Genomic DNA, 68,996 nt, shown 5'->3' on the forward strand with positions numbered 1-68,996 from the left:
GGGGTTCAGGTGTTGGACCGGCTTGGCTGGGTTCTGGCTCTTTAGGACAAAGCTAGAACGGACACTGGGCACATTATACGTGGAATCTAAAAAAAGGGTACAAATGAACTTATCTACAAAACAGAAATAGAGTCACAGATGTAGAAAACAAACTTACGGTTACCAGGGCATGGGAGGGGGGCGATAAATTGGGAGATTGGGATTGACATATCCACACTACTATATATAAAATAGGTCACTAATAAGGACCTGCTGTATAGCACAGGGAACTCTACTCAGTACTCTGTAATGGCCTATATGGGAAAAGCATCTAAACAAGAGGAATATATGTATATGTATAACTGAGTCACTTTGCTGTACAGCAGAAACTAACACAACATTGTGAATCAACTATACTCCAATAAAAAATTTTTTTAAAAGAAGAAAGCAAAAGGGGTCGGGGGGCCCGACTAAGTTTGGGTCAGAGTCTTAGTCACGCACACGAGAGTCAGATCCAAATAGCCCTGCAAAGGCTTCAAAAGCGGAACTGACCTTGGAACTGCCATCCACACAGACCGGACAGGGACGCAGGGCCCAGCCCACCAGCTTGACCGCCTCCAGGTAAAAGCATTGCATTCGTAGTTCAAAGAGTGTTTGGAGAGGGGACAGAATCATTTTGTATTGTCGTGGGACGATTATATGTGTTAAAACTCAACACTGGACACCAGAGCAAAATTAATTTTACTGTACGTAAAATTTGTAAAAATAATGAAAACAGCAAGAAGTAAGTGCCCTCCCTGTGCTGGGCACACCGCATTCCTATACTCTACCTACAGTCCTTCACCAACTCTGTGTCTTGATCACCTCACACAGGTGAGGAAATAGGCTGATGAAGGGAGGGGTCTCCCCAGGTCATGTCACTGGGGGCCAGGGCACCGGGACCGGAGACCCAGGTCCACCCTGTGTTCTGTAGGGTCTGGTGCACAGTAGGCGTACAGGGCTGGGTTGAGGTCTGGAATGGCAGCCGAAGCCCGTCCAGCCATCCAGCCCATCCACTGTGTGAGCAGGACATGCCTGCTGGCTTGGGCTCATTCCTTCCCTGTGGTTGGCTAACCAGGATCCCCTACGGCAGCGCTTACCTGACCGTAACTGGAGCTGCCCACGGCTGCCCAGTGCCAAGGTGACCATGCCTGCCCCCTCGGAGCTGGAGGGTGAGATCAGAGGCACCGGCCAGCCTGGCAAAGGTGGCCCGAAGGAGGCCGGGTCAGAACGAGGGAGAGCAGCCAACACCCCGGGAGGGTCCTCTCTCCCCACCTCTCTCGGGTCTCCTGGCCCCCACCTCACCTGTGGCCTTGCTCCTGCTGGGTTTCCCGGGTCCCTAGAAGAGGCGGCTCCCGGGAGAGCCAGAGACCCAGGCTCCAGCCCCGCTGGGCCACTGCCAAGCCGCGTGACCCGGGCAAGTTTCCCAATCCCGCAGAGCCTCAGTTTCCTCATCCGTAAATGTGGATGATAATGTTGGCCTCACAGGGAGGTCGAGGGGGGGATACGGTTGAAGAAGGACAATCCGCAGGCGGTTGTACAATAAGACAGGGTCCGCCCGTAAGAGCAGGACCTGGAGAGTTTAGATTGATTGATTCAGTAAAATCTGGACTCAGATGAGAAGGCAGACTAGGGGACCCAGGGACTCCCAGACAGACTACTGGGGCAGGCGGGGTGGGGGGAGAACACGCAGAGCCACAATATGTCCGTGTGTCACCTGGTCCACGCGTGACCCACCTCACAGCTGGGCGCACCGAGGCTCAGAGAGGGTGAGCACCCTGCTTGCAGTCACACAGCCAGCCATCAGCAGAGCCGGGAACACCCCCAAGATCAAGTGCTTTCTAATCCCAGGTGCTTTTTTGTGAACTGCGGTGACCAAGGGGGTCTGCCAGAGCATTTTGTCAAATCACCCTCATCCTTGTCCTTCCAGAAAATCAGGTCCTGTTTGTCATTTGCTCTCCCAAGGTGCAGTCAAACAGACCTGCGGCCTTCCTGTGTTTCCTTCTCCAAACAAGGAGCCGACATTCCAGGGCAATGGGGGAAGGGAGTAGACACTGATGAAGCAATGACCACCTGCCAAAGACTTGGCCCCAGAGCAATGGGTGCTCCTGTTAGCGAAGGCATTGCTTTTGCTTTACCCGGGTTACCCTATCTGTCCTCCTGGCAGCCCCTGATATTGCTGGCTCCATTTCACAGATGAGGAAACTGAGGTCCTCCCGAAGCCAGCAAATGGCAGAGCGGAGAAGTGCACAGACCCCAAGTGTGGTTGATGCCACTGTCCGTGCTCCTGTCCTGTGGGTGAGCCGTGTGATTTTTAGTGGTTCACAGCCACTGACGTTTCTTATCACACAGTTTCTGTGGCTCAAGGGCTCTTGGGAGGCTGCAGTCAGGCCATCGGCCGGGCTGTGGTCTCATCCGAAGCTTTGCTGGGTGGGGAGGATCGCTTCTGAGCTCATTTTGAAGATGAATAACCTGAAGCTTGGAGACGTTAAGTGTCTGACTCAAGGAAATATGGCCGGAAGTGTCAGAACCGGGTGAGTTTCTCTCTTTCCACCCCACCCTGCCTCCTCTGAAAGGTGGGTGCCACGAGGGGCAGCCAGGAGGGAGCGGCGCTTGCAGTTCCCAAGGGAAGGGCACCTGCTCTGTCCTTGTTGGCAGTTCCCACCGCTGGGGGCTCACTCACGCTCCATGGATATTGCCGCACTGAGTCCCGGCTTGGCCGGCTCTTTCTGCATCCCTGCCGTGACCTCACAGATGTTACTTAGGCTGGGTGGCTGGTGGAAGTGGGAATCAGACCAGGTCTTCCTTCTTTGCCCTCAGTCAGCTCCCTGTCTGGAGCAACAGAGATGGCTGAGAGCTCGTGCCGGGCCCTCCCCTTGACTCGGTCAGCCGATGACCCCGTCACCCCGAACACGGCACCCCAGGCACCAGCCACTTTGTGGCAGGCCACAAGTCCCGCCAGGGGGGTCAGAGCCCCTGGCCATATTGAGGCTCACCCCTCTCGCCCGCTGTTGACCTCGGGCTCGCTCTGTCTCCTCTGAGCTCCTTCCTAAGGAGGCGAGGCCAGAGCACCCACTTCCTAGGGTTGCTTTGGTGATCAGGTGAGGACCCAAGTGACCACGTGGCTGGGGACAGTATCGTCACTGCAAGCTCTTAATATGCGTTATCTGTCACTAAGTTCTCTACACTATTGTATGATGAAAAACCAGGGCTTTAGCAAGTAGAGAGAACCAGGTGAAGCCAGCTCAGCACTTCCTGGGCAAGCCCCGCCCCTCTCACCTGTTGGGGAGTGGGTGGTGATTATAGGAACACAGCCTTGGGGTGCGCCTCCTGAGGGCACCACAGGGATTGTAGCCCTGCAGGCCCCAGAGGGGTGACCCGTGCGGCGCTTTGGACTCAGTCGTCCACTAGAGGGCAGTGGCGGGCAGGGGCCACCACCACTCCCCTGTCCTCCCAACCCCCGGGTTTGGCCTGAGCGTGAAAGTGGGGACCACCAGGGAGCTGGTCTGATGTCTAGAGGGGGGGAAACGGGGACCTAGAGGGGAGGGACTTGCTCAAAGCCACTCAGGGAGAGAATTACACCCCCTCCCCTGGGGCTCATCCACGTGCCTGTTCACAGTGGGGGTCTGGGGGGAGACACACCATGAGCAAGTGACAACACCTTAAAGGATGAAAAACTGGGGGGACGGGGTACGGGGGTCCCAAGCCCGGGGCCTCCTGAGGACAGTGGCTCCAGGAGCCCGAACTCTGAGGGCTGCTGCCAGTGTGCCCATCCTGGGCTCAGAAACTTGCTCAGGAACGCCTTCGTGTATAAACTTGCATCCAAAAGATGGTTTTCATTATCCACCAGCTGCATTTTTTCTGAGTACAAAGTAATCATCTTCTCATTTTAAAAGTGATACACCCTGAAAACACAGAAAGAGTATAATGAACATTTAATGGCCCCGACCTCATCACTCTGATGACCACAGAGAACATTTTCATATTCTTCTGCCCAGTTTTCTTCCTCGAAAGAGCATTTTCAAAACCAAAAATGGGCTCCGATCATCCATGATGTTTTGAAATCCCCTCCTTCAGCCTGGCCTCGCAGGATACGTTGAGAATATCTTCGTGTAGTCAGTGTTTATCCTGCCATAACATCTACAGTAATTGTCTGGCAACTTCCCACTGTCTGTGGGCTGGGATGGACCCTGGTCCTGGAGGGAGCCCCCAGCGACCTCATGGGAGTGCGCGGAGATAGCCCCCATGACCCCGTCCCAGGAACCAAGTCCAAGTCACGTGGCCTTGGGGTGTTGCCCCAACCTCCTATTCACATATAAAGCTGCTTTGCGCCAATGGGGTCATGCCTGTCCCCACCGGGCCTGCAGGTCTCAGCCTTGTCTTTGCCCCTGTTTGTATGTCATTCTGGCTGCAGGGAGCAATGCTTATCCCAGAAGGGATCAGACCAAGTACCGTCCGTTTAATTCACAGCTTTTGCTTCCCGGCTGTGGGTATCTCGCCCCGTCAACACACGTTCTAGGGTCTTCTAGCTTCTCGTGGAGTGGTCACGCCTGCCCCTCAGGCCACTTTCTGCCCTTCACTGCACGGCTCACCCCGGCTCCTCCACGTTGGGGGGACTCACCCGGAAGACAGCCCCAGTCCACCGTGCTCCCTCTTGGGGCTAAGATCACGGCTGGTGCGCTTGGCTTTCGTTATTTTAAAGCAAGATTTCCAAAATGGTCTTTAAAAGGTTAAGACAAGAAATTTAGGACGTAGGTGATTTGTTTGTTTATAAGTGAATTCTGGGCTCCACAGCGCCAATCCCCGAGGCGAGATGGTTTGTACATCTCATGCACATCAGGGAAGCCTTCGCGTTCCTTGTACCAATCCTGAGCCCATCAATATTAGGTTCAAGGAGGCGGATGTGAGGCTGCTGTGAGGCTGAGGAGAGGCGTCAGGGCATCCCAGCAGGCTCACGGTGGCCTCGGGCCCCTCAGCCCGCACCGCCGAGAGGAGCGGTGATGCCTGCGGTCTGGTAGTTGGGAAGGTGTCTGCTCCAGAGCCGTGGTCCCCAGAAGGTTCCCAGGCCATCCACTTCCCACTTGCAAATGGGGAAACTGAGGCCCAGAGAGAGCTGTGTATTGTCCGAAGTGGCCCCAGGATTGAAAATACGGGGCTCCATGGGAATTCCCTGGCGGTCCAATGGTTAGGACTCCGCGCTTCCACTTCCGGGGGCACAGGTTTGATCCCTGATTGGGGAGCTAAGATCCCACAAGCCATGCAGCGCAGTGCCAAAAAAAAAAAAAATTTAAAGGAAAAGAAAATACAGGGCTCCTGACACAGCTCAGCCCTGTGAGAGGACCCACAGGGCTAGGGAAGGGCAGAGGATGGGTCTCTAGCACAAAAGGGCTTCCAGACTCGAGACCTGAGCAGCGGGAAGTCCCGCAGTGGGACCCTGGCTAGGGGACTTCCAGGGGGATATTCTGTCCAAGCTGCCAGGCCCCTCGGGGCCTTGGTCTCCATCCCTGGAAATGGGCAGTGGCTGGGGGATGGGAGCCCTCGGGATCTAAGCCTGAGCCAGGTGCCTGGCACCCTGACAGCCCTCGACCTTGGGGAGGGCCCCCTGAGGAGGGTGGCCAGGACCTAACTACCTCTAAGCCCCCAGCCTGGCCTCCCCCGGGCTAGGGATCAGCACCCTCCCCTGCACTGGGTGGGGTCCTGCAGGTCAGCCTAGGCCTGCAGCGTTAGAGAGCTTGGTGGGGATGAAAAGGAATTTCAGCGCATCGGGCAGGTTCCTGGGAACCAAGCCGCCAGGGTTTGGCCCAGGGAAGTGGGGTCACAGCTCAATGCCCGCAGGGCGCCAACTCGGGAGCCAGGGGAGCCCCCGGTGGCCGTGGCCATGGGAGAGCTCACCCTCCATGCAGGGGCAGCAGGCCCTTGGTGAGCGGCGGGGGAAGGCTGCCCCGTGTGTCCAGTCTTCCCGACTTTCCAGAACAGCCAGATATCTGTCTTAGTGTGAAATCTCTACTTTCCATGGTTGAAAACGAATCAGCGGTCTTTACGCCCTTGGCTGATGGTTGGTGACACCCGCAGGAATGTGAGCCCTGAGGCCAGAGCCGCAGTCCCGGGACAGGCCAGACAGGGTGAGCCCAGGTGAGCCCGAGGGGCCACAGGAAGCGAGCCCAGGTTTCCGGACTGAAGGGAGAGTGTCAGGGACCATGGTGACCAGTAATCAGGTGTCAGCCAGCGGGGCGCTGTGGGAACCAACTCCGTGCTCTTGTAAGTAAAAGCAAAGAAAATGTCAGGCACTTCGTACCTCATTCATTCACTCGTTCGTTCGTCCATCCACGTGGGTGACGGGCACTGAGCGGCCACCTCTTATCCAGCCCCAAGGCCAGCGCAGGCCCAGCACCTCCTGCCTCCTGCCCAAGCCAGCTCTTCCCCCAGGACAACACAAATCATCCCGGGTGGCTGAGTCAGCGCCAGCAGGATGCCTGATGAAAATGCACATCTGGGTGTGTGTGTGTGTGCATGTGTATGTAGGGCATTGTTTTGAGCCCTTAACACTTACTAACTCTTTTATTTCTCACGAACACTGATGGGGGGGCCGAGTATCTAGCATTCTTCCATTTCAAAGACTGAGAGAGGGAGGTACAGGACTCCCCTGGCGGCCCAGTGGTTAGGGCTCCACATTTCCACTGCAGGGGGCCCGGGTTCGATCCCCAGATCCCTGGTTGGGGAACTAAGATCCTGCATGCCTCATGGCTTGGCCAAAAAAAAAAAAAAAAAAAAAAAAGGGAGACAGAGAGGTTAAGAAAATTGCCTCAAGTCACACAGCCAGTCCTGGAAGCAGGGGCCCCGCCCCTCTGGTTCAGGGGTCTGTGGAGGGGCAGGGGACGCATGCCTGTCACAGGTGACTCTGCCCACCTATGTGAATGTCTGAGGATAGACGTGTCTTTGGGACGGGGTGCTCAGGGGCCCCTTGGGAACTTGTTAAAAATCGAGATTTCCGGGCCCTGCCCTGGAAGGTGCGGACGCGGTGGGTCTGGAGTCAAGGATCTGTAACTTTAAGGCCACCGCCGGTGACTCACGAGGAGCTACTCTGGGAAATGGTCTCTCCGGGCGCCCTGAGATCTGCCGTGGCCTCGCACAGGGCCCAGCACACAGCAGTTGCTCAATGGATGTTTGCTGAGCTCCCAGCTACCGAAACCGGCCCCAGCAAGAGGGGCGAACTCTTCTTGGACAGCCTAGCAGTGTCCAAGGGCCCATCCTCCTGCCTCTCTGAGGTACAGGGACCAGGGAGGTGGCACCTGTCACCCGGCGTCCCCGCATCCCCGGGCACACAGGCCGGTCTGGGAGCCAGGCTGCCTGCTCTCCTCTAGCCAGCGGGCCTCGCCTGCCGCCCAGCTCAGGAATGCTGACCCAGGATTGCTGACTTCCAATGGCCGGTGAGGAGGAGGAAGGTCGTGGAGGACACTCGGCCCCTTCCCTGCGGGGCGGGCTGACCGCGGGCACAGCCAATGACCCGGGCTGACAGCTCAGGCCGCCTGATCGCAGCCTGGAGGGCTGGCTTGCTGCAAATGTGCGCCTTCCTGCCCTGGACAGGCATCACACGGCCGGGGACTATCCTGAGGGGCCCCGGGAGCCTCCCTCCCTCCCTTCCTTGGCAGGGTGAGTTCCAGACCACCGGGCAGGACTGCTCTAGGAGGTGCCGCCCCTACGCTGCAGCCCCCAGCCCCACGCTGAGGGTCACCTGCCGGGGCAGGTGAGGCCAGGGGAGGGTGTGCGTGTGTCCCCAAATCAGTCCTGGCCGGGGAGCGCCAGGGCAGTGCTCAGCTGGCCCTGCGCCTGAGAAAGGAGCCAAGGGCTGGTGGTGAAGCTGGACGTTGTCAGGGTGGCAGTTGTGAGGCAGGGAGGTGCCTCCCCACGGGTGGGGTTCGGTGGGGGGAGTGGGGAGGGCTCTTGAGGGCCCAGGAGGCAGCAGCCCCGGGGATTCTGATGTTGGCTGAGCCCCTGGCCTGTGAGTAAGTGACTCTCCCCTGAACCTCACTTTGCCATCTGCGAGATGAGATCATCCGTGCTGGGGCTCAGGATGGTGTGCCCGGGTGGCACGGCGCCGACGGCCCTGGAGAGGAGCGGGAGCCCTGGGCTGGGGGCCAGGTCCCGGCTTTCCCTTGCCTCTAAGGCTGCCCCGCCCGCACTGGGCATCAGCACCGGGGGTCTCTGCTCCTCCTCCTTCCCCAGCCCCCATCCCACCCCCAGGGGCCAAAGTCCCTGCGACACTGGGGACGGCCGCTCTCTCCCTCAGCAGTGGGCCCTGGGTTTTGAATGGGGACGGGGCGAGGGTGGAAGGGGTGGGGAACGGCCCTGCCCCACGGCCCTGGGGTGCACTGCAGACCTCGCATAGACTGATGGCGGGGACGGGGACGGGGTGGGGTGACGGGCAGCCCTGTGGCCCAGGCGAGAATGTGGCCCTCTGATCCTCAGGCACCGTGAGCCTGGTGACCCTCCCTCTCTCCCTCCCCTCCTTGGGGGCTTCGGGTCAGGCCCCAGGCTGAGTTTTGTTTACACAAAACAGAGCCTACAATTCTCAGGTGACCTGTGGAGGGGCCTGGATTTACAGAGGGGACCTGAGGCTCGAGGGGGTGTAACTTGCCCGAGATCACCTGCAGGTCGTGGCTGGAACCTCGGCCTCCTCTGAAGGCCCGCCTCGGCTTTCCCAGTGCCCCGGGACCACAAGGAGAGCGCAGCGAGAGCCAGGCTCGGCCCCTCTCGCCCTCCTTGTGCCGCCTAGGGCAGCTCCAAGGCTGGCCCAAGGCCACACAGCAAGTAGGCCTGAGACATGCCCTCCGGTGTCTTTGGGCTTTCATCGTTCTCTCTCCACACTTGCAGATTGTTCCACCTTACTGGACCTCTTTTAAAAAAAAGATGTGATTTTTTAAGAACAGTTTTATTTTTTTAATTTTTATTTTATTATTTATTTATTTATTTATTTATTGGCTGCGTCGGGTCTTCATTGCGGTGCATGGGCTTCTTGTTGTGGTGGCTTCTCTCGTTGCAAGCACGGGCTCTAGGCGCGTGGGCTTCAGTAGTTGTGGCACGTGGGCTCTAGAGCTCAGGCTCAGTAGTTGTGGCGCACGGGCTTAGTTGCTCCATGGCATGTGGAATCTTCCCGGACCAGGGCTGGAACCCGTGTCCCCTGCCTTGGCAGGCGGATTCTTAACCATTGCACCACCAGGGAAGTCCAAGAACAGTTTTAGATTTACAAAACAATTGCAAATATAGCACAGAGAGTTTTTGTAAGCCCTACCCAGTCTCCCCTATTACTAACATCTCACATCAGTTCGGTACATTTGTCACAACTAATGAACCAATATTGATTCATTATTACTAAGTGAAGCTCATACCTCATTCAGGTTTCCTGTGTTTCTACCTAATGTCCCTTTTCTGTCCCAGGACCCCAGGACCCCATCGAGGACCCCATGTGACATTTAGTAGTCACATCTCCTAGGGCTTCTGGACTGTGACAATTTCCCAGACTTTCCTTCTTCTTCTTTTTTTTCTTTTTTTTTGAATTACAGTTGATTTACGATGCTGTGTTAATTCCTGCTGTACAGCAAAGTGACTCAGTTATACATATATATATTCTTTTTCATATTCTTTTCCAGTATGGTTTATCACAGGATATTGAATGTAGTTCCCTGTGCTATACAGTAGGACCTTGTTGCTTATCCATTCTCTATATAATAGTTTGCACCTGCTAATCCCAAACTCCCACTCCATCCCTCCCCCACACCCCTCCCCCTTGGCAACCACAAGACTGTTCTCTATGTCTGTGAGTCTGTTTCTGTTTCGTAGATAAGTTCATTTGTGTCATATTTTAGGTTCCACATATAAGTGATATCATATGGTATTTGTCTTTCTCCTTCTGAATTACTTCACTTAGTATGATAATCTCTAGCTGCATCCATGTTGCTGCAAATGGCATTATTTCGTTCTTTTTTATGGCTGAGTAGTATTCCATTGTATATATGTACCACATCTTTATCCATACATGTGTCAGTGGACATTTAGGTTGTTTCCATGCCCTGGCTATTGTGAATAGTGCTGCTGTGTGAACATAGGGGTGCATGCATCTTTTCAAATTATAGTTTTGTCTGGATATATGCCCAGGAGTGGGATTGCTGGATCATATGGCAACTCTATTTTTAGTTTTTTGAGGAACCTCCATACCTTTTTCCACAGTGGCTGCACCAGTTTACATTCCCAACCGACAGTGTAGAGGGTTCCCTTTTCTCCACACCCTCTCCAGCATTTATTGTTTGTAGACATTTTGATGATGTCTGACTGGTGTGAGGTGATACCTCATTGTGGTTTTGATTTGCATTTCTCTAATAATTAGTGATGTTGAGCATCTTTTCATGTGCCTGTTGGCCATCTGTATAGCCTTTCTTATTTTAATTCTTTTGTTTTTGAGGAGTTTTGGTTTGGTGCTTTGTAAAATGCCCCTCAATTAGGAATTTTCTGATTAGACAGGGATTATGGGTTATATTCTAATGCTAATTAGTTTTTTTTACTCAAGTTTTTCCAGCTTTGGCCACTGGGGGCTCTTTCAGCTGGCCCTGCATCCCTCTGACACGTCCCATCATGGTGGGATTTCATTCCTTTGTTGGTTCATTCATGTCCTTCCTTACTTTTCTGCCACTACAAGCCAGGCTCATCGTGTCTCCATCCTGGCCCAGTCCTAGAATCAGCCATTTCTCCAAGAGTCCTGATTCCTTTTGTGGGAGAAATGTCTTAGGAACCAAGATTTACCTGCACTCTGTGTGCGCTTGTTGCTACCTGGGTGTCTTTTCTTTTAGGACCTCTCAGAAATGTATGTGTATACGAACCCATGTATAAACACACATGTATGTGTACACTCATGTGTACACATATCCATGTAAATATACGTATCTATAAGTTAGCCTGTATATATGCATATACTAGCCCGTGCATACGCATGCATCTATAAGTGTCTACTCGTGTGTACACGTATCCATATATATACACATATCTATTAGTTAGTGTGTACGTATGTGTATACTAACCCATCTATATACACAGATCTGTAAGTTAGCATGCATATACATGTATACTAACCCGCGTATACACACATACCTAATAAGTGTATCTATATGTAACCTGTGTATCTCTATCAAGTGAAACACGAATTCACAGCGATGTCTCCACCTCTAAGCCGTCACCCATGGGTCACTCCAGCCTCCTCTCCTTGGTTTTCTGTAGCTCCCACTCCCACAGTGAGAAACCCGGCTGTCACCACCCACCACCCATTTACTTAATTATTCACATTCTGACTACTGGACACACGTATAGAAGCGTAAGATTTTGTAACCCAGGCCCCCGTGGGGAACAACACGACCAGCTAGAGCCCAAGGCACATGTGTGAGGCCTTTTGCCTTCAATCTTCAGCCTCCACTCGTTGCCAAACTGATGTGCAGGCACCTCTCCCCTCTCTTCAGTGACGCTGTTTCGTACGCTTGTAATACTGTTCACTGCTTTGTCGTATGCTGCATCCAACCTGGGCTTCCCCTGTCCTCCTAAATTTGTTTTATTTGCATACATTAAGGTTCACTTCGCGCTATAAAGTTTAAAGTCTTTTGACAAATGCACAGCGTCAGGTATCCACTGTCACAGGATCACACAGAGTTTCGCAACCTGAAAACATCTCCCAGGCTTCCCTGCTCAGCTCTCTGCGGCCGCTGATTTGTTGACCCTTCCAGTTCCTTTTCACAAATGCAAGGAAATATGAAGATATTCTAACCTCCCGTTTAGAACACAAAATGTAGCGCACAAATCACTCTGCATCTTGCTTTTTTCCCACTTAATGGGGCTCAGAGATCCTCCCTTGCTGGCACGTGGAGACAGGCCTCGTGCTACTATTCGGTGCGAGTCTGCAGCGTGATTTATTTGACACCTGGGTTATTTCCGAGAAGTCACTGTTATAAAGAGTCCCCGCCCCCTCGGAGCCCTGCCATCTCAGAAGCAGGCAGTCATCTGCAGAGTGATGCCAGAGGTGGGCTGCCAGGCAAAGGGTGAGCACTGTGGTTTTATAGGAGTTGGCTGGTAACCCAGCCTCAGACTGGCCTGGCCCCGGGCTCCCCGCAGCCCTGCTGAGGGTGTCCTGACAGATGCCGGCGGCTGTGGAGCTGGGAGGTGACAAAGGGTCTCTTGGGACCACTTTGCACTTCCAAGCATCATTTCATGCATGTCATGCATTTCAAGGACACGGACAGTTAGGAACTGCCCGTGCCCAGTCCCCACGCTTTTCTGTAGAGTCACCGGTCTCTTCTTCCAGCATTGAATATGGGGGTCAGCATCTCGGGTGCGGTTTAATTAAAAACAGCTGCTGGGAGAGGGCCGGCTCCAGCCTGACTCGGAACCAAAACCTGCAGCAGATTTTGTTTGTTGAAAATGAACAGTAAAGGGACTGAGAAAAACAGCAGAGAAATCCCAGCTGAAGTCCAATCTGCAAAAGTACCTGGCCAGTCCTCAAAACTGTCAAAAGTCATGAAAAACATGGAAAATCTGAGAAACCATCACAGCTCAGAGGAGCCTAAAGAGACATGATACTTAAGTGTGAGGCGGTGTCCCCTGTGGGCTCTGGGGACAGAAAAGGACACTAGGGAAAAGCCAAGGAAACCGAATGAAGTATGAACTTCAGTTAATAGTGATGTATCAATCAATGTTGGTTCATCAGTTGTGACAAACGTACCATAACAACATGAGATGATGTTGTGGAAACAGGGCGTGAGCACGTGAGGATCTCTGCACTGTCATTGCAACTTTTCTGTAAATCTAAAACTATTTTAAATTTAAAAGTTTAGTTAAAAAAAAAAACAAGGACGAGGAGCCACTGAAACAAAACAAAATGAGACAAAAGGGAGCCACTTAAAAAAGTGAAGGGGGGCTTCCCTGGTGGCGCAGTGGTTGAGAATCTGCCTGCTAATGCAGAGGACACGGGTTCGAGCCCTGGTCTGGGAAGATCCCACATGCCGCGGAGCAACTAGGCCCGTGAACCACAACTACTGAGCCTGCGCGTCTGGAGCCTGTGCTCCGCAACAAGAGAGGCCGCGATAGTGAGAGGCCCGCACACCGCAATGAAGAGTGGCCCCCGCTTGCCGCAACTAGAGAAATCCCTAGCACAGAAACGAAGACCCAACATAGCAATCAATCAATCAATCAATCAATCAATCAATAAATCTTTAAAATAAAAAAAAAAGTGAAGGGACCAGAGGCTGTGCTCTGCAGCTGCCTGGGCTCAGACCCCAACCACCGAGTCTGAGGGTCTGCTTGCTTGGTCCATGTGCCACCCCAGCAACTCTCTTTAATAAATCACGTCCACCCTCAACCACATCTGGAACCTCGGCACCATCCCATAGGACAGGACTCTGGTCCCATTTTATGGATAGAGTGATGGAGGCTGAGAGAGGTAAAATACCTTACCCAAGCCACCCTATTAGCAAGAGGCCAATCTGGAATTAGGGTAAGTGAACGAGAGCCAGGTTAGAGCCTGCAAGTGGCTGGCTCTGATAAGGGGACCAGAAAGAAGGGGAGACTTGTAGCGGGCGCACAGGGAGGAGTGTGCAATGAGATGGTCAGTGCCCACGTGAGGCAAGCGCAAAGGAAGAGCAGTTTGTTCCCCTCTTCCCCTAACTCCTCCCAGAACTGGGAGCAATCTGGGAGGCCTCCCAGAGGAGGTGATGATTGAGCAGGGTTTGGTAGGATGCGTAAGGGTTTGCCAGGCAGCCAAGGGAGAAATGAAAGCGTTCTGGGCACTGGAGCAGCCTGAGCTGAGTCCTCCCCATGAGAAATGGCCAAGTGTGGTGATGTGCGGACATCTCCCTTCTTCCTGCTGCCTGACAGGGTGTGTGGGGTGGGCGATGATGGGAGACCCAGAGGCAGAGGGCTCCCGGGCCTCTCCCGGTCACCCTGTGCCCCTGTCTTTCCCGCAGGAATGTGTGTTTCTTGTATCTAGAAACCCCTGGCCTCGTCTGCCTGTCCCTTGGGTTCATGATTAGAGTCAAAAACCCAGACAGGAACTGGGGTGGGGGGGTCCACTTTGGCAGGAACCCAATCAACCTCCTGTGAGCCTACCACCCATGGTCCTGGTCCCTGAGCTTCAGTCACCAGGGCCCCCAGCCTTGAGAGCCTTTGTCCTCTTTTGGTCACTGTTGCCTCGATGCACGTGCCGTGATGAGGTCTGTCACCCCATCCTGTCACTTGGCCCCCATGTGGGCCACTTTCCTTCCCCTTCCTGGTAAGGGACTGCAGGGGCTGGCTGTGCGGGCCCTTCTCACCGTGGCTGCAACCCACACTCCCTGCTCACTCCCCATCCAGCCCTGCCCTCTGGCCGTGCTGGGACTTCTACCTGAACCTCCCTTGCCTGCTCTGACCTATCTTCCAAGGCACTGCCCAAATGTCACCACCTCCAGGAAGACTTCCCTGACTACCAAGCTGAGTTAATCTCCTCACTCCTCACTCCTGCCACCCTACCCCACCCCTGTACATGCTCAATTTGGGTTCGTCTGATGTTTTTCTCATGGTGACACTGGGGTTATGGGTTTGGGAGAGGAAGGTCACAGAGGTAAAGTGCCCTTCTCATCCCGTCCCAGCAAGGGCACCTGCTGTTGACATGACCTATAACTGCTGAGGTCAGCCTGCATGCCCAGGCCAAGGTGGTGATTGTCAGGTTTCTTCCCATGAAATTACCCTTCCCCTCTATTTCCATGAAGTGCTCCTGAGAAGGAAGTCACCTGCCCAGCCACACCTGAGGGCTGGGGAGGGTGGAGCAGCTACATAAATCACTTGGAATTCTGCTGCATGGGAGATTTGCTTCTTTCTCCTCCATTTACTGCTTAGTTATGCAATCTTTTGTTTATATCAGTATGGATTTAGGAATATTCATTTTATACCTGGGGTTATAATCCAATACAACTTTATTTTGTTCCTTAAATTGTCCCAGCTTCTGCCATCGAGACCTCTTCTGTCATCCCCTGCATCTCTTGGACATAGTCCCATCATTGTGGGGATCCCTGGATCTATCAGCTATCCATCGATCTGTTGTCTGTCTGTCTGTCTGTCTATCTATCCTCTCTATCCCATTTCCTACTCTCTGGCCCTACAAGATGTCCCAGGCTCGCTGTGTACATTTCCTGCCAGGGAATGTGTTTCATGTGCCAAGGCCAGGCTCGGAGCCCCCTCGTCCAGGCAGCCCCCCCTGCTATCTCCAGTTGACATGGGGGCTGTTTGGTGGCCCCGGCCTCTCTGCTCGCCCTCTGTCACAGCCACTCCGACTGTTTCCTTGGCTGTCTTTACCACTAGGCCGAGAGCCTTGGAGGGCAGGGTCGCCTGATTCATCCATTCATCCAGGTCCCCAGTGTCCACACTGAGCTAAGCACAGGGTGGGGCTGGGCAATGCTGTCAGCAGCCGGACCCTGCCCCCGCTGGCCATAATGATAATAATCGCTCTCCTTTGTGGGCCCCCCTTCCCCACGCCGGCGGGGGCTGGGCCTGGGTAGACGACCCAGGGCAAGAGTGAAGTACTCACCAGGGTTCACACCTGGGCAGAATCTGTGCTCTTCGCCACCTTAGCGCGTACTGTGCGGGGTCAGCATGGCATTAACAAGACTGGCACGTGAGGTGCTGGGATGGAAAATCTGACCTTTGTGAAGCCAGGAGGGCTCTGTGGGGGGAGAGAGGTGGAGGCCGTGCCCACCTGCATGGTGAGGGGAGACCCCGGGCTCACACCTGGATTGGCACCAGATCGGTGGGTGCTCCAGCCAGGCCCCCCACGCCGTGGCCTGTGAAACCTTCAGCTGGGTGACCGGGCGTGTGAAGGGCACAGGTGTGGATGTCCAGCTGTGGCGGGGCTGCTGCTCGGAGCCTGCGGTGGCCCGTGGATGAGACCTGAGTCCCTGCCACCCAGCTGCCACCCTGGAGAGCCAGGAAGGAAGTGGGGTACTGGAAATCGGGCAGGAGGAGAAGGGTGAGCGTCCTGCACGGCTTTGCCCTATCCGAGGCGGTAACTCAGGGGGCTGCCCTTTCTGCGCGTCTGGGACAGGCAAGTCCTGCGCACAGGGGCTCCTGTTCAGGTGCCTGTTTGTTAGTCATTCAACAAACGCTCGCAGACTTCCCCGGCAGTGCCCTTGAGGGTCCTCGAGTGTTAGCCTAGCGGCAGCCTAGACACAAACCCCAGTTACAGCACAGATGTGCCCAGGGCCCTCAGGGCTGGGGAAGGGGTGGCTTGTCCACGTCCGCGAGGCCTCAGAAGGAGGCGATGCAGGAAGGAGACTTTGGAGACAGACAGGAGTTGAGGTCACAGCCTGGAGGAGAAGGTGACCAGGAAGAGGATGTGCAAATGCAGGGGAAGTGGGGGGGCACAGGGGATCAGGGAGCCCAAGGACCCCAACCATCGGGGGAACGGGGTGGCCTGAGTGTGACAGGTCAGTGGAAAGTGAAGGACCAGGTGCTGAGTGGCCGGTGGTGCTGTTTTCTGAGATTCGGGGGAGGGAGGGAGGGGTGGGTGGTGGGCAATGGGGGCAGTTGTCCAGTCCCACCGAGAGGAAGGCCTGGCACCGCCCTCAGGTGTGAGGTGGCACCTGGACTGTCAGTGGGGGCAGAGGGCTCTGAGGTCCCCGACCTTCACGCTCACACCTAAGAGCGAGTGTAGACAGAGCAGTGTGGCAGGTGAGGCAGAGGGTGACCGCCGAGGGGCCAGTGAGATGAGGACGGGGGCGAAACCATGGGATTTAGCAACGCGGAAGGTGCTGGCGGCCTGGGCAAGGGCAGTTTGGGGAGTGGGTGAGGTGAGGCTCAGGAGGGGGGGTACAGAGCTGGCTGGGGTAGAAGGCTCTGGAGGTGTCGCCGGAAGGGAGCAGAGATGAGAAGTAGCCAAATGAATGAAACGGGGGCTGAAACGGGGGCTACCCACCGAGGCAGCGTCACCCACGTGTAGGCCTGGCCCAGCAGGGAGCGACATCGGGGGGGGCCTGCAGAAATTCCCCCTGAGCCCTCCTGCCCTGTCCCACCTGCAGTGGTGGGTCTTGGCTGGCAGGCCTCTGGGAAGTGTGTGCTGGGGCCTGGGTTAATGTTTGCACAGCCAAGTTCAAGATCCATCCCCTGGTGCCTGGGCTGGGATAACGTCCAGAATTCCAGTGGGGTTGCCACACCCCGCTTCAGGAATGCTGGTGCTCTGGGGAGTGGGGGCCCACGGGATCAGGGTGTCCCTGGGGTCTCATTTATAAGCTGGGTGGCTTCCCCAGGCTCCCAGGGAAAACGGCATCCGTGAAGGCCACGCCGTGCTTCCCAGTCTGGAGCCCCTACTCCCACCTCCTCCAGGCAGCCGCCTCCTGGTCACCCACGACTCAGGGGATGGATGGTCCAGGGCAGTGGGGCGAGCCTGTCCTATGATGGGAGGAACCTCTAAGACACGGCCACTGCCCGCTGTGTGGCCGCTTTGAACCCCGTCCCTTAATTTTTTTATATATATTTATTTTTATTTATTTAATTGGTTGCGTCAGGTCTGAGTTGCAGCTTGAGGGCTCCTTAGTTGTGGCTCATCAGCTCCTTAGTTGTGGCACGTGGACTCTTAGTTGTGGCATGTGGGATCTAGTTCCCTGACCAGAGATTGAACCCAGGCCCTCTGCACTGGGAGCGTGGAGTCTTAACCACTGTACCACCAGGGGAGTCCCCACCCCGTCCCTTATTTTTTAAAGGAAGGAGCTGCTTTGAACTGGTGGGTAACATAGGGCCCCCCTAAGGATGTGACAAGGAGGACATGCCAGTCTGGGCCTTGCTCCCTTATAGGCTGTGAAAACAGCCTTTGTCCCTTCTTACCAACTTCCTCCGAGTGCCCTGTCCCATTATTTGGGGTGTTGACGAGGGAGTACCCCTCTTCTGAATGTGGAGGAGTCCCAGGCACAAACACACGCAGGGACCTGGCCAGCTCGCGGGCCGAGGAGGGGAGCCAGGGCAGCAGAGTCAGCGATTCCTGGGCAGAGGGCGACGCCTGCCCAGACAGAGCCGGACGGCCTGGGGCCACGGCCACTGCGGGTGGCGTCTCCGGTCCACAGGAACTGCTGACCGCTTCCTGCAGGCCTTCGACCCGGCCCAGGTGGCCATCAGTCATCTGGAAAGGCTGTTTGGTCCCGATATCCTTGTTTTGCAAAGAGCATTTCCTGAAATCACGGGGCCTAGAGCTCTGCTCATCTTTGATCGGGCCTGGTTTCAGCTGCTGAGGCCAGAAACAACAAACACAGACCGAGCTCTGCTGAGCACACACATGGTTCTAGCCCTTTCGGCAGGTCCAGCGGCAGCCGCGTGCCAGGCTCCAGACTAGCAGCTTCTCTCTCTGTCCCGGGCTCCGACCTCAGACTTGGATGTGCAAAGGAAGGACCTCTCAGGCAGATTGCTCCTTAGACCCGGGTGGGGCTCAGGAATGCACTGGCCTTGGAAGGAGTGTCCTTCTGGGAGATTGCTTTAGTCGGGTCACATCTGCATCTGACAGATGTGGAGCCAGAGACCAGGAAAGGTGATGGGGCGTTGCTTGGCGTGGACCAGTGGGAGCCCTGGGTTCACCCCCTCCTGTGACCTTTGGGTGAGGGGCTTTCTCTTCCCAAGTCTCAGTTTCCCCACAGCCTGAAGGACGGACTTTGCTACCTCACAGCCCAGTCACCTGTCTTTATTGGGAACATTCTTAAGTGCTGGTTCTCGGTAACCCTCGATAATTCAGCAGTTACAGTCCTAACCAGCGGGAGGAGGGAGGAAGGGTGCAGCTTCCTGCATCGTGTCCTGAGCCGGCGTCAAGCACAGGACGGTCTTCAGCTCTCTGGTCATTACTGGTCCTCCAGGCTGCCTGGTGCTGGGGCCAGCTCCACCATTCTCTACTTAGATGCTCTCCTAATGTTACCAAATCCAAGCTCGGTCTGCTCACTGCACGACAGGACAATAAATCGGGACGAGGTGTTGAGGCAAGGAATAGCGACTTTATTTGGAAAGCCGGGCGTCTGAGAAGATGGAGGACTAACGTCCTAGAGTACTATCTTTTTTAAAAAATAAATTTATTTATTTATTTATTTAATTTTTGGCTGCCTTGGGTCTTCATTGCTGCGCACGGACTTTCCCTAGTTGCGGCGAGCAGGGGCTACTCTTCGTTGCAGTGCGCGGGGTTCTCACTGCGGTGGCTTCTCTTGTTGCAGAGCACGGGCTCTAGGCGCGCAGGCTTCAGTAGTTGTGGTGCGCGGGCTCAGTAGTTGTGGCACACAGGCTCAGTAGTTGTGACTCGCGGGCTCTAGAGCGCAGCCTCAGTAGTTGGGGCACACAGGATTAGTTGCTCTGCGGCATGTGGGAACTTCCTGGAGGGCTTGAACCCACGTCCCCTGCATTGGCAGGTGGATTCTTAACCACTGCACCACCAGGGAAGTCCCCTAGAGTACCAGGGAAGTCCCCTAGAGTACCATCTTATCAGGGTCTGGATGCCAGTTTCTTTTATAGAACAGAGACAGGGAGGAAGTAAAGCAAAAAGGCTTTTTTTTTTTTTTTTTTTTGCATGTCTTGCAAAATATCTCCTGGCTTGGCCAGCCTCGGGGAGGGGATGTGTTAATTTCTTTTCTGCAGCCATTCACAGGTGGGCAGGGTCAGAATGTCTTCCTGTGAGGTGAACAAAGGCACTTTAGTTTAACATTCAGGCAGAGGGGCAGGGTTCCCTGAGGCAGGCCATTATGCTTGCAGCTAACAGCAGCATTCTTTTAGTGATTATAGTAACAAAAGCAGCAAAAAGCAAAGATTAAAGTAAAAGAAACAGATCCAACATGGAGTCAGATTCTGTTCTTCCCTGTTTCACTAATGGTGAACCTTTCCACATCCCAATTCCAGGGTGGCAGGGACGTTTTGTGGTGACTCCTTCCTGCATCAGTGGCAGGGTGATCCTGAGGTGCTTTTCCATGAATTCCCCATCCTGCCCCATTCTCTAGAGCAGGGCCCATACCCAGGGCCAAATCCCACCCCTGTTTTGCAAATAAGGTTTTCTTGGCACCAGGCCAGGCCCACTCATTTCCTATCACCTAAGCCTGCTTTCAGGCTGTAACCGTGGGGTTGTGGTGGAGCCCACATTATGACCTGAAAAGCCAAACCTATTTATTCTCTGTCCCTTTATGGAAAGCATCTGCTGCCCCTGCTCTAGAATCACCTGTACGTCTTGCTTCCACTGTCTGGGCTGTTGCGGAGACCCAGCAGGGAGTAGTCCTGTCCCCCAACCCTACACCCACCTCCTCCCCAGGGCCTCTGCATTCCTGGGATTCACCATTTATGTTTATGGCCTGTTGTAGATTAACCCTCAGGGCGAGAGGGTGACCTGCCCCCAGAATCTGCAGCCACCAGAAGTGGCTGTGGGATGCTTCAGCAAGCTGCATACCTGGAGCAGGCCAGGCTCACGTGCTCTTCTGGCTGGCCCTGTCCCCAGGTAGACCTTTACACCTTCTCTCTGCCTAGTCCCTCTTCCTCCAAGATTCAGCTGAGGAGACTCCACCTCCAGGAAGCCTTCCTAGATTTCGCCTTCCTCTTCTTCCCCTTCCTTTGGCACTGCACAGATCATGCTACATCATCCCAGTCTGTTTCCAAGTCTGTAACCCCAACTTGTCTGAGCCCCCTTGTGGGTGGGTACTTGAAGTCAGAACTGGGGTGATGGAGCCAAGATGGGTGGTGGCAGGGGTAGCTCTGAACCCCAAAGTGCAGAGCAGTCACAAAGCGGAGTGGGGGACCCACCAAGAGGCTGGACCACGTGCCAGGGAGGCTGTGCAGGGGATCCCAGCTGGGCCTGGGGGTTGGGCTAGGTCACCTTTCCTGGCCCAAGACTGTGCTGATACAGCCCCTCACAGTCCCAGAGGACTGAACATGCTCTAAGATGACATGACAAAGTTAGAAATTGCTTTTTGTCTTTGTAGGACCACAGTTGTTGCTATTTGCTCCATGAGTTAAAAAGTAAGCAGAGGACGGAAGGCAGGGCACCCCACAGCCCCTGTCCCCTGGCTCTGGATGGCAGCCCAGGGCCAGCGTCTATGGTCTAGGAATCAGGCGGGAGCCGTCCTGGGGGCTCATTGGGAACCTCCGTCCACAATGGCAGAGCAGAGTCCAGGCGGGCTGAAGGTGGGAGGGGGCCAGCTCAGACCCGCAGGGATGGTTAAAGAGAAGCTGCAGCTGGGTTGCTGGTGGGTGGCCACAGGTTTTCCCACAGGAAGTTCCTGAGAGCTCTTCCTCTGGCTGTGTGTCTCCTGCCTTAGAGTGTCGGGGGTCTGCTTTGGCCCCGGGCGGCCCTGGTGTCTCCCTGGGGGCTGTGTGACCTGACCCGGGGCAGGTCCTGCCTCTCCTAAGTCCGTTTGCTACTCACTCCGGTGGGATGGTGGTAATACACTGGAATGGCTACAATCCACGGATCCAGCATCTTTTTGGCAAGTGATAAATGGAATTTATTACAACCCTGCAGGGATCAGAGCTGCTGACCTGGGAGGGCACTTAGAGATCTCTAAGCCCACGTTGACCATTTAAAAGGGGGGGAGCGAGGCCCATGGGGTGACAGGCTCTCTCAGGGGCACCCGAAGCCTGGGCTGGGCTGGGGTTGAAACCAGCCTCTCGCACGCAGGGCTGTATAGGGCTGCCCTGTGGTGCAACTTCCAGGAGGGACCCCTTATTTGGAAAGGCCCTCCCCGCCTGAAAGGCTCGCATTCTTCCCTGGAAGCCTATTAGGGTGCACTTGTAGAGTTGGGGTGCACTCTGTGAAGTTGGGGTACAATATGCAGAGTTGGGGTGCTCTGTGCAGAGCTGAAGGATGCTGGGCACAGTGGAGGAGGCTCTTGGAAACGCCCCCGGCCTTGGGCCAAGAACGCAGCTACAGAGACAAACAGGATACGGGGTCTCGGGCCGCAGCACGGCACAATGGCCAGGAGAGGAAACGTGTCCAGAACCTTCTATGGATGTGGAGCCCGTCTGGGGCCTCTTTCAACACAGTTTCCAGAAAAACAAAGGGAGCAGAAGCGAGCAGCTCATGTTCCGCACAATGTGAGGTTCTGGAGAGCCGGCTGGAGAACTGGGGGGCCCCAGTCCACAGACAGAGGCCAGGCTTGGAGAGGTCACACCTCCCTGCGGGGGAGGGAGAGCTGCTGGTGGGAGCAGCTGCCTGGACCCCTGGGACCCAGGGGGTGGCATGAAATCCTCCCCCGTTACTTGGCCTGTGGTCTTGGGGGACAGTGAAAATGGCCACCTGGAGCCTCTGGCTCCTGCCGTGTGGTCCCCGAGCATGTTGGTGGCGTGTGGGGTGCGGCCCAGCTGGGCTGGGGGTGTGGGCAGCCCGAGCTCTGGACCTGGCCTTTCTGGGGCCCCCAGAGGGAGTGGCTTGCCTACCCTGGACCTCAGTGGCCAGAGCTGCTCCGTGAGGGGCTTGAACCTCATGCTGGCCCTCAGTGGGGACCTTGCTGGTGTGAGATGGCCCCTTCCCCCCACGTCTCCAGCTGCCCCCTCACACCTGGGCTCTGGCACACTGGGGAGGGGAGGGAGTTTGTGACATTGGGGTGACTGCATTAATGCTGGGAGTTTTTCTGAGAAAGGACAGACAGGGTGGGAGGAGGTCATCCAGAAATATCTCAGCCCTGAGTGGTTCTCACTCTGGGTAACATTGCCCCCAGGAGACAAGTGTCTAGAGATGTGAATGGTTGTCACAGCTGGGGTCGGCTTCAGTTGGTGGAGGCCAGGGATACTGCTAAAATCCCACAGTGTACATGGCAACCCCAAGAGCAATCGCCCCAGATGTCAGCAGTGCCGCAGTTAGAAACCTAGCCCAGGGGCTTCAGTGTCTGTCAGACCTGGTTCTGGGCTCACCTTCTAGCTGTCACCGGCCTTGGGCATGCCACCTCATGTCCCAGGCCTCAGTTTCCCTGTCTGTAAAATGGGCACATTACCACTGAACTCAGAGATGTTCCTGGTCATGAAGCCAGGCCATGAGTGAAAGTTCAGCCTTTCTCAAGCACAGGACGGAGAAGGTGGCCCTCTGTTCTTGATTCCTGGGTCTGGGCTGGGGCCAGCAACCAGAGCCACACCCCTGCCTCCGTGAGGGCCTGAAAGCAGATGGGAGGCTAGGGCCAGGGGCCGACCCGTGTTCAGTTCCTGCTTCTTGTCTGAGACCCAGGACACCCAGTTCTGGCTCCCCAGGCAGGGCTGAGATCCCCTGCTGTCAAACCCAGGTCGGGCCTGGAGCCCAGCGGAAAGGCAAAGGGGGAAGGAGGGCAGACGCCCAGCTGTCCCCTGTGTGCGTTCCCATTGACTGGGCCAACGGGCCGGGGCAGCACCAGAGCAGAGGGAAGGAGCTGCACGTACGTGCATGCACGCGCGTGTGCACTTGTGTGTGTAGGTGTGCACATGTGTGTATGTTTGCACGCACATGTGTGCACGTGTGTGTCTTGTGTGTGCACATGTATGCACGTGTGTGCGCATGCGTATGTGTGCACGTGTGTGCGGTAAGTGGAAGAGGAAGAGAGAGCAGAGCTGAGGTTGGCAGGGCAGCTGTCAGACTTCCCCAATCCTGGCAGCTGAGGCGGGGTGGCCTCCACGTCCGAGCCTGGGTGCCGGGCCGTGGGCAGGCGGGGCAGGGCCTGGAGCTGGCCCAGGACGGAGCTAATGATCAACCAGCCCTCGGAGGCGGTGCAGCAGCGTGGGGCCCGCCTCTCTCTGGAGGCACGGGTGCAGGGAGGAAGTGGGGCAGGAAGAAGGGGTGGTGGCGGCCACTGTGCAGTCAGCTGGGGCGGTGGACACGGCCCGCGGGGCGAGCCAGCGAGGAGCCGGGAGCGGCCACCCGGTGCCGCGGTCCTGCGGAGCGGGGCGCAGGTACGGGGCGCTGGACGGGCGGGCGAGGGCGGCCGAGCAGGCGTCGTCCACAGAGCTGGGTCTTGCCACGGTCTGATCTGAGCCGTCTTTCCTTTCACTTTCTTGGAGACTTTTCTGACCTTCTGGGATCGGGAGGGAGCAGGATTGGAGTCTGGGGCGGCCCGAAGGCTGTGGGCACTGGTTAGCGGACCACCGGGCAGAGCTCCGGGAGCACCCCGTGCCGGCCGGCAGCCATGGCCCCAGTGACGATGTCCGGCTTGACCAAGCACCGTCGCTCCCTTGATCTCGCTTGACCCCCGCTTCACACAGGCAGGCAGCCAGCGCGTCCCGAAGGTCTGGCCAGGACACGGGAACATCGCCAGCAAGCAGGGTTCCGGGTCTAGGGGGCCTCCAGTGGGCCTCCACCCTGGGTTGACGCCACCTCTGGCAGACACCACACGTGTCCCGGCCCGGGTGGTGCTGTAGCTAGCTGTGACCCGGTCACTCTGAGGTCACCACCCCTGGGCCTCCTCTCCATCAACAAGTGGGACGAGTGACTTGACCAGGGGCCCCAACCGGAAGGTTCTAGGGGAGACCCAGACCCAAGGCTTCATAGCACCAGGTCCTGCCCTGGGCGTGTGGTCCCAGCACATCACTGAGACCGTCCCCCCCCGGCCTGCAGTGACCCCGCCACCCCCCGGGAGCCCCAAGCCCTGTCTGTGGGAGTTTCCTAGAGATGACAGATGGCAAAGCCACTGGCGGGATTTAGTGGTGCGGGTCCCTGGGGGCGTGGCCTCCCATGGGGCGGGGGGGCTGGGCACAGGGGGCGGTGCTGTGGTTGAGCTTGTGGGTAGAGGCGTAGCCATAGAGGGTGTGCTCAGGCTCAGGGTGGGCGTCGAGGGCTGGACTCAGACCCTCCTGGGGTTAAATCCCACCAGAGCCCCCCGGCCGGGCTGAGCCAGCACAGCTGCTCGTGGAGCCTTCACGGCTCCTCTGTGAAATGGGCGCAGTGGCGCTCCTCCAGGCCGTCATGAGGACTAAGCCAGGACACTTAGCGCTGCAGGATGGTGGCCCCTGACGATGACAAGCCTTCCTGTATCCGGTGTTGAGCAGCGTCTGATGCCTGAGGTCACTTAATCCTCCTCCCGAAACGCCGACTTTACAGCAGAGAAAATCAAGGCGGGGGGACCCAGGGCGACTACTGTCCTGGGGCTGCCGTAACAAAGGGTCACAAACTGGGGGCTTCTGACAACAGAAGTTAACTCTCCGCCGGTTCTGGAGGCTGGAAGTCTGAAGCCCAGGTGTGGGAAGGGTGCCCCCCTCCCGGGGGGCGCTCTGGGGGAGGGTCCTTCATCTCTTGGCTGCTGCAGGCGTCCCTGGGCTCGTGGGGCGCATTGCCCTGGCCTCTGGTTCCCTCTTCACACCGCATCCCAGGTGTGTCTGTGTCCCTCCTCTTCTTATAAGGACCCCAGGCATGCAGGGACACCTCAATCCTGTGTGACCTCATCTTAACCTCACCTGCAAAGACCCTGTTTCCAAATAAGATCACCTTCGGAGGTTAGTGGTGGACATGAATTTGGGGTGCACTGGTCACCCCAGTACAGGGGGTGACAAGACAACCCTCAAGAGGTGCTTCTTGGTGAGGTGGACGAGGTCTGCATGGCCCTCGAGGCATTTGTTCAGGACGGGTCCAGAGAAAGCTCTGGCCAGACCTCCCCAAATCATCTCCTCCCCTTGTCCAGCCCACATTTGTTAAATGCAGCTGTAACCCAGGAGCACCATCCTTTAATCCACTGACCTCCTTGTAGGTGGTGTTTTCATTCTCATTCTCTGGTGGGTAAACTGAGGCATGGGGCGGCCTCCCAGCCCACTGACCCCAGGTCTCGGTGTTCTGGTGCCAAACTCCCGTCCCCTGGGTTTGGGTGCTGGCTGGGACCTGGGGCCTGTTGCTGACCCATCGGGTGGCCTGACAGTGAGCAGAGCAAAGAGGTCAGAGGCCACAGGGAAGGAGAGCCCCTGAGTCTCCGCAGGGCCGCCCGTGGGAGCTCTGGACACCCGCCAGGCTGCGGGCTGGGCGGCCCCTCCTGCAGTCGGGAGCCGGCAGCCTGTTGGGCTGAGCAAGGCTATTTTAGGACCCAGCAGGGAGGGACCCTCCCAGGGAGACAGAGCCCACTTCCTCATGCAGGCTGTGACTAGGAACCCCACGCTTACGACTGTCACCGGCAGCCCTGCCTGATGGGCAGGCCCCTCACCAAGCAAGTGGGAAGTCCCCTGAGCCCCGAAGCCTTCCGTTTTCTCAGGAAACCGGCCCTGAGCTGCTGGGGGCAGGCCCGTGGGGCAGGGACGCAGGCGCTGATGAGCTGGTCCTGACTCCTGGGCGGAGGCGGCGAAGGGAGTCAGGCGCCCTGGGTGTGGGTTGTGCGAGATGCCTGGCTGTAGAGAGGGGGGACGAGGACCCCGGCTGGGGGTTATAGAGACCCCACAAACAGGACCTGTGCAGGACAACGGGTCCAAGTGCCCTACTGAGATGCTTCAGAAGAGCAGAGCAGCGGGGATGGCAGCCTGGCCTCCAAGCCGTGTGCTTCCTGGTCCCGGCACCCACCTGTGCCCAGGCCACGGTGCCCTCGATGACAGGTATGGGGCTCGCTGTTTTCAGAGTAAAGAGAGGAAGGAAACAGACGATGGCTTGGCTGGGGGCTGAGGAGGGCCAGACAGATGGAGCGGCACCCTGAAAGATGCCAGGAGGTCTTCGTGCGTGACAAGGGTGGGGACAGCCCCTGGGGACCAGGGAACGGGGAGTACAAGGCACCAGGGCTTGAAATGACATTGGACGTTTAACAAAGGTTGCTGGAGAATTCTGCAGCAATGCTGCGGTCCTGGAACCTGACGGTCCATGCTGCTTCTTCCTCTGGCAAGGGAGCTTCCTCCGCCCTACTCCCTCCTCCCTGGGGGCGAGGGGCTGCCTAGAAGGGTACCAGGGTGGGCATGGACAGGGGTGTGTGTGGGGGGATGTGAGTGTGTGAGAGAGTGTTAATGTGAGAGTATATATATGTGTGTGTGTGTGTGTGTGTGTGTGCGAGTGTGTGTGTGTAGGGGGTTGAGTTGCCCACTCCTCGGAGCCCAGCCCAGTTTCTCCATCCGTAGAACGGGGTGATGTGCTTTCCCCGCTGGCTGCAGTGAACCTGGCTGAGGCACCTGGTGCATACAGGTGTTGACAAATACTTGTGTCTGAGGCCCTCTGGGAGCCGGTGGCGACTCGCCACCGCCCCGGGACAGCCTTGGGTCCGTAGTTCTGAAAATACTCCTTGCTGGGTCTGACGGAGGTCCAGCTCCCCAGATCCTGGTGAAAATTCAAGGCAGAGAAGTGAACGCAAGGCCCCCCCTCGCAGGTCCCACCTCCACTCTCTCCTCCTCTGTCCTTTCTGCACAAATACAGGAACGAAACTTGCAAGGGATAGAACGCAGCCCTTCTCAGGGTTTACGGTGCTCTGGTGGCTCCTCTGTGTGTTCACGGGGCGCTCAGTGCTGTGCCCCCCTCAGCCCTGCGCCTCACCTGAAACAGCCCGTGCCCCGTGTCCTGTGCCTCAGCCCCCAGCCCCGAGGTGGCGTGACAGCTGCCGCCCTCCGCCTCCGCATCTCCCGCCCATTCTTTGCTGCAGGAAGCGGGTGGAGCTGGGAGACCGGCCAGGGGCTCTCGGGGTTGTCCAGGCCCAGTGGGTTCCGAGCCCCATGTTCCTCGCCAGCGTCCTCTGGGTCTCTCCTGGGCCCCCCGCTCCCCAGCACCCACCGCAGGACGGGGTGTGGGTCTGCAGGAGGCCAGACCTGCTTTCCAGTTTGCAGTTTTGTCCCCAGGGAAGGGGCTCAGAGGTGTGCCCTCCTGTCTCCCCGTGCGCTCTGCTCTGTGCGGAGGGAATGCTCGCCAGCCTGGTCTGGGGCTGGGGTTGAAATCTCCCAGCTCTCCATCAGAGAACAGAGAGACCCGACAAGAGGGGCTTCCCTTGCACCTGCTTCCCGGCCTTGCTCTTGCCCACCCTCCTTGTGAGTGAGCAGGGCCATTTCTGTCCCCTCTGTCCCTGAGGTGGAAACTGAGGGGGACGTGGGTGACTCCCGTCCTTGTGGATGGGGGCAGGGGCTCTGCCTCTGTGCCCAGGCTGCACACCCGCCCTCCCTGTCACCCCTGCCTGGAAGGGGTGCCGTGTCCTGCTGTGTCCTCTAACTGGCGACCAAACCCCAGACCCTGGGAGCACTGTGTGTTAGGTCGTAAAGGCCCTCGCTCCTCTCTGGCCCCAGGAAAGAGTGGTGCATGATGACCGGCTCTCGGTGGGGAGGCCCGAGGGCACCCCGGGAGTAGGGAGCCGTCTCTGGTTCTTCCCCGGCCACTTCCTCCTTTCCCACCCTCTGCCACCTGCTTCCTTCCCTCACGGGGCAGCCTGGGACCTTGCCCATTTCCTGCAAAACTGGACGGCGTTCCTTCCGGGGACTCTGCTGGGGTGCAGGCCTCTTCCGGTGAGAGAGACGGGGCCCACTGAGCCCCCCAGGACGCGGGGTTAGTTACAAGAGCAGCAGGACCTCCTGGGATCCGAGGCTGGACTCACAGCCCAGCTGAGCCCCGTATGAAATGCAGCTGAATAGTCTTCTCTCGGGAGATGCGCTGTCTCTGCGGGAGTCTCTCCCTCCCAGCCCTCGCTGGGTGGGGGGTGCTGTGGGCTTATCTCTAAACCATGGTCCCGGCGTGTCCCAAGAGGACGCCTGCTCTGTTCCCTGTTGCCACACGGCCTTTACTGCTTCCATGTCGCGCTCGTTGCGGTGCGTGGGCTTCTCGTTGCGGTGGCTTCTCTTGCTGCGGAGCACGGGCTCTAGGCGCGTGGGGTTCAGTAGTTGTGGCACGCGGGCTCAGTAGTTGTGGCTCACGGGCTCTAGAGCGCAGGCTCAGTAGTTGTGGCTCACGGGCTTAGCTGCTCCGCAGCATGTGGAATCTTCCCAGACCAGGGTTCGAACCCGTGTCCCCTGCATTGGCAGGCGGATTCTTAACCACTGTGCCACCAGGGAAGCCCCGGTGGGAACGTTTTGAGCAGCCTCCAGGTGCCAGGATCTGAGCTACTTTCTTGGGGTCTGTGGATGAGCAAGAATGGGCCCCTACCTGCCCACAAGGACTTCCAACTGGAAGCAAACGTAGGCACGTGTCTCCAACAGAGTCTGTTCCAGGCGGATGGTGCTGTTTGGAGGGGAAGTGGCCGGTGAGCAGAGCTCTGGAAGGATGCTCAAGGGTCCACCAGGCAAAGAGGAGGCATTCTCTCCTCTTGACCCCAACTCTGGCGGCAGCATCCGTGCTGGTGCCGGCCGCCTGTCTTCCTAGAGAGGTCGCCACTGCTGACCGCTGCACTCTCTTCGCTCCACAGAGGCCAGCCCGGCATGCCGGGCCCTTGGCGCTGAGGCCACTGCGTCATGGAGGGCCCGGCGGAGACGGCCGCTGAGGAGCCGGCCCCGACGGGGAGGGGGCCCGTGGGGCCCTCGGGAGGCAGCGGTGACCGCGGGGTCCAGAGAGCGGGAGCAAGTGCGTCAGTCATCTGGCAGCGAACAGGGCCTGAGGAGGCCAAGTCTACGGTTGGAAGCGGTGAGTGCGGCGTGTGTGTCCATCCGGCCGTCCACCCCACCCAGGATGGAGCTGTATGCCTGCGCCGTCAGTGCTTGTGCCGAAGGAAGATGAGCCCAGTGAGCATTTACGACAGATGCGGGCCCCCCTTGTGCTTGTCCAGGGCACGGCGAGAGGGGCAGGGATGGGAGATTCTAGAAATGCAGCCCTGGGTGAGTTTATAGCTCTTGTACAGCTTTGGGTGCCCACAGATCTGCTTTGTCCTTGGAGGTGAGCCCCGGGGATTACTCAGGACGGGGTGTCCCTCATTCTTCCAGGAGGGCAAACCAAGGCCCAGGGAGGGGAAGGAAGCAGTGCCTGGGCCAGGCCCCGGGCAGGATTACTTTCTGAACAGCAGAGGAGGAGGGGTGTGACAAGGGCAGAGCCACCTCCCACCCGACCTGCCCAGGTGCGCGCAAGAGGGGCTGTGCGGGGAGCAGGGCTGGGCTGCCTGCCTGGGAACCTGGGGTTCCCATCCTGAGTGTCGTTGGGCCACTTGACGTGGAAACCTGAGGGGTGGCCTAGGTGATCTCCAGGACCCCTCTCCCTAACTCCTTGGGTCCTGGAGGAGAGGAGGGAAGGGCGGGGAGAAGGCTGAGGTGGGCCCAGGCCCCTCCCCGAGCCCGGGACAGCCTGTCCTCCTGTCCCTCCCCGGGCTTCCCTTCGTCGCATCGTCACCTTCAGCCTGGTCACCTGCTTAGTTGCCTCTAGGGCTCAGCACATAGCAGGTGCCCAGTAAATATTGGAATGACGAATGATCGATGCTTTGGGAGAACGGAAACAAAACCTCATACTTGGTGCCTGGCCCAGAGCCTGACGCCGTGCATGCTCGGCGATTAGAGGTATTTTTACACCCGTTTTCTTGGTCCTTCCCGGTGTAAGTGGAGATGGGAAAGGTCGAGGTGGCCCTCGTGGGTGCTGACTCCTCTAGTCAGACACCTGCCTGGCCTGGAAGAGGGGCTCTGAGGAGCTGTGGGGCCTGGCCTGGGGATTCCACTGGGTCGGGCGCCCTCCAGATCTCGCCAGCATGGGACAGAGGAGCTGGGTTCCGCCGGATGCATGGGGGCCGGACCAGCCTCCCACATGGCAGCCCAGCCCAGGAGGGGCCGTGAGTCCTAGAGCGCGGGATTCCTGCTGTCGGTGCTGCGGCCGAGCCAGAAGCATTCTGACCGTGTTGCCAAGTGTTTCCTGCCCTAGCTGCCCCACAGCACCGCTGGCATTGGCTGGCATTGGGGTGGACCTGTGAGCCCAGGCAGCGGGGTCTGGGAGCCCCTCCTGTCTTCCTGGGCTCCCTGGCCCCGAGTAGCCAAGTGGCCAGTGGGCTCTCACCCCATCCACCCAGAGCCCCTTCCCCTTTCAGCTTCTTTTGCAAATTGACAACAAAAGTCACAAGAAATAATATAAATAATTCCCATTTACACCAGCCAGGTTCCTCAAATGTTGACATTTTCCTACACTTGCTTTCTCTCTTTCTGCATTTACAAATATATTTATATTTCAGGACAATTTAAGAGTAAACTGCAGACATGATGCCCCTTTATCCCCCCAGTGCTTTGGCGTGTGTGTTTCCTAAAACCAGGACCTGCTCGTACAGAGCCATTGTGCAATGATTTCAAACTTCAAACTCTCCTGGTTTAAACAACACCATTATCTCATCTACAGACGGACCTCACTCCCATCCTGCCATCTGTCCCCGTAATGTCCTTTCCACCAAAGAAAACCCTCGTCAGGCTTTGCATTCTGTGGCCATGTGCCTGTGGAGCTTTCTAACCTGGAGGTTGATACTTTGAAGATTCCGGGCCAGGAATTCTGTAGAATGTTTGGGTACAGCTCAGTTCAAGTGTGGCTGTTTCTTCAGGATTGCAGGCAGGTACTTAGGCAGAAATACCCCAGAAGTGTTCGGTTCCTCTCAGTGCGGCCAACCAGGAGAACTCGATGTCCATTTGTCTGGTCCCTGGTGACGTTCACGGCTCACGTGCATCACTTGATTAAGGAGGTGTTTGACAGCGTAAATATCACTGTCAAAGTCACCCTTCTTCCCTTTGTCATGAGTAAGGAGCCCGTGGGAAGATACTTGGGGACTTTGTGACTAGTCGGTTCCTCTGGTCCTAATCAAGCACTAGTTTTATCATCTGTGCAAGGTTCTTGACTGAAATCATAACATTACGAAGGTTGCTAAATGGTGACTTTCTAATGCTGCGTTCTTCTGACATTTGTTAATGGACCTTCCGTGGAAAAGAAGAGTTGTCCCCTCTCCCCAGGTATTCATTTATTTATTTTAGCGTGTGTGGGCTCAGAGGTCTTTATTTCATTCTCTGGACTCTAGCAGTTGCTGTCATTTATTTTGTTGCTCACATTGCCCCCGATTTGGTCTTGTGATGCATCTCCAGCATCCTGTGAGCACGTCCTACTTTCTGGGACAACAAGAGGCTCACATCTCATCTCTGCTCTCCCTGTCGCAGCCCTGGAATCGGCCGTTCCTCAAGGAGCCCTGGCTTCTCAGGGGGAGGACGGTGCTTAAAGCCAAGATCTGGGTGCCGTGCCCTTGTTTGGATTTGACAGGCATTTCTGAGTCCCCGCTCTGGGGATGCAGAGCAAGCGAGGGCTGGAAATGGGCTCTGACCACACAGGCTTAGGGCTGGTGTACCGCAGGTGGGGAGAGAGCAGAAATGAGCCTATCGTTTTGCACGGTCCAGGGCCAACGTGGCAGCACCGTGCCCACGGCTGAGCGGGGCTCCCCCGGGGTGAAGAGGCTGCAGTGAGGTTGGTTCAGCACCGTCTGTCGGAACCACAGGTGTTTCCAGATCAGATCCCCTTTGAGCTGAAGGCCCTGATTGCTCATCCCATTGCACAGATGAGAACCGAGCAGGGCGGAGACGGGTGTGTGTGCGTGGAGGGGTCGGGCCAAGGTGCAGACTGGGAGCTGGCTTCCCGGCTGGGGGCTGGGGGCAGCGACAACCAGCAGAGGACCGGCCTCACAGGCCAGTCAAAATCAGGATGCAGCCCCATCTGCCGCAGACCCCGAGTTCGCCCTGGGCTGTCACCTCCCCTCTGTGGTCAACAGAGTAAAGGCCCCCAAAGCAGTCCACATCTTAGTCCCCAGAACCTGTACACACACACACACGTTACCTCCGCGGCCAAAGAGACTTTGCCAAGGGGATTAAGGATCTTGAGACGGGGAGATTATCCTGGGGTCAGAATCACAGAGAGGTTGAAGGTGCTGTGCTTTGGGGATGGAGGAGGGGCCACGAGCCAAGGAATGCGGACCCCTCTGGAAGCTGGAGAAGCAAGGACACAGATTCTCTCCTGGAGCCTCCAGAGGAAAGGAACCAGCCCTGCCCACACCTTGTTTTGTCCCAGCAAGACCCTTCTCAAACCCCAGAACAGCAAGATAACACTGTGTTGTTTCCAGAAGCCTCTAGGGTAGGGTAATTAGTCACAGCACAGTAGGAGACTCATAGCCTCCCGACCTGGTTGGGCTTTGTGACCCTGGAGGAAGGGTGTGAACGGTGGTTTGTAGGGGTGTGGACATACCTTTCTTCTAGAAATACCTGGGCGGTGGCGCCTGCGTAGCTGAAAGTTGCCTGTTCTCACCTTCGTCACAGGACCCTGCTCTGACACAGATGCCACTCCTGCCCCTGGCGTCTCTCCACCGGCTGCTGGGCCCTCTCCCGGCCAGATGGGCTCCTACCCCACAGGTAGACGTCCTGGGCGCTACGCTGCGTGTCGGGGTTAAGTCTGGGCTGGGGACGTGAATGTGGGATCCCTGGGCGTCCCCCCTTCCCTCCGGCCTCACCCATCCCGTGGGTTTCTGGTTCAGGAGCGTCTAACCCAGGCTTCTCTAATGTGGACGCCCTGCTTTAAGGTCACCCTGAATGTGGAGGAGAGGCTTGTTAAACACAGATGCCTGGGTCCTGCCGGGTTCTGATGCAGGGAGTCTGGGGTAGGGCCCAGGACTCTGCATTTTTCACTTGGGGACAGAAGGCTGGGGTTCGCCTGCACGTGCAAAGGCCTTCCCTGGACTCTGTGTTTGCATCTGCCCACACAAGAGGGGGGCATGGCCCTGGAGGCAGCACGCAGGGGAAGTGAAACCCCAGGAGGGACACCCTGGGGGGGCAGGGGGATGGCAAGGGCCCTCGGGAGAGGCATCAGGGACCTGCTTCCGGGGAGGGGCTCCCAGGGACTTCCGCAGGGCGCTGATGGGCGGAGGGGGGCAGCAAGAAGCCCCTAACGCTGGAGACCCGACTCCCGAGCCCCAGCTGTGGGGGGCATGGAGACCCCAGCGTTGTCGGCCGTCCACCTTTGCCGTGACAGCCGCCCGTCCTCCAGCTTTTCCTTCGGGTGGACAGCGCTGCCTGTGGTCACTCGGGATGACCAGGACCGTTGAGGCAGATTATTATGAGATTGACAATTCAACCCCACCCTCTTACGGGAGTAGGAGGGGTCACATCTTAGAACTGGTTGGGAAATGCTGGCCTGGCTTCCTGCTGGGGGAGGGGCCTGATTCCAGATCCCAGATGTGCTCCTCTGCCCGGCCCTGCCCCCCAGGAGGGGGTGGGGATGTTTGCTCAAGGGTCCCCTAGCTAGAAAATTCCAAGGCAGGTGCAAGGCTTATTCAGAGGATGTGAGGAACCTCTCTCCCTTGCCCTCTCCGAGTTCTGTCCCTCTTCCTCTCTCCCTCTCTCTTCTCCCCTCCCCCTTCCCATCCTCTCCCCTTCATCTCCCCTCTCCAGTTTTGGAACAGCCCATGATCTGAGGATCCCTGCGGCCAGGAGGCCTCTCAGGGGGACGGGGTGTGGGTGGCCAGGGGACATTTGAGCTGGGATCCAATCATAGGGCACCAGCCAGGCCAGGAATTGGTCTGGGAGAGGGTGCTTCAGGTGGAGGACACGGTGAGTGCAAAGGCCCTGGGGTGGGTTGCGGGGGGGACGCCTCGATGTCTCAGGGCAGCAGAGAGGCGGCCACGGGCTGGAAGGGCGGGGGAGAAGAGGTGGGGCTGTGCGGGGCGGGGTGAAGCGCAAGATGCTCCAGGCTGTGCCTGGAAAGGTGGAAAGGATCCGCATTTTATTCTTCCTGAGATGGAAAACCACCACAGCTGTGCTGTCTAATACAGTAGCTACATGTGGCTGTTTGTTTATGTTTAAATTTAACTTAAATAAAATTAAAAATCCAGTTCCTCAATTACACTGTCCACATTTCAAGAGCTCAGGGCTCTACGTGGCTGGTGGCCACCGTGCAGGACAGTGCAGAGAGCAAACATGTCCATTGCTGCAGAAATTTCTGGCGGACAGCACTGCCCGGAGGGCTGAGAGCCAAGGTGTTCCGTAAGCCAGAGCTGGTTGTGAGGGGACCCTCTGGCCCTCTGTGGACCAGAGAACCATCTGGAGGGAGGGCCAGGGCTCAGACACTGCTCAGGAGGACCTATGGGGCGGGGCCGTGGTGAGCGGTGAGCATGGTGGGTTCGGCCTGGTTTTGCAGGGGGGTCAGTGGGGTCCGCTGGTGGACCAGCCAGTGGTGTGTGAGGGAAGGAGGTGTCGTTGGTCTGAGCAGGACTGGGGATGCGGTCCTTCTGGAGATGGTAAAGAAAGGAGGACAAGCCAGTTTTGGGTGCGGGGGGCGATGAAGCGTTCTAGGATGCCCGTGGGGTGTCTGCTGGAGTGTGGATGTCCCACTGGAGCCCAGGCGTGGAAGAAGTCGGGGCTGGAGGTCACGGTGACTTGGGACCGTTTGCTGAATGCCTGTCCTGTGCTGGCCTGTCTCTGGGCTGTGACGCAGTACACTTCCTCCCATCTCTGTAAGATGTGGGTAGCACGTAGCTCATTTACCACCAAAGAAACTGGGCCTCAGGGGAGAAAAGCAGCTGTGCAGAGTTCCCACAGGCCGTGCACGTGGAGTGTGAATCCGGGTCCCCGTGTTTGTGGGCGGGGGCCCTCAGGGGAGGGAGGGCACCCCACAGAACCGGCCTGGGCCAGGGAAACTGCCCACCTTGATCTGTCCCCTTCCAGACCTGACCTTGCAGCTGCTGGCTGTGCAGAGGAAGAGCGGATTGCCCGACCCCAGCCTGCAGCAGGTCCTGCGGGGCCGGCTCCGTCTTCTGGAGAATGACAGCTGGCAGGTGGCCCGTGCCCTCGGGGTGAGTCTGGCTCCTCGGCGGGCCTGGGTGGGCGAAGGTGCAGGGGATCCACAATTGCGAATGGGGCGGAGGAGGACTGCTCGGAGGAGAGGGCAGTGGACCGAGGAGGAGGTCTGTCCATGATGTCCAGACCTTACCCAATGATGCCACCACCAGGGTGACTTGTCCCCCGTCTGCTCTCCTGGCTCTCTGGCTCCAGGAACGATGATCACACAGCCCCAGACACACGTGGGCCACCACTCTCTGAATGCCCCAGTCCCTTTCTCCATGGACACCCCACCCTGCTAGGGTTTTTAGTCTCTTCATAGGGAGCACAAAGGACTGCTGTGAGTTGGTCTTATTCTTTGCTTGATGTGTGGGTGACTGGCCTCGCACAGATGCACGGTCTGCCAGGAGGTTGGTGGAGAAGGAGGCTGAGCTGGTCACCTCCCCATGGCAGAGGTCCTGGGGCTTAGGGTTGACAGGCCACAACCTGACCTTGCACTCAGCCTGGCCTGACCTTGGCCGAGGTCCCTTAGCCTCTGTGAACGCAGCTTCCTCAGCCACATACGGGGGACGCTTAGCTTTATTACCCCACGGAGCTGCTGTGAGGACCTGCAAACAGCAGGCATCGTGCACCCAGCACGGAGCTCTGCAGTGGGGCTGCCCCTGTGATGCCAGGCCAGGGTGCGTGCTGGCTCTGGGCTGAATCCCGGCTGTCCCAGGGTCGGACCTCGGAAAGGAACCGGGACCTTATTTCCTAATCCAGATGGAGATGATAATCGTACCCTCTCCCCCTTGGTCAGCGTCAGCTGGTGTCACTTTTAATGCCCCAGCACCACCAGGGGTGTTCATGGGCTGGATGTCAGGAGAGGGGATGCTGGACCTGCCGCAGAGGGTGCAGGTCCAGGGCACGGAGGCTGTGAGCTCTGGGAAGGAGCGGGGCTTGGCACAGCCCTGGGAGCCACAGCTGGCTTGAGAGCAGGAGAGGAGCAGCTTGGTTGTAAAGGAATCAGCTCTGTGCTTCCTGGCCCTGTCAGGGTCCCTTTAAAAAAAAAATTAATTAATTTATCTGTGCCGGGTCTTAGTTGCAGCACGTGAGATCTTCGTTGCAGCTTGTGGGATCTTTAGTTGCAGCATGCAGACTCTTAGTTGCGGCATGCGTGTGGGATCTAGTTCCCTGACCAGGGATCGAACGCACGCCCCCTGCATTGGGAACGTGGAGTCTTACCCACTGGCCCACCAAGGAAGTCCCACCAGGGTCACTTCTGCAAAATGTTTCTACCTTGTTGCTCCGTCCTCCTGATAGGCAGATGCCCCAAAGCCACTGGGACTGTTTCTCATTTCTGTTTCTTCCCCGTAAGGAGCTATCGGCCAGGCTGTTGTCCATCCACAGTGACCAGGATCGGATTGTGGTGACGTTTAAGACTTTCGAAGAAATCTGGAAGTTCTCCACCTACCACGCTCTCGGTAAGGCGGTGACCCTCGCAGACCCAGTTATGGGGACGCTTGTCACACACCAAGCATTTTATGTTACTAATCGAGGCTTTAGACTAAGTTAGCTCGTGATGGCCTCTCCAGACGTCACCCGTTCTCAGCGAGGTTGTGATGGGCGGAGTCACAGATGCACACGGGTCTGAGGGCGACTCGCCCCCAGGGCAGCTGAGCTCTCACTGGCCGAGCACAGACCGGGAAACCCTGTTTCAACCTCAACCCAAGTGCTTTCTTTCTGAGACATTCCCTGTTCTAAGGGAGACTTTGGCCATCTAAGTGCCTCTCCTGGGGAACCTTGCTGCCCCACTCCCAGTCTGAGGGCTGAGGAAGTGAGAAGTAAGACTCAGAGTGACAGTTTCTTGTGCCCCTAGAACAGGGCTGTGCCCACGCCCGCAGTGTACGTGATCTCCTTGAACACTCCTGTCCCATCTCATAGAAGAGGAGACCGAGGGTCCTAGAAGAAGTAACCAGACCCCGCCCGACCTTCCCAGGGCACAGGGAGGCAGATGAGTGGTCCACCATCACGGCTGGTCCTCTCGCAGCCCAGATGCTCAGACCTGTGGCCTGCCCAGGTAGTGGGCGGCACCATGAGTCCCCAAGGGCAGGGTGGTCCGTCTCCCTGGGCTTGGTCGGCACAGGGCTCAGCCAACACCCGGCCGTGAGGGCTTCCCTGCCCCCGGCCTGGAGCCCACTGGTAACCGGGGCTGTCTGCTCCCCCAGGCTTCACTCATCACTGCCTGGAAAACCTGCTCGTGGACCAGACATTCTGGCTGCTCGAGCCTGACGAGGACGAGGAGACGGCCATCCAAGTCCACGTGGACGAGGAGGCCTTGAAGCTGACACACGAGAGCCTCCTTTTCCAGGAAGGTGAGCGCTGTGCGGGCGATGGTGACCTTGGTCAGCTCCTCGCTGGGCTGGGGACGCCCCGGGGCCGCGGGCAGCAGAAGGGCTCTGGAGACGCCGGAGGCTGAGGGGGCTTGGGGCAAGGAAAAGCCCCCCCCAAGAAATAACAGAAAAGGGGTTTGGCCAGCACCCCCCTAAGCCCGAGTTCCTGACTGAGCTATTGCTCCAAGTACCTCGGTGGCCTCACATTTGGGCTCCGAGGCCGCAGCAAACAGGGCATTAGCTGCCTGTCCTTCCCCAGCCACAGAGCGGACAAGAGGCGGCCACTGCGGCCGGACTCGCCGGTGGCGGTCCAAGCAGGAAGGGCCCTTGGGATCACATGTCGAGCCCCTCATAGCCCAGATAGGGAAACTGAGGCCCAGAGAGCCTGAGGCTGAGCCAGGCTCCCGGGCAAGTCCCGGCGGAGTGGGGACTCCAGCCCAGGTCCAGCCTCCAGGTCTGGGCCCCTGGGGCCTCCAGTGTCTTTCTGTGGTTGCAGAAACTGGGGTGGGGGAACCCCTGCAGGTATTCCTGGCGGAGAACAGGTAGTCCCGCCTGCAAACTACAGCTGCCCCTGTGTCCAGCCGCCTGAATGACCACCCTCTGCCGCTTTGAAGGGCCTTTCTTTGTCCGGTGTCCTGACCACCACGTGAGAGTGATGAGTGGCCTCCAGCCCCTCAGGCAGGCTTCGGGGTTTCCCCAGGCAGAGGCGGCACCGGCAGTGGACTCTTTGGCCCCCAGCCACAGCACGTCCTCGGAGGAGGGGACAGCAGTGGAGCCTTTGATTCCGTTCCATCAGTAGGTACCGACCTTTGTTTCTCTGCTTCCTGTGGGTCCAGCGTGTTGTCCGGCCTCCCGGAGACTCCCCCAGGCCCGGGTCCATCCGTAGGCCAAGGCGGGTAGATGGGGACCGGTGTGAGCCCGAGGCAGACCTGGCCACGACCCCTTCTGATATTTTCAGTGTGTGGCTTCAGCAAGCCAGTCCAGCTCTCTGGGCCTCAGGGCTGCCACCTGCACAACAGGACAGTGACACCTCCCGGCAGGGCTGTCCTGGGATGGGATGGCCTAGGAGTGTACAACATGGGGCTCTGGCTTCCTGTTCTAGCTTGTTCTGGAAAGCTTTTGCGGGAGCTACATAGCCTGTGCCCATAGTAAGGGAGCACGCAGGGATCTGTGCAAATAAGAACCAAGGCAGGGACAGCCTGGGGAAGACAGAGACAGGTAACATGCAAGCTCCTGCTCATGTGCTGAACGTGGGGCATAAACTTGGCTTGAGCTTCCTGGCAGCCAAAGCAAAGAGAGAAACTACATCTCCTCATGTTCAGTGTCTATGAAATGACAGTCTGTGGCTGAGTTTCTCTCCCGGGGTGATGGAGGGAGGTTCCCGAGGATGCCAGCGTGAGGGAGGGCAGGAGACACCTGGGCTGGGGGGCGTGGGGCATGGCTGGAGCTGAAGGCCGCACACCTGGGTGTATGTGTGTGTGTGCGCGCACACGTGCCGCGGGGGCAGGTGGTGGATTTCGCTCGGGTCCCTGGGGGCTGTTGACCTGTCCAGCCTACACACAGTTTCAATCTGCCCTAAACCTAAAATCCTCTCTCATCCCACTCCAGATGGGCTCTTAGGGTCCCCTGGGACCCCATCAACGACTCCATGGGTGGACCTGTGATGCCGGACATCCAGCCAATGGGTAAATATTTCCACTGACCCTCCTCCTCTGGGGAGGAGGTGGGTGAGGAGGGGCAGGCACCAGCATTCCCGAAGCTTCTGCGCCCACCCTGAATCCTCTCCAAGCCAGAAGAGGTAGCTAGAATCCCCTCCAGTTCCTGAGGCAATAACAGAGGCTCAGAGAGGTCCACTGGCTGGTGCAAAGTCACACAGCACGCGGGGAGGCTGGGCCGGGGTCCCTGGTCACTCCGCCTCTAGAGAGTAACTTCCACACCCTATTTGACCAGCACCTCCGCAACTTCTGCTCTGTTTCTGGCACTGGGTCAGACACCTCGGAGGACCCTCAGACGGTGGAGGTGGGGTGGGCAGGGCCCCGGCTGAATTCGCCACGTGCGCAAATGGAGGAGCGAGAGGCAGGGGGTCTTGTTTGGAAAAGACGGCCTGGGTCCCTGGTCCAGTGCATTGGCTCTGCCCCAGGCTGCTTGGTGTCTGGATGGCCTGTGGACCTGTTAAGTGGACATAAGGCCCCATGGGAAGACATTTACAGCTGGGTTTGCCCTGGGTGGGCCCTGGCCTTGGAGGCCGACAGCCCTGGGCCGAGTTAATCAACATCCCCAGGCCTCAGTTTCTTATCCTCAGCGTGGGGATAAAGAGGCCCCCCGCTTCAGGTACCACATGGATGTCCAGCCCCTCGTGTGCAGTAGCCCCGCACCCTGGCCAGGTGCTAAATCAATTCCTCAGCAGGACGGCATGTTCCCTGGCCGGGGACACCACCCATGTGGCCGAGGGCCGCCCGTCTGACTGCCCGCCCCCCCCCCCCGGCCCTATCCCCCCCAGCACTGACCGTGTGACCTCCTTCCTGCAGCTGTGGGCCTGGCCTCGGCCGTGGCGGACTGCCAGGGCTCAGGGCCTGAAGAGATGACCTTCCGAGGCGGTGACCACATCGAGATCCTGGGTGCCCAGGTGCCTGGCCTGCCCTGGTTCCTGGGCCGGCACGCGGCCTCCGGCCAGGTCGCCTTTGTGCAGACGAGCCTCATCCGTGTGCAGGGCCAAGCGTCTGAGTGAGTGGCTGAGGCCTCCCCCACTTCTGACTCCACCCCCTGCCCCCGTGGCAACCCTGCCCTGTCCACCTGCTTCCCAGGTGACAGATCCGCAGTGTCCTGGGCGGCACCTCCTGCCCCTCCCTAGCCCCTCTTCCTAGTCGTCACTCCCACCTCTGTCCCCTCTGTGCCTGGCCTGCCCTGGTTCCTGGGCCGGCACGCGGCCTCCGGCCAGGTCGCCTTTGTGCAGAGGAGCCTCATCCGTGTGCAGGGCCAAGCGTCTGAGTGGGTGACTGAGGCCTCCCCCCACTCTGACTCCACCCCCTGCCCCCGTGGGAACCCTGCCCCATCCACCTGCTTCCCAGGTGACAGATCCGTAGTGTCCTGGACGACACCTCCTGCCCCTCCCTAGCCCCTCTTCCTAGTCATCACTCCCACCTCTGTCCCCAGAGCTGGGCCTAGCCCAGGGCCATCCCACTGTCCCCAGGGCATGACTTCAGCTTCCTGTCTAGACCCCTCCTGCCCTTCCTCCAAGTGCTGCCAGGGTTGGTCCCTGAAATACAAAGGTGTCCACGTGCACGGGTGTCCTGGGGCTGCGGGGAAAGCCCCACAAACTGGGGGCTGAAAACAACAGACTGGAGGCCAGACGTCCAAATCACGGTGTGGCCAGGGTCGAGCTCCCTCTGGGGGCTCCACGGGAGGGGACTTCCTGCCTCTTCCAGCTCCTGTGGCTTCAGGCGGTCCTTGCGGCCGCCTCACCCCAACCTCTGCCTCTGCCTTCACGTGGCTTCCTCTCTGTCTGTGTCCTCTCGTCTGTCTCTTGTAAGGACAACAGTCGTTGGCTTTAGGGACCATCCGGATAACCCAGGATCATCTCCTCATACCAGGATCCTTCACTTGATCTCATTGAAAAGATCCTATTATTTCCAAATAAGGTTACCTTCTGAGGGTCCCGGGGACATGGATTTAGGGGGGGACGCTATTCAAGCCAGTACACCCTGCCATTCCCCTTCATAAAGCCCTTCGAAGCTCTGGGCCTGGCTTTCAAGGCCTCTTGCAACCCAGGCCCTGGTCACCCCCAGTTTCAAAGGCCACCACTCACCATTGTGTCACCCCGAGGCCAGTGTGCGGGTTGGCTCACCCCTTCTAGAACGACTCTGGGTTATGCGCCTCCCTCTACGTGAGATGTCCCCTCCATCCCGACCATCCCGTTTTCCTGGGGGCTCTCGATGGCCCCCAGTCTCATCTCCAGCGGCTCATCCCTGGGCGCACCCTTCCTGGCTGTGCTCTTCTCCCCGTGTGACCTCCCCACCCCCATCCAGGGAATTCTGAGCCAGGACTGTCTGGTCACCTCCAAGTCCCCACTGCCTGGCCCTGGGCAGCAGCAGGGGTGTCTTGAGGGAGTGGTCAGCCGGCACAGCTATGTTCTTGACCTTTTGTTGTCAAGACCTCAGCCCAGGAGTCAGTGTAGAGAAAGGACCCTTTACTGGGTCAGCATCTGCCCCTCGGACGCACTGTGAGATGCTCGTCCTCGGGGCCCCGCTAGCCCTGACATCCCGTCTCATTCTTGTCTGGCACCTCAGACAGACCAACGCCTCCCAAACCAAGCCTCAGAGGCCACTTTGGCTTCATGACATGTCCCGCCAGTCACTCTGTTTCCTAATTCAAGTGTCTGTCTGCTCCATGGCCTCCTGTTCATCAGAAGCTGTTTGAAGCCGGGCTGGGCTCGGATGCCCAGAGCAGCAGCTAGACCCAAGTTTCCCAAAGTGTGTTCCATCCAGGGCTCCAGCTCAAACTTCATCAGTGAGGATGTGCTTTCCACGCGCCCTGGCTGGTGGTCCACAGGGCTTCCCAGCACAAGGAAGGCACCCAGAGTCTGAAACTTTTCTTTCTCCTGTTGAAATGCGTTTTTCACACTTGACTTCCAGACAACACTATCAGCTGGTGTTCTATGGAACACTCTTTGGGCACCCTTGGTCATCATCTCTGGGGAGACCACAACTTCTCAACAGATGTCTGGGCTCCACGTGACTTAAACATGTCCTGAGCTTGCTAATGGGCTGAGCTGCAATTGCTGTGGGAATGAGCCAGTCTGTTTTGCCCTCCCTTAACCCAGAAGGGTGACAGGGCCCAGTGCCATTGGTCCTGTTTACAGCTGGAGAAGCCCTAACAACTTCCCTCATTCACTCAACAAATGTTTACTGAACATCTTTCCTATTCCAGATCTGAGTCTTTTATCTTTTGTTTAATGAGCATTCTGGTAGCCATTCATTTCTTTTAACTTTATTTTGACATAATTTCAGACTTAGGGAAAAGATGCAAAAAGGGCATAAAATTCCTGTATGTCCTTCACCCAGGTTGCCCAAATGTTGACATGTTATGATGTTTACTTTCTCCTCTTTTTTTTTTTTTTAACTTCTTTTTTTTTTCTAAATTCTTTGGGAGTCAGTTGCAAACACAATGTCCCTTTACCCCTAAATGATGTAATATGTGTTTCCTGAAATCAGGACATCATTTGCATGACCACAGCACAACTGTCAAAATCAGGAAATTAACAGTGATAGAATTCTATTATCTGCAGACCTTAGATTTTACCAATTTTTCCAGTAATTCCCTCTATAGCCAAAGAAAATTCCAGACCCCATGTTAACACCTGTCTGTCTTTTTAGTCTCATTTCCTTGATCTGAGACAGTTCCTTGTTCTCTTTGTCCTTTAGGGCACGGGCACTTTTGAGGAATACAGGCCTATTTTATCGAATGTCCTGCAATCTACCCTAAGGTTTTCTTTAACTTCTCAAAAGAGCTCCCTCTAAGTTCTGAAGTACGTTTGAAAGTTTCATATTTTGCTGGTAATTTAGTCCTGTAAGCAAAAGTTGCCTCCCCCTCCCTGTCTCCTTCCCTTCCTCTGTTCCTTCCGGTTTTCCTCTCCCTAACTTTTCGGAGCACACACGTGCCCTGAGCACATGTTGTGTGAGGCTCTGTGTGGAGCTTACAGTGTGGAGGGATTGAATCTGCCTGCAGCTGTCACGGCCAGCCTTGCAGGGGAAGGGGCATTTAAGGTGGGGCTTTGAAGGCTGCCCAGGAGCTCACCTTCCCAGGATGCTGTGACCAGCTGCATCTGTCGCAGCATTTCCTGCTCCTGGGCGTCTGCCTCTGGCCAGAGAAAGCATCCCTAAGGGCAGGATCTATTTTGTTTTTATCTTGGTGTCTTCACCGCTGGGCACAGGATAGGTATGCAGGGACCATCTGTCAAGTGAGGGAGTGGAAAAGGGTCTTTGTGTGAAATCTTGGAAACGTGCAATCTAAATGCACTTTATTTTTTCCAGCTTGGAAAGTGTGATTTTTCTCAATGAAGAGGAAAGGTCTTTCTTCAGCAGCGAAGGACGCTTTTCTGAGGAGGACGCCAGGCAGCTACTGAGGAGGACGTCCAGCATGGACGTCTGCACTGTGTACAGCTTGGGTAGGTGTGCGGGGTGTTGGCGGGTGCTCCTCCCACCCCCCTCGGGATGACTGCGGGCCCCTCTCAGGACCTGCCTCTGGTTGCACCCTACGGCCCGTGATTTAGGACAGTTTTCTCGGGGCAGACTTCTGGAAAGACCACGAAGGGTGCAGAGCTTTCCCGTGGCTGAGACCCCATCAGCCCTATTCGGTCGGCACCGGGCTCTGTGAGTTTGGACTGTCCATTCAGCAGAGCTTTGGATGGATCTGGCTTCACCCACTGTTCACAGCAGCAACCCCTCCTCCCCCGCACCCACCCCGCTTCCCTTCGGGAATGTTCTGCTTCCTCCATCATGCCACAGTAATGAATGCCAGCCCCTGGGCTCTTAAAGGTGATCAGACAGATGCTGTCACTGCCTTCCCGGTAGGTGGGGACATCCAAGGCCAGACACAGAGGAGCCAGGGTAAGGGGCCGGGAGATGCAGGAAAGCGGGCCTGAGCCTCCCAGCTGCCCGAGGATGGGCCTCAGCGAAGCCTTTTCTCCGCTGACTCCAGGTGCCAGCCTAAGGCCCCCTGCTGCACTGGGGCAGGGCCAGCGTGCAGGCCTCGGGCTGCAGTGCAAATCGTAGATGAAGGAAGTGTGTCAGCAGCCACAACGAAAGGAAATGCAGCAGAGGGGACGGAGCTGGAGCAAACTTACCCCCAACTCCCACGGGTCATGGGGATGTAACGTTACAGCTCATTCCTTCATCCCTCTGGATGGAGATAAATGCTCCCATGTGTACACACCCACACAGATATATGTACACACATGCACACACACTCACATGAATACACACAGACACACCCAAAGCCACACACGTACACATATACCCACATATCCACACATCCACGATGTACATATACATATGCACACGCTCGTGTGAATACATGCATACACATCCGCACACACATGTACACATACGTGTACCTACGTACACACATCCACACATATGTGCATATGTACACACACATCTTTTCTGCCTGCTTGCTGACACGTGTTATAAGGCTTTTCCTGCCAATATCAGATTTAAACTTTCGAGATCCCACAAATCAGTTTTTCTTCCTAAACAGGCATACTTAACTTTGACCTTGGCATATCAGGCTTAAGCCAGCCTGACACACGATCTCTTCTCTTCCTGAGGAAGCCGCACTGGGACCCTCGTTTGCGGGGTGTTGTGGGATCCTCCCTGCCGGATGCTGTGTAGTTGACAGCACTTCACACTTCCCCTGTGTTCTAGCAGCTCTTTTTCTCCTTTGGTTTCTATGGCAACGCAGTGGGCAATTAGTGCCAGCCCATTTTCAGGAGGTGGGAACTGAGGCGCAGGGGAGCGCTGGCAGTGGGAGAGGAGGGGTTCAATCCCACATCTGCCGCCCTGCCCCTGGGAGAGTTGAGGGGATCAGGGGGGAGTGCGTCCCCTATTCCCAGAGGGGCAGCAGCAGAAGCCAGCAGCCTCAGGGAGGAGGGAGTCCTGCAGGGGTGGGCCAGGATGGGGACACATCCTGGAAGACGTGGCTTCTCGGCCAGCGCCCCACCCCACCCCGCCCAAGCCGTTTCCCCTCAGGGAGCTGGTGTCAGGGACATTACGGTTCTGGTGCGGCATCCCCCCCCACCCCAACTTGGCCCTGGACACAGAGGGTGCTGGCCGGCGGGTGATGCTTTCCTTCTCTCCCTTTTCAGACACAGAAGAAGCTGAGACAGAGCAGCAGGAAGAACATGGTACGTTCTTCGCACACGGCCTGGGGTCCCTCCGGTCATGGGGCTGGGCCTTGGGGTGATGCCGGGCAGAGGGGGCAGAGCTGGGCTTGGATGCGTGCTGGCCACGGACCTCACTCCTCCGTGGGGGAGAGCTGGTGGCGGGGAGTCGGACCTGGAGGGGGGGACTTTGTTTTTTTTTTTTTTTTTTTTGAATTTTTAATTTTTATTATTTTTATTTATCTATTCATGGCTGTGTTGGGTCTTAGTTTCTGTGCGAGAGCTTTCTCTAGCTGTGGCAAGTGGGGGCCACTCTTCATTGCGGTGCGCGGGCCTCTCACTATCGCGGCCTCTACTTCTTGTGGAGCACAGGCTCCAGACGCGCAGGCTCAGTAGTTGTGGCTCACGGGCCTAGTTGCTCCGCGGCATGTGGGATCTTCCCAGACCAGGGCTCGAACCCGTGTCCCCTGCATTAGCAAGCAGATTCTCAACCACTGCGCCACCAGGGAAGCCCGAGGGGGGGACTTTGGATGAGGTGGAGGTGAGGCTCCCCTCCACTGCCGCAGCAGGTCCCCAACAAACGTGCCAGCCCCCCCTGCACCGTGCCCACGTAGGGAGGGTGACCTCTCCATTGCCAAGCCCATGCCTGGTCCCCCTGCACTGTCCCCAGCAAAGATGGACCATCCCCGCCATTGTCTGAGCTCATCCTGGTTCTGGGTTCCTTTCAGGTAACCTAGAACAGCTGAAATTTGCCCCGGGCCCTGCTTGGAGGGGTGAAGGGGGTGTGCAGGTTGCTGAATTTGGAGACTTACGTTGGAAAAGTCCCTTGAGGACCTGCTCTTTCCTGTGGGGGCCTGGTTCAGGGAGACCCCTTCCTTCTCCCTCCATACGCCCTCTCCCCACAGTAGGGGGTCGGTGTCAGGGAGAGCCTGGGGACACAGGTGCCAAGGACCCTTTGAGATTCCCTGGGGATGGGATCCATCTAAGCACAAACACAGAAGGACCACTTTGGGATCTGGTTGAAGAGGCCCGGAAGCCAGCCCCCGGGGTCCCAGGGCTATTCCAGGGCCCTCCCTCCTCCCCAGACCCTCTGCAGGCTTGTCTCCGGGGAGGATCTCAGCTGTCGGGGACAGGATAACCGGGATAACGTGGGACGATGCCCTGGGGAGCCCACGCGCCTCCGCTGGATTGCAGGCGTTTCTTAGCTCATCAAGTACATGGTCAAGTCGCACATTTGTCGCTCAACCATATTTAATTTTTTAAATTCCTGGGCTTTACAGACTAATAGACAGTTCTGAACATATTTTTCTACAAGTGAACTCGAAACAGAAGAGTCTTTAGATCCTGGTTCTTTCCTTCCAAACAAATTCCCCTTCAAAGCCCATGTTTTGGCAACAGGAAATGTAGCTTGTTTGCTCCTCGAGGCTGGACATGCCTCCGGGCGCTCAGTCTATCCAAGGCCAACAGCCGATTGGCGGGCAGCTGTGGGCACCTCCTTGTCCCCAGACTCTCCGGCACTCCTCTTTAACCCTTTAGTGACCGTGAGCCTCAGATTCCCCAACCAGCCAAGATGAAGGGGGCGCCCCGGGCTCTGGGAGCCATTCCGTGTTTCCTGTCATAATGACCCCCATGCTAGAGCCGGGCGGATGGACACACGGGCCACTGTCAGTTCTGTGGGTGCTTTTGAGCTCATGCTGGGCAGCAGCTCTGATTGGCTACTGATTGATTTCCTGGGGGCGCCTCACCTGGCTGAGAGGGAAGGACAAAGGTAAGGAGCGTTACCTGATAAAAGCGTGGCCAACCCGCTCCGTGTTCTCCCAGCAGTCACTCCTACTGCGGCCCCGCACTGCGCCCAGCTCCGCGCTCCGCAGTCCACAGAAATCTCAGTGCAGCCCCGTGGGAGAGGTGACAGGGACCCGGGGGCTCGGGGAGGGACGCCCCTGGCCCAGCCTGGACTCAGGTCACACTCTAACCCATGTGGGCATTCTGGTCACTTGCAGAGATGCCCCCGCCTTGCCTGCACCCAGAGCCACGTGAGACCCTGCAGAAGGTGAAGAATGTCCTAGAACGATGCAAGTCCTGCCAGGGCTGCCCCAAGGAGCCAACGTCCCCGGGTGCCCACGGGGCCTCCAGTGGTGCGAGCTCGCCGGACACCAAGTCCTGCCGGGGTTGCCCTGAGAAGCCAGGGTCCCCGGGTGTCCACGGGGCCTCCAGTGGTGCGAGCTCGCCGGACACCAAGGAGCCCTCCTTCTGCCTGGACGCCGGGGCTGAGCGGGCTGACCCGGAGGCCCTGGGCTCCCTGCTGCTGTTCTTGGACAAGCCCGGCTTCGAGGCCGGCTTCCAGGGCCTGTACGACCTCTCCCCGCCCCAGCTGAGCGGCGCGTTCGGCGGCTTCACTGACGAAGAGGAGCTGGCCCGGCTTCTGGCTGAGGCCCGGGGGCTGGCCAAGAAGGCCGGGCTGCCCATGGCCCTGGCCAGGCTCTGCTTCCTGCTGGGGCGGCTGTGCGTGCGGCGGCTGAAGCTGTCCCAGGCCCGCGTGTACTTCGAGGAAGCCCTGGGGGCGCTGGGGGGCCGCTTCGGAGACCTCGTCCTGGTGGCGGCCGTGTACACCGGCCTGGCCGCTGTCCACCTGCGGCAGAAGAACAGGGAGAAGTGTGGGCAGATGGTGCCCAAGGCCTTGGCCCTGCTCCTCGGGACGCCCGGCCACGTGGGCGGCTCCGAGGCCGAGTCGGCGCTCCTGCAGCTCGGCCTGCGGAGGGCTATCGGCGCCCGCAGCCCGCAGGCCGAGGCCCGGGCCTGCTTCCTGCTGGCCGAGCACCACGCCCGCGTCAAGCAGCCCGAGGAGGCCCTGCCCTTCCTGGAGAGGCTGCTGCAGCTGCACGGGGCCTGGGGGGCCTCGGGCGCCTCGTGGCCCATAGACTGCTACCTGCTGCTGGCGGACGTCTACAGCCGCAAGTGCCTCCCGCAGCTGGCGCTGAGCTGCGTCAAGGTGGCCACGCGGCGGGCGCGGGGCTCGCTGGACAGCGCGCTCCGGAGCGCGGCCCTGGTCCTGCGGAACAGCCCCCGGCTCCCCCGCCTCCCCGCCCAGCTCGCCCCCTACCTCCTGCGGGCCCTGGCCTCCCCGGCCTCGGGCGCGGGGCGGGCGCTGCGTGGCCCCATCTACGCCAGCCTGGCCCAGCTGCACAGCCACCACGGGCGACAGGGCAGGGCTATCGCCTTCATGACGCGGGCCGCGGAGACGGACGCCCAGACTGGCGGCCGCACGGTCGTGGACCGCCTGGTGGCCCTCGCCTGGTTGCACGTGCTTCACAGGCAGATCCCGGCAGCCCTGGACATCTTGGAGTCCGTCCTGGAGGCGGCGGTGGCCTCCCTGGACCAGGAGGGCGTGATCGCCAACATGGTAGCTATTGCCCTGAAGAGGATGGGCAGGACTCGGCAGGCGGCCGAGAGCTACTACCGCGCCCTGCGGGTTGCCAGGCGCCTGGGTTGCCAGCGGAACAAGGCGGTGGTCCTGGCCAACTTCGGGACCCTGTGCCTGCAGACCGGCGCCGGCAGGCTGGCCCAGCACTACTTCCTGGAGGCCGTGAAGCTCTTCTCGCGGCTGCCCAGCGGAGAGTGCGGCCCAGACTTCACCCAGGTGCTCCTGCGGCTGGGTCACCTGTGCACCCGCAGGGCTCTCACCCGGCAGGGCAAGTGCTACTACGAGTGGGCCTTTCTGGTCGCCGTGGAGACGGACCATTTGGAGAGTAAGTGTGGGGCACGCTGGCTTCCTGGAAAGAAAGAAAACACGTTTTCTTTCCATCTCTGTTCAGAACACACCTGGGGTTTGCGATTCAGAGGCGAGCAGTTGTTTTTGCACCGACAATGCTGAGTACTGGAAACCAGCAGATGTTTGCAGACGCTTGGAGGGTGTCCCACTCTGGGCCAGATGTCCCCAGGGCAAACGACTCGTCCCGGTTTGCCTGGGACCGTCCTGCTTTGCCTGGGACCGTCCTGCTTTGCGCATTGAAAGTCCTGAGGCCGGGAATCCTGGCAGTCTCCGGCAAATGGGCGGTGGTGACCCTGGACGTAGCTCAGGCCAGGCGGGGGCAGCCGTGCCGAGGAGCCACCTGGGCCTTGAATGCTGCATGCTTCAGCTGGTGCTGGCATCTCCCAACAGCCCTGCACACCTGGCATCTCCCCTGCACAGAGGGTGCAGGGCAGTTGCTTCATCCAACAGCCACTTGTGTGAATACGCCAGGCTCTGTGCGGGGCTCCACCTGCAAATGGACCCGAGTGGTCCTCACTGGGGGCTGGCGGCCAAGCATGGGAAACAGATGCCTGGGTCACAAGAGCCACAAAAGCAGGAGCCCAGCTTAAATATGGGCAGCACCAGGCCTCAACTCGTGGGTCGGGGCAGTCTGATTAGTCTGGGACTTGAGGGATGAGGAGGGTTTGGCCAAGCACGGGATGGGGGTCTGGCAGAAGGAGCAGCCTGTGCAAAGGCCCTGGGGCGAGTGAGCTGGGCCACACAGGGAGGTGCAAAGTTTGGAGTGGGAGGGTCAGGTGGGGGGGGGTGGTGAGAACCTCAGGTGGGAAGCTAGGCAGGGGCCCAGGAGCCCAGGCTGTGGTTTGGTGTTTTTCCTGAGAGTGCTGGGAAGCCACTGAGGGATGTAGACCACTCACTGAGGCTGGAAGGGGTCCCTCTGGACCTCCAGAAGGAACCAAGAGCTGGGTCCCTGACCCACCCCGTGCCCTCAGGCAGGTCCTGATGGGCTCGTCAGTGGAACGTGGCCCCCCCGTGTGCCTATCAGAAACCTCCTTTGACCCACCTCCCCAAACCCAGGCAATGGGGGATTCAGACTTGGGAATGCAGAGCTGGGGGACCCAGAGGGTCATGTTGTTTGCTCCTCCCCCATATTGAACAGTGAGGAGACTAAGGGCTAGGGTGACACCCCAGGGTCACTCAGTACTTGGTCTGGCTGCTTTTTTAGCCTCTTTCAGTAGTTTGTGTCTTTCTAGGATTTGTCCATTTCATCTTGGTTACCTAATTGGTTGGCATACAATTGTTCATAGCATGCCCTTTATTTCTGTGAGATCGGTAGTAATGTCCCCTTTTTCACTCCTGGTCTTAGTCATTTTCATCTTCTTTCTTTTTTTTCTTGGTCAGTCCAGCTAAAGATTTGTCAATTTTGTTAATCTTTTCAAAGAACCCTCACTGGGTTTCATTGATTTTCTCTATCTTTCTATTCTCTATTATTTTATCATTTCCGCTTGAACTTTTATTTTTCCTTCCTTTTGCTTGCTTTGGGTCTAATTAACTTTTCTTTTTCTAGTTTCTTAAGGGGGAAGTTTAGGATTTTGATTTGAAATTTTTCTTCTTTTTTTGACACGGGCATTTACAGTAATGAAGTCCCTCTAAGCACTGCTTTCTCTGCATCCCCTAAATTGTGGTGTGCTGTGCTTTTATGCTCACTCATCTCAGATATCTTCTAGTTTCCTTCCTTGACCCACTGGTGACTGAGGAATATGCTGTTCATGTCTACAGATCTGTGAATTTCCCAAACTTCCTTCTGTTACTGATTTCTGATTTCATTCCATTGCACCTGGAGAACATGCTTCGCATGATTTCAGTCCTTTTATGCTTACAGAGAATAGTTTTGTGATCCAGCCTCTGGTCCGTCCCGGAGAATGTTCGTGGGCACGTGAAGAACACGTGTTCTGCTGTTGCTGGGGGCATGTTCTGTGGTCTGTTAGGGCTGGGTGGTTCGCGGTGTCGTTCAAGTCTTCTCCTGGCTTGTTCATCCCCGGGTCATTTTTAATAGTGGAAGCTCCCAACGGTTCCCAACCCTCTGGTTTTAGGAGAGGCAAGTGTGGCTGAGGGCTTGGAGCCCGGCTTCATGAAGGAGTGTCGGCTCTGGAATACCGGAGCTGGATTTGAATCCCTTCTCCACCGCATGCCGTGTGCTCAGGCTTTGAACTCAGCTTGCCCCTCTGCCACATGGGGGTGTCGGTGATCCCTGCCTTGTCCGCTCAGTGTGAGGGCAGCCCCTGTCTGGCTGGGAGGAGCTTTGTGAAGCAGAAACAGCATCCCGGTGCGGTGGGAGAGCCTGGTCAGGGCGGCCCAGGCTGAGGGTTATAAAAGCGGTCGGTGCTGTCCCTTGAGCCCCTGTGACGTGCCTGGCCTGGCCCTGTCTCGGGTGCTGGCCGGCTGTGTGACCTTGAGCAGGACACTCAGCCTGTCTGCATGTGCAATGACCCCAGCTCACAGGGGCGGGCACCCAGCAGGGGACTTTGACCCTGCGAACGTTGCTGTGATGCATGATGGGGGCCTTTTCCTTTTGTCTCCCGCCCAGGCCAGTTGCACGCCGTCCAGCGGCTGTGTCACTTCTACAGCACGGTCATGCCCAGTGAGGCCCAGTGCGTCGTCTACCACGAGTTCCAGCTTTCGCTGGCCCGCAGGGTGGCTGACAAGGTGCTGGAGGGGCAGCTCCTGGAGGCCATCAGCCAACTCTACCTGTCCCTGGGCACCGAGCGGTGAGGGCTGGCCCTGGGGGCGGGAAGGGTGCTGAGGATGCTGGACCACGGTCCTAGGACAGCCCCTCCTCAGGGGCCATTTCATCCCTTAGTGTCAGACGGGCTCTGAGCCAGCAGGCCTGGTCTCATCCCCAAGGGAGGCAGAGCATGTGTTTCTGGACCCTTCTTCCTGCCGTGGTGGCTTCTGGAAGCTGACCGCTGTCTGCCCTGAGTCTTTTCTCGCCGGCCCAGCTCTGGGCGAGGTAGTCTGGTCCTCGTCTGTCCCCTCAGATGTGAGGACAGCAGCCACGTGTGCCCAGAGGATTCTCGTCCACTGGAGACAGCTGACTGTCCCACCTGCTTCCCTGGGACAGGATTTCAGAATCACACGTGAAGCCCACCCAGAGCATCCTGGCCGGGGGTGGGTGACAAATGGCTGGACCACACAGCCTGCAGGCTGGCAGAGTCTCACAACAGCCCCTCCAGCGTGGGCGCTCCCCGAGGGCAGGGAAGGAGCCGGGTTCCCCAGGACTCAGGAGAGGTGCCAGTCTTGGCCTCCGCCCCTCATCCTCGGGCCTCGGTTTCACAGCAGGACCAATGGGCCAGCGACCTAGATCGATGCTCCACAAAGAGGGGACCCCGGATCAGCAGCCTCCACCTTGCCGGGGCACTGGTGGGAAATGCACATGCCCAGGCCTCACTCCAGACATCCTGAGTCAGCAGCTCTGGGAGCAGAGCCCTGCGATCTGTGTCTGAACAGCCCCCTGGGTGGTTCCGACGCTCCCTTGGTGTGAGAACCAGTAGCCTGGACGATCTCTACATTTCTGCCCGGTGGCCACAGTCCCTGCTGAGTCTGGAAGTGACATGGGCCTGTGTCTGGGGAAGTGAGGCAGACAAACAGCACGCTTCTCCTGCCCCGTGGCTGCCTGTTTCCGTCCCAAGGGCCTCCTTCCTCTTTGCTGGACGAGTTGCTGTCTGTTCATCCCAGATCTCCCAACAGCCTGGGAAGGGCAGGCTCTGTTCCGGCTCCTGACATTCCAGGTCCACGGTCACCAGACGGCCCTGGGGAGAGCCCCGTCCACTCCCCACGGGCGGCCAGCCTGGGAGACCTGCTCTGACCGCCCACATCTAATTCCAGGGCCTACAAATCCGCGCTGGAGTACACCAAGCGCAGTCTGGGGATATTCATCGACCTGCAGAAGAAGGAGAAAGAGGCATATGCCTGGCTGCAGGCGGGGAAGATCTACTACATCCTCCAGCAGAACGAGCTGGTGGATCTCTACATCCAGGTGCGAGGGCTCCGGGCGTGTGCGCGCAGTCACTCAGCCGCCCGCCCACTCACCCCTAAGCCGCCGCGTGCCAGGTGCCCACGCCACCTCCCGCCGCCCCAGACCTCCAGCATCTTCCGTAACCATCTGAGCTCTGGGGACAGAGGCTCCGGGGACAGTGCCCCCGACTGTGTTGGTACACAGCAGGTGCTCAATAAATGTGCAAATGTTGTGCCCACTCAGCTGACGCACAGAACTTGCTTCAGCAGCGCACGGCATTTCTCCTTAAAAAACACATTTATCACAGAAGGTCCTTTTTTGACAGTTTCTCAAACATGACGTGATTTGCGACAAATTGAGAGACCCAAGAGCCTTGTGGGTTTTTTCCTTTTTGGGCACCTGCTGTGTACCTCCCCTGGGCCAGGCAGGGGTTGACGAACCAGATCAGGAGTTGGCGGCTGGTGGAGGGTGCAGCCTCCTCTGCAAGCAATGCCGTCTGGGGCCAGGGCTGTGGCACAGAAAGGAGCCAGGGGTGCGCTCAGTCAGCCTGGGGTCACGGAGGCTGTTTGAATTGCAGGGCGGTGGTAGGCATATGGGGTATTCCTGCACCAGGACTCATAGGTGCAAAGGCCCAGCGGTGCCCGGGAGTGCTGCGGTCTGGGCTGCAAGCTGCTGGGTGTGGCTGGACTGCGGACCAGGGCTGGTCCCCTCAGTCACTCGGCATTTTTTTTCTGAGCACCTACTATGTGCCAGGCACGTGCGAAGCCCTGGACGCGGCAGAGGAGTGACAGCCTCAGTCCTCTGGCGGGAGAGACAAGTGGACATGCGGTCGGGTGTCTCTAAGTGCTCGGCAGGGAAAATAGGGGGACCCAAGGAGCCAGGATTTGGGAGCCCCAGGTGAAGCTGGGCAGAGGATGCTGTGGTCTGGGCATGGCCGGCGGGATTCGGAGGCTGGCTCTGAGCTCTGTCCCAAGTGCCTCCCCAGCCCACAGGTGCCGGCTCCTGGGGCCTCAGCTGGAAAGGCCTCCTCCTGGGACACAGGGCTTAGATGATTGTCCTCATGCCAGCAGGTGACGAGGGCCCCGCATGCACAGGGACTGAGGTGTATGACGGGAAAGAACCCTCACTCCGTGTCAGTGTGATAGAGGGTCCCAGGCGTCCGGCAGGTGGCTGTGAGCTTCCCCCAGCGGGCCCAGTCACCTCGCCCTGCCGGGTCACTGGGGGTCCCATGAGAGTTTCTGCATCCCCACAGGTGGCACAGAACGCGGCCCTGTACACAGGGGACCCCAAGCTGGGGCTGCAGCTCTTTGAGGCGGCTGGAGACATCTTCTTCAATGGGACCTGGGAGCGGGAGAAAGCCGTGTCCTTCTACCGGGTGAGCGGCTGCCGTGGGTCCAGGCGGGTGGGCCTCAGCGGGCATCCCTTCTGGAGGCAGGGTCCCCCACGCACGTGTTTAGTTTCCCAGTGGTTTGGTCAGGGATGGTCTTGGCCCCCATCCCCAGCCTGGGAGGGACAGAGCAAGGAAGGACCATCGTAGGACATGCATCCCAGTGATCCAAACAACCCTGGGATGCGAGGACTGTCCCCATTTTACAGATGAAGAAACAGGCTCAGAGAGGCACAGGGGTGTGTCTAAGGACACACAGCACATCAGGGGGAGGACCCGGACCAGGGCCCAGGTCTGCACGTGCCTGCCAGGGAGGGCAGCTTTTCCGTCTCCATCTGCCCAGCTCGTGCGTGTGGCTCAGCCCCAGGGGACAGATAAACGCGGCGTATTTGGAGCCTAGAGGGGTGTTGGACCTTCCTGGTCAGGCGCCCATCACCCAGGAGGGGCAGGGCTGGTCTGAGTGTGTGTGGTGTAGCTCGATGGGCAAGGCTCACACCCAGCTTGCTCATGGCCCAGTGACGCTGGGGGTGTCACACCACTCTGAGCTGACTTTTCCCGGGGTGGGCAGAGCTGTGTAAAGCTCCAGTGGGTTAGTGGGGGCAGGACTGGGGCTCTGAGGAGGGCACCAGGCCTGGCTGGCTGCTGCGGGCGGAGGCCTGACCCGCCCACCTGTGCTCGCAGGACCGGGCACTGCCCCTGGCCGTGACCACGGGGAGCCAGGAGGCCGAGCTGCGGCTGTGCAACAAGCTGGCAGCGCTGCTGGCCAAGACGGAGGCGCCGCAGGAGGGCCTGGAGTTCGCCCACACGGCCCTGGCGCTCAGCGTCACCCTGGGTAAGCCCCACCCCGGGCCCAGGGCCTCCACCTCTGAGGTCTGAGCGCGGCCGCGGGTCTCCCGGGCTGCAGGCGCCTCTCCCGCGGGCCAGGCTGCTGAGACGGACAGCAGCACTCCGGACACTCCCGAACCTGCCAGGCGGGCCCACCCCGTGCCTTTCTGCCTGCTGTCCCCTCCCGCTGTCCCTTCCCCACTCGCCGCCAGCGGCCCCTGCTGGCTGGCCAAATCCCAGACCCCTTTCTGGAGGCCGGTCCCTCAATGCCCGCCATCCCTCTGTCCCTAATGCGCTGTTCCAGGCCGTCTGTCTTCCCCGAGACAGGGAGCCCAAGGGGGCTGGGCACACAGTAGGTGCTCAGCAGGGGAGCCCTGGAAGGGGGAGGATCTTGGAGACAGCCTCGTGTGGTGACTCCCCGAGGACGAGGACGGGGTAGGGGCCGCTGACTGTACAGCGGGAGGCCAAAGGTCGTGTTTGCAGGTTGACCTGAGCCCTGGCACCTGCAGGTGCACAGACTGCAGGACTTACAGTTCTCCAGTCAAAACAGTAAGCAAAGTCCCCTGTCCAGGAGGGTCCGTGCAGGCCCAGAGCCAGGACTTCCTGATGCATGACTTTGCCACGTCCCCGAGGCGGACGGGGAGCAGGCCTTATCAGGTCCCCGTTACAGATGGGAAGGAGAGTCTGGGGCCAGGAAGGGGCTGGCTGGAGCTCGGAGGCGGTGACAGACGGTGACGGCCCGTGTGCTCCTGGCTGGCCGTGCCCCGCCGCCCTGAGCAGCCGTGTCCTCACTCGTGGCCCCGCCCTGCGTCCCCAGGGGACCGGCTGAACGAGCGCGTGGCCTACCATCGGCTGGCCGCGCTGCACCAGCAGCTGGGCCGCGGGGAGCTGGCAGAGCACTTCTACCTCAAGGCGCTCTCGCTCTGCACCTCGCCGCTGGAGTTTGACGAGGAGACCCTGTACTACGTGAAGGTGTATCTGGTGCTTGGCGACATCATCTTCTACGACCTCAAGGTGGGCGGACGCAGGCAGGGCTGGGACGCTGGGGTGAGGGGGGCCGTCGTGCACCCACACTGGGGAGGCCTGGGTCCAGGTCCTTCTCCGGTCCCAGTGGTCTCCCCGGAGCTCTGGGCTTCCTGTGACGAGGCCAGCGGGCACGCTCTGAGTTCCCCTGCGCGTCAGGCCCCGCCCTCTAGAGCTCAGGGCCAGTGCAGGCGGCTGACGTGCGAAGAGATGACGCGGCCACTGGGGAAAGGGCGAAATGGAGTGTAGTGGCGGCAGGGGGCTCCTGGAGGTGACTGCAAAGCTGAGTCTCGACAGTCAAGCAGGAAGTAGCCACAAAATAATGGGGGAGGGGGGGAAAGACATTCCTGGGGCAGGGGAAGGGTCACCATTATTCCCAGAGACCCACGTTGCAAGGTGCAACCCAAACCCTGGCATCTCCTCCAGGAAGCTTGCCAGGCTGTGCAGAGCTCTTCTTTCCTGGAATCCTCACATCACCTGGATGGGGGTAGGGACACTATTATCACCTCACTTCACGGAGAGGGAAACTGGGGCTCAAGGTGGGGTGCCACGGGTTTTACGGCAGGGATGCCACTCCAGCACCCTGGCTGAGCCGCTGCCCTGTCAGAGCTGCAGGGCTGGGAGGAGAAGGGGACCGCTTTTCCATTTGTCTCTGAGCCCCGCAGTGGATGCAGACAAGGGCCTGGAAATGTCTCCTCTATTGTTCCCCGCCACTCCCCGCACGCGCAGACACCCCCCGTCACCCCCACTCTGGGTCTAGCACAGCACCTGCGCAGCGTCCCTGCTCTGTGTTGGTTGAGGGGTGAGGGTGCCCCAGCCCAGGGGCTGAGCTCTTCCCTTTCCCCTCCCCAACTAATGGCATCTAGGAGCTGGGGCTGCCCTGGAAGATCCCCCATTCCCTGCAGGTAACCCCCTGCCTAGGGCAGACCTGGCTGTGCACTGGTGACACATGGTGGTCAGAAGTGGTCACTGCAGCCTCCGCTATGTCAGGGCCAGGCAGTGCTGGGGGGTCCCAAGGGCAGTGATGACCCCTGCAGCTGAGCCCCACCGGGGTCCAGACTCCGTGCTGTCCGGGCTCTGTGCTGTCCGGGCCCGTGCTCTCCGGGCTCTGTGCTGTCCAGGATTTGTGTGGTTGCCTCTTCAAATGCTTTGCTGCGGGAGGAGCTGGTGACCCCACAGGACAGGGAGGAGACTGAGGCTAGGAGTGGGCAGCTAATTACGGTAGGATGGGGAGCAGTGTGCTGGGCCTTCAGCGCCTGGGACTCTGCAGCCCTGTGGCCCTGTGGGCCTGGGACTCTGAGACTCACACCCTGGAACCCTGGGGCCCTGCGACCTGGCTCACTCTCTCCGCAACAGGGCCCCCCCTCCTGGGCGGGGGGCCTGGTGGTGGAGCAGGACTGGGGCCAGCCTCTCCTGAGCCAACCTCTCCGTATGCCCAGAGCCCTCTGCCCCCGGACGGTCTGAGGATAGGGCCACATCGAGCACGGGCCACCCCAGGTTCTGCATGATCAGTTCTGTACCTCAGCAGGGAGTCGTGTGAGGTTCCTCAGCTCAAAACAAGAAGGGGAAACTGAGTCTGGGGAGGTGAACAGATTTGCCCAAGATGGGGAAGGGGGGGTGAGCCAGGCCAGGGTCAGCTCCAGACCCCAGGTGTCTGATCTAAGCCCAGGTGGAACGCTCGCTGGCCCCTGACACTGGGAGGGAGCCCTGGGGATGGGGGCTAATCTCTCCACAGTCACTCCGTACAGGAAGGAAAGGGCAGGGCTGCAGCTGAGGCCAGGTTCCCTTGGCCGGGCAGCTGGGGTCAAGGGGCAGAGAACTCCTCCGCTTCTCTCCAAATGGGCTTCCCAGGCTGCGCTACCGTCCACAACCTCACCGTGATCGCCCTGCCAAGGCCATGCCTGCCTTTACCACTCTGAGGCCTTGGAATTCCCTCACCTCACATCCTTCTCCACGTGCCCAGGAGAGAAAGTGGCACCCTCATGCTCTGCGTGTGACCCAGGGGCTCTCCTGCGTGGGACAGGGATGGGAAGGAGAAAGAGGGGCTGGACGGGGCCTGAGAGCGCTGCCCTGGAGGTGCGGGCTCCAAGGTATCTCTGCTGATGGCCTCCCTGAAGCAGGACCATCTTTAGCCTGTGCATGGTGGGTCATAGCTGAAAGAGCGAGGCTTGGACTAGGAAAGATTTGGGTGTGAATTCTGGGTCTGCCACCTGCTAGCTTCTACACACACATGTGCACACATGCACAGGAATGCACACCACCACCCCCAACCGCCCACTCTGGCCAATTCCTTCCATTATTTGGGACGTCTCCTCCTCCAGGAAGCCCTTCCATCCCACCCCAGGCTGAGTCAGGTGCTTCCCAGGCTCCCACAGCTTCCCTCTGTTTCAGTGCTGGTTAACCTCTGTGGTCCTGTAGTCCCAGAATCAGCCGTGTGGGCCGCCCCGCCCCTGCCATCCACACAGGGTCCTGTGCCTGGCCGGGGCCGGGGCTGGGACAGTGTCACTGAACTGCTACACACACCTGCTTTAATTGTCTTCTGGGTCCTGGCTTGGGGGGTGGGGGCGGGCAGTGAGGGGCCAGGGCTTGGTGACTTTGGACTTTGTCCTCTGTCCTGGGCAGCCATTGTGAGCAGGGGGTGGCCGGGCTGGGTTTGGGTTTAGAGCAGTCCCTTGGGTGACCTCGGGTGGAGGACCTGGGGAGGCTGGGGTGGGAGACAGGAGTTGGCGGGGGTGGGGGAACATGCCAGCCTGGGGATGTTGGGTTTGAGGCAAAGATGTGTCTGAAATGGGATCCCATGTCCTGGGGGGAGGCATGCCCCCTTGGAGTCGCAGGGGATTCTGAGATGACGCCCGTGAGCGGCTTTGCGCTGGGCCTGGCCCGGGGAAGGCCGTTCGTGCTGGCATCAGTGTGGACATGGGCTGGAGGGAGTCTAGCCATGGCCACCCTGGGCCGGGGTAGCCCTGCTGGGGGCTCTCAGAGCAGCCGGTCAGACCCCAGCTCAGCCCAAGGGGAAGCCACAGATGTCCCCCCAGGCCCCAGCGGGGAGCAGGGAAGAGGCTTCCAGGACGAGGGGATGCTGGGTGCTACGAGGTTCGAGGCCCTGGCTCCAGGAAGGGGGAGGACCAGTGGGTCTAGAGCGCAGGAGGGACCGGGGCCACCGAGACCCCAGTCCAGGCCCCCGCAGACCTCCAGTCGCTCTCAGGCAGCCCCGGGAGCAGGTGGGCGCCTCCTTGGGGGAAGCACGCAGGGCCAGCCCAGAGGCACTGAAGCTGTGGCCCGTCTGGGACAATGAAGCGTCCTGTCCCCCTGGAGCCCTGTCGTGGGCCCAGTCCTGGGCTTGGAGGGCACAGCCTTGGGGGAGACCAGCTCCCCCAAAGCCCCCGGCACGGAGCTGTCCCATCGGTTGCATGCCGTCTCCCCTGCAGGACCCGCTCGACGCGGCTGGGTATTACCAGCTGGCGCTGGCAGCGGCCGTGGACCTGGGCGACAAGGAGGCGCAGATGAAGATCTACATGCGCCTGGCTGCCATCTACCACAACTTCCTCCTGGACCGTGAGAAGTCCCTGTTCTTCTACCAGAAGGCTCGGACCTTTGCCACCGAGCTCAACATCCGCCGGGGACACCTGGCCCCTGGGCGGTGCTGCGGGCGGGCGGCCTGGCTGGTCCCCGGGCCCCCGTCCTGAGCCGTGGCCTCCGTCTGTCCCAGTGTCTCAGGGGGCTCGCTTCCTGGGAAATGGGGGCATGAGGGCAGGGGTCAAATAGCAATAAATGTGTTTTGCAGAAACCTGGAGTCCTCAGGCTCCCCTCCCGGGGCTGCCTCCTGGGGAGTGTCTGGGGACTGGGCCCGGTCCCCGGGGGCCACGCTGCTGCTGCATCCCGACCTCGGGTGTGAGCGGGCAGGACTGTGGGTCTAGCCGACCCAGGCCAGGTCCCCCCAGCCGGTCACTCACCGTGTGGCCTTGGGCAAGTCCTTCCCGCAACCCCCAGTTTCAGGTCGTGGGATTCCCTGGGCCTCTCCTCCCTTCCTGGACCCTCACTGAATGTCCAGCACTGTGCTCTGTCTGCCTTTAATCCTCAAACCACCCTGTGAGGTCGGGACTGTTATATCTGTTTACAGTTGAAGAAACAGAGGCACAGAGAGGTTAGGTCTGTTGCCTGCAGTCACACAGCAGGTAGGTAGGGGCAGAGCTCCAGAGCCCAGCGTAGTAACCACTGCACCACCCTGCCAGCCTGCCCCATGTGATGTGTCCCATTAGGACCCAAGGGCGGGTACACGGTTCCATACCTCTCTACCCCAGTTCTGTGTCCTGAAAGTGATGGAGACAGGAGAAGGGGGTCCAAGTGCCCCCCATCTGGCTGTCCTCCTGCCCAGCCTGGCCAGTCCCACCTCCAGCCTCCAGTCGGCCCTCAGGACACGTGGTGTCAGGGCCTCCAGCCCGACGTGGAGTCCACTGCTGAGTGTATTTAAAGGCTTACCTGGGCCGTCTACCCCAGCCCTCCCCGCCCTCTCTCTCCCCTTCCCTCCCAGCAACCCGCCAAGGACCAGGAATCTAGGCAGGGTTGAAATCAGCTCCCCGACTTCCAGACAGGATGCCAGGTTCAGAGGCCATGGGCATCCCCAGTGGCTCTTACCCACCCCACAGCACTATTCCAAGCTTCTCTCTCTCATTCTCTCTCTTTTTTTTTTTGGCTGTGTGGCATATGGGGTCTTCGTTCCCCGACCAGGGATGGAACCCACGCCCTTGCAGTGGAAGCTTGGATTCTTAACCACTGGACCACCAGGGAAGTCCCGAAGCTTCTCTTTTTGATGAGATGGAATGCACATAACATAAAATCAACCATTTAAAGTGAACAATTCAGTGGCACTTAGTGCATTCGCAATGTTGTGCAACCACCACTCTGTCTAGTTCCAAAACATTTTCGTGTCCCCAAAGAAATCTCCTGGACCGTGAAGCAGTCATTGGACTTCCCATCCTCCCCGTTAACAGAAAAAAACGGAGCCTGGAGAGGGGCTCCCGAGTCAGGAGAGCCCTGGTTTGGTTTTGCGCCCAGGATGCAGAGCCTGGAAGGCCCGGGGGAGGAGGGCAGGGGGGATCCATCATCCTTCCTCTGGTCCTGGGGTCGGGGAGCCCCAGAGAGGCCCCGCCACGCTGCAGGCCCCTCCCAGGCCTCCCCCACCAGGGGGCAGTAGAGAGCTTTCCAGAACTGGCACCTCCTGGGGGAAGGAGCAGGTCCCCTCAGAACTGTCAACAAACCCTCTATCTAACCTCGACCCCAGGCTGCCTTCTCTGTGGGCTGGGCGGGTTTGGAAGGTAGGAGGAGACCAGCTGTAATTGAAAATACGGAGGCATGATGACCTGAGCTGGATGCAGCAGGAAGCCCCATCACAATAACCCCGAGGACACAGCTTTCTGAGGTCATGGGCCTGCAGCCTCGCTGCAGGGGGTGGGGACAGTGGCCGGGTCACTCCTGGCCCACCACGTGCCTCAGAACCCGTGCCTTCCCTGACCTTCCACAAGCTGTCGTGCCCCTGCCCCTCCCACCTGGGGTCCCAGCCCCCCACCCCAGGCCCCCCCGGGGGCTCTGGCCTCCTGAGACCCCCTGCTCTCGGGCGGCAGACCTGGAGGTCCAGGCGAGGCTCGGTTGTCCAACATCTGGGTTCAAATCCCAGCTCCCCACTTAGAGGCTGTGGGGTTTGGGGTGAGAAAGTTTTTCTCTGAGCCCCAGTTTGGTCGCAGCTAAAGTGAGGCTGATAATCCCTGCATCTGGGTTGAAGTGAGGATTCGAGAAGCAGAGGGCCCAGCGCAGTGCCAGATCCAGGGCCAATAGTGGCCTGTTTCCTATTAACGGTGCTTATTGCTACGGGAAGAGCTCCAGCAACCGCAGGCTACAGAAACCTGAACCAAAGTTTGAGTCACTCTGATCAAGTCACAGCCTCTCAGACCCTCAGTCTCTTCTGTATCTGTAACCAGAAACAAACCCTGCCTCAAGGTTCTGAGCATGAAGAGAAACTGTGCGCCAGCACACAGTAGGCACGCAGAACAGGGTGGCCAGCCCCCCGTTTGTGGCCAAGGTGAGAAGCAGGCCGCTGGAGGCCAGCGCTCGGCTGGCTTGGGCCCCAGGCCAACTGGGCTGCAGTCCTTCTCTGTTCCTTTGGTGGCCGGGGCCCCGGGCAGCAAGGCCCCGACCTCCTCTTTCAGCAGAGTAGGCATGAGATCGGCGTGCGTCTGGCACACAGTAGGTACACAGCCCAGAAGCCCTGCTGCCCCAGTTTTAGAAACAGTGTCTCCACTGGGTCCATCCAGTCACCTTCTCACTTAGGTTCACTGCACACTTACTGTGCACACGCTCAGTAACGACCGCGGGCCAGGCACAGGGCTGAGCCATGTGTGGAAGCGGGGACAAGTGGCCCCTCCTGGAGGAGTCCCTGGGGCTGGGGATAAAATTCACGCTCCTTGTGGGGGGGGGGGTCCCTGAAGACTCTCCCACCCGCTTTCCCAAACAGAGAAGGAAAGCAACCTGCCCAGGGTCACACAGCACCCTTCCTGACTGCAGGGCCCTGAAGCTCCCTGCTAGAACGCTGTCTCCACCCTTGGAGAACCAAGTCCAGGTTGGCCCCTAGCTTTGGATGAGGAAGCTGAGGCTCAGAGAGGGAGAGTGACCAGCTCAAGTATGCACAGCATCTGACATCGTCATCGTCATGGTGGAGTCACAGCAACCCATCGCCTCCAAATAACGGGCGGGTGGGAGCTGCAAGCAGGTGCGTGTGTCTCGACATGACGCTGAATGCGCGGGCCGGGTACTCAAGAGAAGGGAAAGCTCACCTCAGGGAGAAGGGAGCTCTCCATCAGCAGAGGGGTTCAAGCAGGCCACGGAAGGTCTTCCTCCTGAACAGAGGAAGGTGGGTCTAGGCAGCTCTGAGAGTCTTCAGGGGATGTAAGATGCCCCTCGGACTAGGGTCTGCACCATCCGTGATCCCACCGCATTTTGGGGGAGCTTGAGGGCAGTCAGCTTGTGCTTCCTTGGGTGCCCAGTGCCTGGCTGGGGAGGGGCTGTCAGTCACAGGCTGTGTAGGTGGTGGGACCCATCGGCAGCTGGGTGGGGGTCTGTTTGTGCAAGGTCAAGTCCAGGCTTTACCTCCCTCCAAGCTGCTGTGACCTGGAGCAGCCAGCAGAAGGCACCCTTCATGTGCCCTTCACACGCCAATGTGCCTTGAGCCTCATTTTTCTCATCTGTAAAGGGGGTATGTTCCTCGTCAGACTGTTAACAAGATTAACAACAGCATTAACACCTAGCATTTTCTCCTGGGTTTAAGGTCACCGGGGTTGATGTGAAAATATGAATGAAGACAATGATGTGCTTTCACCCAGAGGGAAGGCAGAATTCCATCTTTTTTTTTTTTTTGGCTGTACCGCATGGTGTGTGGGATCTTAGTTCCCTGACCAGGGATGGAACCTGTGCCCCCTGCATTGGGAGCGCAGAGTCTTAACCACTGGACCACCAGGGAAGTCCCAAGGCAGAATTCTAAAAGGGCCAGTATAATCTGAGTGAAACCGTGAATGTGATGGGATTTCACTCCCATAATTAGGTAATGTATGTGCAAAGGTGAAGACTTTGCAGATGTAATTAAGGTCTCTAATCAGTTGACTTTGAGTCACTCAAACAGGAATTACCCTGGGTGAGCCTGACCTAAGCAGGTGAGCCCTTTAGAAGGGGGTCCAGCCTTCCCCGCAGGCAGAGATTTGAAGCTGCAGAAATTCTCCTACAGGCTTGAAGAAGCAAACAGCCATGGAGTGAAATTCCTATAGAGGGGGCCACATGGCAAGGAGCTGAGTGGTCCCCAGCTCGCAGCCCTCGAGAGTATGGGGACCTCTGCCCTGCGACCACAGGGAACTGAATTTTGCCAACAACCACGTGGCTTTGAAGGGGCCCCCGATTCTCAGATGGGGTCACAGCCCAGCTGACACCTTGAATACAGTCTGCTGAGACCCTGAGCAGAGATCTCTGCCGACTCCTGACCACAGAAAGTGTGAGGTAATAAATGGGTGTGTTTTTAGTCACTACGTTTGTGATTATTTATTATGAAGCACAGATAACAAATACCAAGGCCAAGCCCCAGGTGTCCCTGCAGCCTGGAGCCCCACCTTGAAGGACCCACGTTCTGGCCTCCCCGCAGACCTCCATCCTCACCCTCCCACAACCCACCTGCCCATGCTCTCCAGGCTCTACAAGTCCACGTGTGAGGCCTTGAAGTTCAGCTCCTGCGCCAGGAGTAAAGGCGGGGGCGGGGGGCCCGGGTGTCAGGACCCCAGACTCTTAGCCACCCTCCAGCACAGCTGCAGCCCCCGGGGCAGCCTGGGCTTCAGGGCCTCCCTCATGGAGCAGAGAGCAATCTTCTGGGGTGGGCCTGGATCCGTGGGCATGAGGGGCTCTGAGGGGCATCCCTCTGACCCAGGCGCAGTCGCTTCTGGCGCAAGCATGACCCTTGCTTGCCCAGGGCTGTGCTCAACAGGCCAGCCCTCTCCCCCAGCCAGAACCAAAATTTCACAATCTCTGTGGCCTCAGGCTGGGTTTGCCCTGTGTCCCAGGAAGGGGGAAGGCAGGGTAGGGGCGTCTCCAGGAAACGGGGGCCGTCCCTCCCGGAACACACAGACAGGGTGGGCTCCACGTCTCTGACGGCTCCGGGTGCCCCATCCGCAGGGTGAGGAGACCTCTCCAGGGACCTATCAATCTGGGGAGGCCGTGAGGCTAGGGGAGGGTGGGGCTGGGATTCCAGACAAGTCAGAGGGAGGGAGAAACAGCTCTTACAACACTGGTATCTCAGGCTCTGGCAGGCTCGCCCCTCGGGGAGGGCAGCGGGAGTGGCAGGTCCCCTCACCAGGACTGGGACAGGCCCAGGATCAGGCCCCCTTCTGCCCTCCACCCCGTGGGGCAGCCCCCGCCTGCATCCCGCATCGTGCATCCGCCGTGAGCCGGCTGCTACCCAGGCGGCCGGGCAGCCTGCTTGAGGCCAGCAGGGAGGACCCCACAGAGCGCGGTCACGGCTACACACCGCAGGCTTCACTGCCCAGCACACGCAGACACGCCTGTTCCCGACATGGCCTGGACCCTGGAGCCGACTGGGAGGATGGGCGGGCCTGGACGTCTGCTTTCCTGGACATGGCCAGAGGGCCCCGCCTGGGACGGGGTGGCCGAGATGGAGGGGCCCCTGGGGACAGCCCTCTGTGTGCGGATGGGTCCTGGCTGGAAGGAGGGCAGGGCCTCCATGAGCTCAGCTGCTCACCTCGTGACCTTTCCCAGGCCTTCTCACCCCAGTCCCCAGCCGACAGAGCAAAGGAAGACCCCCAGACCCACCTCAGCGGGCGCAGGAAACGCATTGCGTGTTCTTTCACCCAACCCGCGATAAATCCTCTCAGCAAATAAGAAGCAGACCCCCTCGACCTGAGAACGGTTTTCTACCATATTTAGTGGAGCCTAAGACGTGTTCCCCGTAAGTTCAAGGATGAGGCCAGGTGGCTTCTGCCACCACTTCTAGTCAATATCGCTTTGAAGGTCCCAGAAAATGCAGCAAACCAAGGAAAAAGAAATAGGTTCAAAGGTTGTTAAAGAAGAAACAAATGGCCATTATTCACCAATGATAATTGTTTACACAGAAAACCCCAAGCAAGTCTCAGACAGCTTTTAGGATTATTATGAAGCCAAGTTTCCCGGGAAAAGAGTGAACAAAAGTCAATTTCGTTCTTACAGACCAGCAACCATGAGTTAGGAAATGCCATTTGGAAAATCATACAGTTCAGAATCCTTGCCCTATAAGATCCAATGGTTTATTACAAAGTTACTTCATGGATACAGGATAATATTGGGACAGGGATAAAGAAATAGCTATGGAAAAAATCAAAAGCCTAGAATTGAACCACCCAGCGTGTGGACAAGGTATAAAGTGTGCAGATCTTCAGGGAGAAGTTAGATATTTTAGTTACCACCTAGGGACACTGAGTTACTCACCTATGAAATGGTATCCCTACCTCACAGCCTCCTCAAATACACATTCCTGTCAGATTAAAAACCAAAATATGGAAAGAAGAAATGATGTGAACTTCTTAAAAAAAAAAAAAAAAGAATATTTTCATGAGCCAGGGTAAGGAAGAATGTCTCCAGCAAGACACAACTAGCACAAGAGGAAAAGATTGATGTTTGTTTACCATTAAAGTTGTAAACCACTGTGCATGAAAAGACATCTCAGAAAAAAATAAATAAAACAAGCCACAAGCTTGGAGAAGATGTTTGCAATGCATGTATCCAGAGCAGTGGTAACAATCTGTGTGCGTGTGTGTGCGCTATGTGTAATGCACATATATGTATATGCACGTGTATATAATACATAATAATATATAACTATATACACATGTAACTGTATATAAAGATAGATAATCTCAAAACATCATATATAACCAAACACACACACACACACAGAGTCATTTTACATAAAGGGACAAAAATAGAAGCAGACAAATTATGGAAGCAGAAAGCAAATTGGCCAACAGCATTTGCAAAGCCTCAACCAGCAGTCCCGACAATGAGCTCCAACCAGTGAGATGCCAGCGCGGGCAGCACTGGCGAGGTCCCGGACAGGGTAGTGTCCACGCACTGCTGCTGAGATCAGGACAGGCACAGCCGCTCCCAAGAGCCATATGACACCTTCATATACAGCAAACCTCACACGGGCCCCAGGGGCGCGTAGGATTGCACAGAAGCGCCTTCATGACGGTAAACGTGGCAGAAGGTAACGGACACTGTTCTTCCCTCCCCTCAAGAGATGGAGTCTCCTTCCCGCCCACTGAATCCTGATTGGTCAGGGGAGTGGCTTTGGCCAATGGGCATTAGCGCGTGGGATGCAAGCAGAGGCTTGAAAAGCGCTGTGCACTGGGGCTTGGCTGCAATGACTCTTTCACGTGAGAAAGCTGAGCCTCCTGCAGAACAAAAGGCCACAAGGAGGAGGACCCAGGTACCCTCATCGATCGCTATCCCCGTGAGCAGGGCCATCCCAGATCACGCGATCACGCAGCCGCCAGCTGGCCACGGGGGCATGAGAGAGCTCAGCAGCCATCAGCCAGGCCAGCCAGTCAGAGCTGCTCAGTGGCTCAAGGACGCCTGAGCTACATAAAAGGGTCATTGTATAAACCTACTAAGTGTTGAGATGGCTTGTTACATCGCATCTGTCAGCAAAAGTTGGCAGATACAATGAAAAACTGAAGACTTCATCAACATCCAATGGGAGAATTAAGTGCGTCCTGATGTGTGCAGTGAGATGCCATCCAGCAGTGAAAGTGAAGGAATTAGGGCCATTCTTAGATGAATCTCATAAATACTGATTAAATGAGAAGAACAAGTTACACACGCTGTACACAGTCTGACACCACTGATACGAGGTTTGTTATCTGGAAACACTGGTTCAGGTGGTGCAAATCCTCCCATCCCGGCCAGTGTCCGGGCTTATGTCCTGCAGTCCACAGCCTGTCCCTGCCCCAACGGCACCCCTCTCGCCCCCTCTCTCTGCCCCAACTTGACTCAGCAGCACTTGACTTGGAGTGGGCTTTGTTTTTAATCCCAGAAGGGCTTGGCTTGGACGGTTCAGAGCAAAGGCTAAAGGGATGAAAACAGTTTTACAATTATGAGCCTAGATTAACAGATAGGAAAAGGTGCCACAAAAAGCAGTTTCCTACTAAATTTGGATTAGGGACCCACAGACCTATCAGAATGACCGAAATCCAGAACACTGACCGCAGCAAATGCTGCTGGGAATGCAAAATGGTGCGGCCATGCTGGAAGGCAGTGTGGCAGTTTCTTGCAAAACTAAACATACTCTTATGCTTTTGTTGCTTTTGTTGTGGTCATCCGTGTACAATGCTTGGTGTCAGTCTATTTATCTCTTGTAAAAATAAAATACAGTGTGTGTGTGTGAAAAAAAAAGCAAAACTAAACATACTCTTAAAAACAGGCATAATCAATTCATAGCGATTCTCCTTAGGGGGTGGGGGACAGTTAGTGACTGAAAGGGGCTCAAGGAAACTTCTGGGGTGCTGGTACTG

At 58.0% G+C, this 68,996-nt stretch overlaps 1 protein-coding gene across 5 annotated transcripts; it reads left to right on the forward strand.

Moving 5' to 3' along the window:
• The first annotated feature begins 23,787 nt into the window (after window positions 1-23,787).
• Window positions 23,788-60,665, forward strand: SH3TC1 (SH3 domain and tetratricopeptide repeats 1). Of its 5 annotated transcripts, none has more exons than XM_057547408.1 (18): window positions 23,788-23,928; window positions 29,307-29,521; window positions 33,145-33,237; window positions 35,545-35,672; window positions 37,016-37,121; window positions 37,866-38,012; window positions 38,645-38,825; window positions 39,639-39,715; window positions 40,559-40,754; window positions 44,060-44,193; window positions 45,892-45,930; window positions 47,907-49,652; window positions 52,242-52,422; window positions 53,540-53,690; window positions 54,922-55,044; window positions 55,738-55,888; window positions 56,699-56,895; window positions 60,333-60,665. In XM_057547408.1, exons 2-18 carry the CDS (start codon window positions 29,353-29,355, stop codon window positions 60,588-60,590), a joined length of 4,077 nt encoding a protein of 1,358 aa, XP_057403391.1. In that variant the 5' UTR covers window positions 23,788-23,928; window positions 29,307-29,352; the 3' UTR covers window positions 60,591-60,665. The 5 variants fall into 5 exon arrangements, with proteins under 5 accessions (XP_057403391.1, XP_057403394.1, XP_057403390.1 ...); XM_057547407.1 differs by lacking the exon at window positions 23,788-23,928 and adding an exon at window positions 26,348-26,541; XM_057547411.1 differs by lacking the exon at window positions 29,307-29,521 and having other exon boundaries at window positions 23,801-23,928.
• The last annotated feature ends 8,331 nt before the right edge of the window (window positions 60,666-68,996 follow it).

Source organism: Balaenoptera acutorostrata, chromosome 5 (genome assembly GCF_949987535.1).
Source record: "Balaenoptera acutorostrata chromosome 5, mBalAcu1.1, whole genome shotgun sequence".
NCBI lineage: Eukaryota > Metazoa > Chordata > Mammalia > Artiodactyla > Balaenopteridae > Balaenoptera > Balaenoptera acutorostrata.

Coding starts and splice junctions, on each gene's coding strand:
- SH3TC1 (XM_057547408.1), top strand. CDS start 29,353: ATGGAGGGCCCGGCGGAGACGGCCGCTGAGGAGCCGGCCCCGACGGGG. Junction 35,673..37,015: donor AGGTGGCCCGTGCCCTCGGG/GTGAGTCTGGCT, acceptor CTTCCCCGTAAG/GAGCTATCGGCCAGGCTGTT. Junction 56,896..60,332: donor TCATCTTCTACGACCTCAAG/GTGGGCGGACGC, acceptor TCTCCCCTGCAG/GACCCGCTCGACGCGGCTGG.